General features: G+C 35.5%; 1 protein-coding gene and 1 long non-coding RNA gene across 2 annotated transcripts; one reads left to right on the forward strand and one right to left on the reverse strand.

Moving 5' to 3' along the window:
• Positions 1-27,973: 27,973 nt before the first annotated feature.
• Positions 27,974-30,590, reverse strand: LOC116167238. The gene is made up of 3 exons (XR_004144486.1): positions 30,503-30,590; positions 30,302-30,453; positions 27,974-30,183 (listed from the first exon to the last, which is right to left on the reverse strand). It is a non-coding gene; the product is annotated as an uncharacterized LOC116167238 (long non-coding RNA).
• An 8,314-nt stretch (positions 30,591-38,904) lies between these two features.
• Positions 38,905-40,014, forward strand: LOC116166868 (serine hydrolase-like protein). Its single transcript, XM_031482050.1, has 2 exons — positions 38,905-39,058; positions 39,106-40,014. The coding sequence occupies exons 1-2, from the start codon at positions 39,010-39,012 to the stop codon at positions 39,948-39,950; spliced, it is 894 nt and encodes a 297-aa protein (XP_031337910.1). The 5' UTR covers positions 38,905-39,009; the 3' UTR covers positions 39,951-40,014.
• Positions 40,015-72,089: the final 32,075 nt, after the last annotated feature.

The raw sequence follows: 72,089 nt of genomic DNA on the forward strand, positions 1-72,089 counted from the left end.
ACATAAAACTGGAAAACACATTTTACGATTGGAAATAAGTTTTACGAAATGAACTACCTATATATTGTAACATTCTTGCAATTCATATTTCTAAGTAAAACACAAAATTCCCAAATGGTTTCAAAGGAACTCAATTGAATAAGTTCTAAATCTATTGCAGTTTACATAATGTTTCCGGTATCGATCGCGAACAACTTCAGTAATCATTATTTTAGTTTATGTCTTGAGAAGAATCTGAAAGGCACTTAACAATTCGAAATAAACGGGCTTTTTTTTTCTTTTTTGAAATGGAAAAAACTCACTTATTTTTTAGTGGCTCGCGAATTTTTTCTCGTCTTGTATCGCATTTTTTATTGGTTGCACGTTATAATATAATTGCCTTGTAATATATTCCGTTGCGAATAAAAATAAGCCGCCTGGCGATCGTTACAAAATAAACCCGATGTACTTACTTCTTACAATTGAATGTCTCCATAATCCCATCTTTGTCTCTTATAAAATCATCGAATGTCGGTTTTCGTTTAGATTTCATTCTCGATCTTTCTCTCGCGCATTGTTTCGCGACCGGCACAATTGAAAAAGTAAGTTCGAATGCGTACATACATATAAATTATTTAAATGTTGCTTGATACGTATGCAACTCGTTCAAAGAAGACCGCAACTTACACAAAAACTTGGATACATTCTCCGGATTAAATTTCTTACTGTCTACATCTTCGTCATTTTCATTTTTATAAAGCACAATTCAAATTACGATATCGCCAGTTACCATAATTTATTATTGCTCGCGTTTTTATTTTAAATCCTTCTTAGGGAATTTCAATTCCATATACCTATTATCCATAATCCCATTTTTCGCGTTTTACCATGGGAATTACATTTAAAGCCATTAGGCTGACTCTCATATAGGTAATAGCTTGATAATTCTAACAAACGGTAAACTTGTTGACAGCAATTCTTCTGACTGCACTTTTTCTTAGATTTTTGGTAATTTTCGGCACTAAATACGTATTACACGTACTAACCACGTGTGTTGTGTCAAATTGAAATCAAATGGTTATTTGTGCATTAATTTCGTTGGGAGAATGCCAAACGACCAAAATTTTCAAGATTGGACTACACCAAAAGTTATACTCCTTTTTTTCCCTTAGGGAGTCGGTTTTTTGTCCATAACTTTTAATGCAATCGTCCCATCCTGATGATAATTCTGGTCCTTTTGAATACTACAAGCCGTTTTTTTCCCTTCTCGCCAGAACGTATGGGCACATAAATACATTTGCTAGCTTGAACCACTACCTCAAAAGTTGTACCACCTCCATTTTTCTTTGGAAATCGTTTTTGCTTTTTTCTGATTCTGATTCTGTTTTCACGAGTTTTTAATCTAAGTAGCCATGGACTATGATAAAAGAAAAACATAGTCCATGGCTACTTAGACTAAAAACTCGTGACAACAGAATCATTATAATTAATTTTTTCGAGTACAAGAGCTAGAATAATCGTTTCACATGATTTAGATGCAGAATTTATATCTCTATAACTTTTATTTGAAGTATTTTTGCGTAAAATAATTAGGAAACGTTTGCGCAAAGAAAAAGTAATTTCTCATGTTAAACGCCTATGTTCCACTTTTCGATTTACACCCTGTACCTACTTGTAATAGAAGTAAAATATAACCTTGTAAATGATAATGTATTTAATAGGCAGGTAAGAAAGTAAATATTAGCGAAAGTAGTTTGGTGAACGTATATATATATAAAGTAGAAGTATTGGTGGTTGAAAGAGATTTTTTACAAAGATAGGTACGGCAGAAGTCGTGATCTTTATAATGAATTACGTTGCTCCGCAATTATTTCTGTTTTATATAACGTATATATCGCAAAAGACCAAACAAATTATCAAAAATATTTAATAAGCTAAAATTTATTCTTTTCAAGTATTGTTCTTCTAAAACGAACTCGTCTGGCGTGTTAATTTTCCCTTCTCGTGGGATGAAAATAAGAAGACATAAATAACAGGTTCCGGTTATAATGACATCACGTCCGGAACTCATTATTTCCCGCGTTATTTCAAGTTTTACCCTTAATATCTTTCGTTTCCCTTTAGACTACTAATATAGAGCCGTAGGTTTTGGGCTTGAAAGCGCGCGCTCTAAAGTTGAGGATGGTGGACCGTTTCCGGGCCGAAACGCGCTCGTCGCTTAATACCTAATCTGGGTCATATGCGAGATATGCCTTTTTTCGATAAGTATCTTTTCGGCCCTCGTGAATGAAGATCGTGCTGCGAAAAGCGCGGACCACCCGAGCGTCCCGTAATTAAAGCACGGTGCAACATTTACAAAGCGAGCAGCCTTGTGTGTACCTTACGTGTAATCAGTATGTAAATCGCGGACACGACAAAACCAAATTTTTATTCCTAAATTTCGCTCACGGTACGCGGCCAATTGATATGCACGATTTGTAAGAAGCCGGCTATTTTAAATATTTGCGTTCGAGGATGCCGAAAGGGCGCGCAGACAAAACTAGCGTCCAGTATGAAGTCTTGACAAAAAGTGGTCGCGCTACCTTTGATTGATAGGTGACAGTTTCACTAGACATCGAACAAAAACTGCGAGTACCTACCTGTCTGCACACCGAAGCAGCATCAGCAGCAGTCGCTTTAAGAATCGACAATACCTCGAGAGAAGGCTGTTTGTTACTCTTTTAATTGAAAATTATAATTCTTCTTGAAATTCTTACGTTCCCCGGTTTAATTAGTCCACCTTACTCAATTGTTTTCAACGATGACGGCATTCTTTACATTGTCTTCTTATTTTGCCGAGATCAATGAATGGAGAACAAAATTACCCTAATTTGCTATTTGGCAGATAGGGATGTTTCTCTAGAATGTTGTCGAGATCATTGGTAGAAGTCCAATTTTCTCCTTAGAAACTTGAAAAAATAGGTGCATCAAAATTTTAGTTTATGCCCCCGGTTTTTGAAAAATCGAAACTTACCTTTCCAGTATATCGCATGCGTATTGCTTGTTGCCTATGACAGTGTAAAAAATTGTGGAAGGTAGTTTACTGGTAAGGGAAAGGTATACAATAAAATTAGCAAATAGCAATCTGTTACTTTGTACTCTTTTTGTACTTATAACGTAGGTATCAAATTCTCTACCACTATTATTTAACCGTACCATAAATAACATTATGTACCTATGTACTACAAACCCCCAAGTATAGGTATACCAATTCATAGGTACCAATATGCGTGCCATAATTTTATATTGATTTACAACGTAAGCTTCATATTTTATTTTCAAGAGCATTTGGGATTTAGGAAACTATCGACAAGATTCTTATCATAAATTCATAAATGTAAAGGAATCCACAGGGATAATTGTTTTAAAATAATCCAGTCAATTTGTACTGTCTGATTACAAAAGGTCCGGTAGAAGATTTTATTTTTCCGACTTGTTTAAATGGTAAAGAGAGAGAAAAATCCAAGTTTGTCAATTCGACTGACGCGAGAAATTTCTGTGGTCAAAAATCTGCAAAAATGTCTGCTTTTTTTCGATTTTTCTCAAATAACCCGCCAACGGCAATACTTAGGTAGAATCATTCATTATTAAAAATTGTAGTGTATAAAAGTACCTTCAATGTGATATTTTATTTGGCCCCGTAACATGTATAGTATAGGACTATTACACACTAATTTAAAGTTTCGTGTTTACAGTAATTTTTTAAAATAAACCATCTTTTACGTTGCTGGACTTGAAAATAAATTTACACAAATAGATTAGGTAGGTATACATATTAATAAATTATACATAAATTAAATAAAAACTCGAAACTTCAAACTGATGTATCTCCCAAACACTATTGTAAAGGTGCATCCACATTATGCCACACCGTGCCGATCGGCTTTGCCATTCGGTTAAAACCGACCAAAAGATATAGGTATTTCTTCCAGACGTTCCAATCGCCTTTTGTGAGTACCCTTTCCAGACAATCCGCTCTTGAGATATAAGTAATTATAAGTGATCACGATAATGGGTCGAGGAGGAAGACTATGAATGGTAAAAGGTAATTCCTTTCATTGAGTCAATTCAATAGAGTACCATGAAGGATAAAACAAGTCCCCCCTCCCCCCCCCCCCCCTTTGATAAGGGGTTAAAAAGAAAGGCGGGAGCTGGTAGAAAACAGTTACTTTTTTCCCTTTTAATTAGAATACCATGGAAGATAATACTCCCACTCCGCCGATGTGATGTCACACAGAGTCGCACAGGAAGGTTACAGTTTGTAGAAACCAATTCATTTGGATGAGACCTTTCATTAGAATACCATGAAGGATAGAACGTGTATTTACCCCCTCTCCTTACACTATTTTCAAAATTTTAACATGTCATCACTAGATGCATGTGCATAAAAAATCTGAGACAAATTAGTGGTCCCACATTTCTATTAATTCTTAAAAAATGCGCTAAAAATGTTATTATTTTTGAAACTTGATATAAACACGAAACTTTAAATTAGTGTATCTCCTAAACTATACATGTTTGGTGACCAAGTATTACCGTTGGTGAGTTGGTGAGAAGCAGTTTTTTTTCATTCGAAGTGTTACCAGAGACCTCAAAATTATTTCATATAGAGCTAGCCGTTGGTTAGTAATTATTATTCTAAAGAATTTTCGACTTTACTGAAAAAGTAGAAAATTTGTTTCAGGAGGGAGGTTCAACCCCCTTACATGCAACAGAGCTTGTTGCAAATTAACTCTTAAACTTAAATTTGGTGCTTCCTCCAGTGTAATTAACCTAAAAATATTTCACCAAAATGTCTCCACGAGTTCGAGGTAACCTGGCTAGATTGACAACTTGGACGCTTAGAGTGACAACATAGCACGGGGGGGGGGGGTATAGAATACCCCCCTGTATACGAAGACGCACATACTATAATTTTTCACAAGGGACTATCGAACGTAACGCTAGGAGCCTGTCTGGTTAGAAATACTCGTCAGAAAAGGAACGTTGGATCCTTTATGAAAAATTGCCACAAGCGATCTTAGGGGTGAAAGTTTTGAAGGAGAATGTACAATCATAAAATATTCGGATACTGGGGGGTATTCTCCTGCTTCTCGATTCTTCCCCAAAGAGTGTAGTTCCCTTAGCACTTATGTGCAGCGCTAAGGGCACTAAACGTTTTGAGGAAGCGTCTGGGTATTTTGAATATGTTAAAATGGACACTTTTCACAATAAAATGCAAGAAGAATCGTTAGAGTTACAATTTTGCCCAGGTCAAGATAATTTTTACACTATTTTATTTTTCATAACCACTTTAATAATTAAACTAATATTTTAACGACTTATAGATACAAAATGAAAGCACATTAAATTTCCCAAAAAAAACTTATAAAAAGGTTTTTTCTAACATTAATTATTCAGGAGATATGCGAGGATATATACAGGATGGGATTTCCGTAACGATGAGAGATACAGTGTAGGTTAAATGGGGGCCCCGTTTTGTGACCAAAAAACGCATTTGAAATTTTGGAAAAATCTTTGAAAATGACAGATATCACTGAAAATGTGAAATTTCGTTTTCATTTTCCCTGGCTTACACGGTCGGAAATAGACGGCTCCCATTAGCACCTTCTATGGCCACTTTTTTTCGGAGAATCTTAATCTAGATGTAGAAGCTATCGGATTCTCCACCTTATTCCGTAAAAATCCAATATGTTGCCCATAAGCAATAACAATATATAACTCTGTAGCTTTTACATCTACCGTGTTATGGAAATTCTGACAATAGATTCAAATTTTCCGAAAAAAAAGTGCCCATAGAACGTGCTAACGGGAACCGTCCATTTCGGACCGTTAGATCTAGGAAAAATGAAAGCTAAATTTGACAACTTTTCCCCCACTGTATCTCCCACCGTTACGGAGATAAATGCTAATGGCGAGCCACGAATTTGAACCACCCTGTATAGATCTACAAGCAGGCGACCGAGAATGAGACGCTTGCCTTCTGACAGCAACATCTTGGTCCGCACCCTGTCTTGCATGAGCAAAATATCAGGTTCAATTGTAGAGTCAGGTCAACCGTATTGCAGTAAAAGTATTAGCGTTCATAATTTTGCGATGTTTGTCCGTCCGTCCGTTAGCACGGTAACTCGAAAACGAGTGGACCGATTACAATGAAATTTTGCAAGTGGATTCTTTATCAAATTTGTAGATCGGATCGACTAGGTCAAAAAATAAGGAAGGTCTTCTTTACATGTCCGTTAGTTCTGAACCGAGTATTTATGAAAATTGGGTACAAAATTTCTATCTCTTTTCCATCTTCCAGCAAAAGAATAACACTACAAGGCTATGTAGAGAGTGTCTTAAATTGAGCAGAATAACATGGCTATCTTTGATATTATTCTACTTACAGATTCGGTTAAATTTTGTAGTTTTTTATGCTAATGGATATTCCGATGCCATATTTTGAAAAGAATAATTAGAAAAAAAGTCGCCGTTTGTAAATAGTTCATATATTTTAGTAACAAAGAAAGCTATTGAAAAAAGTTTTAAATAAAAGTTGCAAAATTCGATGGGATAAATTCAATGAGTGTAGGAAAACATTTTCAAAATGGCGGTTTTCGAGATATTGACATCAACTTCCTTATTTGAAATGGACGCCATATTGGATTTTTACGTCACTCGATAGAGAAAAATACTTATTACAAAACCAGTGATACTAAACACTTAGTATTTCATTTGGGAATCAACCTTACAATCGAAGTTTACAATGTATTTCTTAAGGCAAGAATTCCATGGCCGTGTCGATGGTGACTATGCGAGACAATAAACAAACGAATTATGGTTTCAATCATAATCAGCCATGGAATTATTTCCACGTAAACTTCGAGGCAAAATGTAAGGTTGATTCCCAAATGAAATAGTGAAATACTAAGTGTTGAGTATCACTGGTTTTGTCGAGGGCTTTGTAATTTTTTTCTCTATCGAGTGACGTAAAAATCCAATATGGCGTCCATTTAAAATAAGGAAATTGATGTCGAGGTTGATGTCAAATATCTCGAAAACCGCCATTTTGAAAATTTTTTTTCTATACCCTTTGAAAGTATCCCATCGAATCTTGCAACTTTTATTTGACACTATTTTCGGTGGTTACGAAAATATTTGTACTTTTTAAAAATGGCGATTTTCACTTTTTTTCTAATCACCGCGAAACGATTTATTTTAATATTTATTATTTATTTATTTTATCCATTAGCATCAAAAACTACACAAGTTTGCCAATTTAACCGAATCTGTAAGTATAATAATAACAACGGTAGCCATGTTATCGTACCCAATTTAAGACACCCTGTATAATATGTATATTCAAAAACAATGATTTTTTACCTTTATGTCTAACAATTGGTATTTTTTCTTCAATATTGACATTAGCAATTCTTAACTTCTAAGCACAATTCGATTTTGGTAGTAGATTGACTAGACTATTAATGTACTCAATTTATCGTACACCATGAATTTTACGAAGCCTTTCTAATTATTATTTATTTTTGTACAATTCATACTTACTTCTTCTTCCTTTCTTCGTCTGTTCAAATTTTATCTGTACCAACTCCCAATAACCGATTCGTTAAAAACATTTTTAACTTTCAGTAAAAAGCACCGGAAAGAGCCTAGATTTTTAAAATGCAAGGTCCCAAATGGCCTATAAAAAGCCTTTAAAATACGCGAAAGTAGTTAGCAAAAATCCAAATCCACCCTTCAGATATGAGTCTACTAAGGGCCGGTTGCACAAAGGCAGTTTAAACCTCGTTTAGATTAACGCAATGGATTAAGACATATGATTAGTTGAAATTTGAAAAAACGTCAAATTTCAACCAATCTTAGACCGTAATCCACTGATTAATTCCAAGTGAAGTTTAAACTGCGTTTGTGCAACCGGCCCTAAAGCGCATTTTCTTTTCCTAATTAGGCAGGTAATTTTTTTTACTTAAATTGCTTCATGTATAACCTCTAGTTCAAAAAGTCATAAAAATTTATTGTGTACTTGTAGATGCAACGGTCACAAGCGTTCTAGTGTTTCCTGGAGTTTATTTTAGATATCAGATAAACCAATTGATACCTACCTAAATGTGTAGGTGCATTTTCCAAATAAATGTTCAAGTCGTCGTTACTTGTTGGGTGGAAAAACGTCAAATCGGCTTGTTTGCACAAGAAAAAACGTTACATAACCATTCTAAAGAAAGGTGAATGAAACGAATAAGAAAATGCAATTACTTTTATAAATGAAAGATGAAAAATGCATTAAGTGTATCGATTTAAACTCGCAAAAGGACTGATTTTAGTTTTAACATTTATCTTATTGTCATTCGGTAAGTTTTTATGCTCGATCCAAGTTTGCATTGAAATGACCCGACATGAATGCAATTATTCAATCATAAGCTCAGTCAGTTGCTGAAGCTTTTCACTCATGCAATATTAAAGCAGTTTTTTCTCGCTCGCTTATACATATACATAAAAGTTAAATCAAGGTGGAAACTATAAAAATTGTCCTTATCGACGACATATGGGAGTTTAAGTAGTAATAATTGCATTAATAATGCCGTTAAACCGCAATTTACGTAAATAAATCGCGGCGAATTCACGGTAGTCGTCTCCTTATACTCGCCCGACATTAACATATTTACATTTTTCTATCTTCTTTTAAATTTACATATACGGGTATTATTACCGACATACTTGCATACGAATATATAAGCTCGAGCTGTGGATTGAGACCAATTATTGCTGATTTATGATGATCCATACGTAAATATAAATCATACTCGGTGCATAATAAATTCAATAATATTCCTTTCGGTTCCATGCTCTGCAGTTTACAGCTTTTATATAAGAGGCTGGTAATTGCACCTCTACTATCTTTCATCTTATGATTGAAAACCGATACTACCAGCAAGATGCCAGTATAAGCCAAGGGTTAGATATGGTAAACTGTATGGGAAAATTCCGCTATTGATGACATCGGGTAGGTACTGGTAAATTCGTTTCTACATATTATTTAATGGTTCCTTTCCTTTGTTCGCAATTAAATGGGACCAAGCAAAATGCGCGTACTAAAAACCAACGAACGTGTCTTTGGTGGTACCTTCCATTGTTTCTTTATTATTGCTCCGCTTACTCCAGTCCTCGAGCAGGAGGCGTAACAATTTCAAGCTCTAGTTAAGACAAAGTAATTTGCAACCTAATAGTCCGAGCAATAAATAGCTAGCAATGTTTATTTTTCTATAAAAAAAAACATGGCATAGTGCGCAGAAAGTTATGGCCCGGGCTCCGGAGTACTACATCCAAACTAACAAATCATTCATCATGGCATTTTCTACGAAGCTCTGGATAGGACACATAGGGAATTATTTTGTAAATTACAGTTGTAACTGGGAATTATACTAATTTACAGTTGTAACTGGGAGTTAGTTTATAATTTACAGTTATAATTGTCAATTACACTAATTTACAGTTGTAACTGGGAATTATAACTGTAAATTAGTATAATTCCCAGTTACAACTGTAAATTAGTGTAATTCCCAATTACAACTGTAAATTATAAACTAATTCCCAGTTACAACTGTAATTTACAAAATAATTTCCTATGTGTCCTATCCAGAGCTTCGTAATTTTCACATTAAAAAACGCTTTTCAGAAAAACAAATCAATTTTTGCTTGCCCAAAATCATTACCGACATCAATTTTTGAGCTACCATTGCAACATGCTTTATTGTTATTTCCGGTGTCACGTTAGCTAACATCTCGTACCAGATCTCGTCTGTGCCCTGATGCAATATGTAAACGCAAATTCTACTTCTACCTTTCGATAAGTAAAATTAGTCTAGTGTTGCCGCGAGACGAGACCCAACGAGACTAGACGAGACGAGACGAGATTTAACTTGGTCTCGTCTCTAGGTAACGAGACGAGACGAGACCTTGGAAAGTCCCGTCTCGGCTTGGTATCCAAAAATGGCGTGGAGCAGCGTTTCTCAAACTTTTTTAAACACGGAATCTAAGATGACGGAGGTCCCCGGCCCCCGCAAGGGTAATCGCGAGGGTCTGGTTGGGTGGGGTGTATTCGACCGAGGGATATAGGGGGTTGCGTGCCTAGTACACCCCCGAAGACATTTTTAAAAAATGTAAGTTCGATTACCCACTTTTACGCAACCCCACAGAGGCAGCTGTTATGTTCTTCTAATAACATGCTTAATTGCCTATTTTAATGAGCTTTATTTAAAATCATTTGTACAAAGTTAACATACGGACAAGGTCTGATATCATGATGATCAGTTTACACAATACAATACAAAGTGAAATCACATTTACACAGACATATATAACAACAGCCCTTCTTTAAGGAAATACCCTCCGCAATTTTCGCGGGGCCCTGGGGCTGCTTTGCGTTCAGTTAAGTTTCAACTTCAATTATCCAAATTGGATAATGGCATGGCATTTTTCAAGGGTTATACCAGTATTTGGTAGGTATGTAAGTATGGATAATATGTCAATAAGTGACGTCCTAAAAGTCAAAATTTTTCTACGGCTACACGGAGAAAAATGTATGTTGAAGGTAATTGAATAGTATATTAAGATACAAGTGTATAATCAAGTCTTTAAAGCACGCGCAACGAGTTTAAGGGCACGACGCAAAGCGGAGTGCCTTTAACGTTGCAAGTGCTCTAAAGACCAATTATACACGTGTATCTTATAGTATTTTTTATTATACCTGCAGTATAATTTAAAAATAGGAAATACAATGAAGTCATATTGACGTTATACTCGAATACATGTCTAATTAAGTGGGCTGGGTGTTGGTATTTCACGATGGCCATGGAAATGTCACTTGACGTTTGCTTATAAAAATCATCGTCTTTGTGAATTAACCGATTTCCGTTGAAAAAGATAATACACCGTCCATTAAATCGATTGTTGTAAAATCTAAACAAACGTTGGTAGGTGTAAAATCCAACTCCAGCAAAGCCTATTATAAAGAATATGAAAAGTTGTTTCCATGGATGAATAGGAAGTTACTTACGAATACAGTCTTAAATGCATCCATAATGCTAGCATATATGAAGGAAATGTCAAAGGTATTTAAATCGTCTATATTTTGGTGCACTCATTCAAAACTTTAAAGCAATGCTGCGATTAAAAAGTGGAACAGATTTGGAAGCATACCCTAAATTACGCGCGTTTGTAAAAACTTCAACCAAAGGATAGGTACAAAAGCCAAAGAAATGTTCTGCATTTACAGAAAGCGACCTAAGAGGATTTTTTATTTCATCCAGATGACAGTTTCAAAAGTCATACTTAAAGTATCGTTACTTAGCAACTTTAAAGCACGTGTGTTTTAAAGGCCCTTTTTCGCACGCATTTGAGTGTTTAAAACGGAGATTGTGATTCAGGTATAATAAAAAATATAATAATAGCTATCAAAAAATATAATACGTATAGGGATAGCTATGAAGAATTATAAAATTTATCATATACATATTGTTGCAAGTGTATAGCTAGTTCTACTATACAGGGTGGTGACTTGCGTAGCGCATCATAGGGATTTCAATGTAAAATTCATAGCATGCGATTATTGGCTCCCCAAATTATTTTAGGGCAAAATTGTATTAAGGTTTTTTGTAGAAAATAATTTTTTACGTCAATCAACCGTATTAGTTTTCAATTTTTTGCATAATAAAGACGGAAAATTGGAAAAATAAAACTCGCATCTTTTTCAATAATCTGTGATGCCATGGAATTTTATAATACAAAAACTACGCCAATATCCGTCATGCCATGGAACGTCTGCTATAAAACAAATCAAATTCTATCAAAAAGTATTATATTTAGAACAGCGAATTCAACATAAAGAAAGACCAAATTACTAAAAACTGTTTCCTAATATAACAATTTACAATAAATGTTCGAATAAGTCACCATTAACTGCAAGACAGTAACCAAGTCGATCATAAAATCCATTTCGAACTGCTGCTAATTGATAACTAGATATCTTTTTGTTTCAGAAAATTCCATGGCATTGCAGATTATTGAAAAAGATGTGGGTTCTATTTTTCCAATTTTCTACAAAAAACCTTAATACATTTTTGCTCTAAATTAATTTGGGGAGCCAATAATCGCATGCTATGAATTTTACATTGAAATCCCTATGATGCGGTTACGCAAGTCACCACCCTGTATATTGTTTTAACTCATACAAAAAAACTGCATGTAACGGCAACCATCTCATATGCATGCTTTTGTAATACGGGAGTAGTTGAATTAACATCACCGCTTTGTATTAATAAGTAACTTAGATTATTGCAACTAATATACACGCCCTGCCAAAAATCGACTGCACCAAAATTTCTCGAGAAAACACTTTTTCTTATTAATTTTGGTGCGTAGAATCCAAAACAATTCCTACTTTTTCGATCAGACTTCTCAATCAAAAGTTACAGACTAGAAACCAATTTCGAAAGAACATTCAAAGGGCTGTAACTTTTGAACTAGTAGCCCAATCTTGGAACTGTTTGAAATTATGGATTCTACAGGCCACATTCTATAAGAAAATTTTTTTCCGGGTCGATCTCAGACAATTTTTTTTTCGGGGCTCAAAAAAAGGCAGTGTATAACCTTCCTTTTTTACCAAAAATCGACTACACCAAAATTTCTCGGGAAAACACTTTTTCTTATTAATTTTGGTACGTAGAATCCAAAACAATTCGTACTTTTTCGATCAGACTTCTCAATCAAAAGTTATAGACTAGAAACCAATTTCGAAAGAAAATTCAAAGGGCTGTAACTATTGAACTAGTAGCCCAATCTTGGAACTGTTTGAAATTATGGATTATACACAAATAATAAACCCATTTCGTTAATAAACTATATTTTAATGTTTATTATCTATTTGCTCTTGGATTATTTAAATATCTAAGATCATATTTAATAATAATTTAAGATCATTATTATAGTGAGAATAATTTTGATTAGACATATTCATATTGTACAGCAGGTGTCAAGGTTTGTTTGATTTAATAATAGCTTCTCGTACTGATTACAATATAATTTTTACTATATGATTTTAACAATCCATTTTTCTCCGTGTACTTATCTAAAATTTTGGAGGGAGTTGTAACGCCCAAATCCCCCTCCCATAAGTGCGCCCCTGATATTTTAAACATCTGATGTAATTACTTTCATCGTTTTGTTGCCTGGAATAGATTTTGTTTTGTTTTTTTTAATTCATCATAGCCTACTTGATTAAAAAATAAAAAACCGTTGATATAGGTAACTACTGGTATTTTATTGTCAATCTTATGCTATGATAGCTCGTTGAAAAGAGAATTAAAAATTAGGCGTATCAAAGACAGTAACTTTTATATAACACTTTTTCTTATATCTCTTATACTTTTGATGATATAAGACATTAAAGGAAATGACCAATTTTAGTTTTTTTGAATTTACGTCAAACTTATTCGACATTTTGAATTTCCACAAGACTATTTTAAATAAGCATCTAAACCTGCAAAACATTGTCCATTTAACCAATTCTCTATCTTTAATAATAAGAAAGTTACCCATGCAATCCCACCCGATCTGGGACACACTGTATATTGGAAAATTTTAGAAAGTGAGCTCTTTCAAGTTATGTTTCCTTCACAAATTTTTTCTTATTGGTATAATTTCCAATTTAAATGTGAATCAAGTGTGTGGCCACGATTTTCTGTGAAATACCCTTTACTTTAATTCGAAGATAGTTAAGTAAGAACGATTTTTATGCACAATTTACCTTTTATCTTATCGCCTGGACCCATGAATTTGGAGATTTTCTACCTTGAACTTGAAACAAATTATGTTTAAACGAGGAACTGACTTTTTTATCAAATCCAATTTCCATGAGCTCATAAATGATAAAAATACGTGCGAAATCAACGGCTTTAAATTTGCCTAACGGTTTGATATCCCTAAGAAACCACAGATCCAATTTTCTGTACCTAACTAATTTTTTTCTGGTGTTTGCAGATTCTATTTTGCCGTCTCCACTCTTCTCTATCCATTGCTTTTCTTTTCATATCCACGTATCCTCTCCCCTCTTTGATATTGTCTTCCGCTCCACCTTTACTCGTTCTCGTACTCTTTTCCTTGTACCTTCCACGGCTTCTTCGATCACGGGTTTCAGCAAACTATTCCCCTTTAGTACATGACCAAGTCACATTCTTCTCCTTGTTAAAATTATGTCCAATTCTTTCTAGTACTTGTTCGTTCCTAATCCTGTCAGACCACTTGAGTGAGAAATAGTAAGAGGAGCAAGAAAATGTAAAATTGCCGAACCCCCGTCCACAGTGGGAGAGGTGTGAGTGTGGTAAACGTGCGACTATGATGCTTCAACGTCGCTCAAATAACACGAACGATACTACAATGGTAGAAACCGACTACTTTTTACGAAGTACCGCCACATCTCGATGCCTTTTAACAAGTGGCGTATCCATACGTCGGTGCCTGAATAAGCCTCATCTAAATTAATCAAGTTGCGCCTCTTTATATTTCTCACTCAGCGGTTAAGCATAATGCTGGCTCCTATATATTGTCAGGACGACCTGATTTTTCTGATGTTTTCAGCTACAATTGCCTTGGGTTTTCATGTGTTTTGTAGAGATCTATCATATACTCTCTCCATCTCTTCTTTTAGTACTTTTCCACTCCTGCCTTCCACCTCATTACAACAACCAGGTCTTGATTATCTATTCAAGGTTGCCTTTTTAATCCTGTTGTAAATAATATCGTGGCTTCCTATCCTATCAAGGTTTTATATTTCACTACGTTGATTTTCCCACCACCTTTTCCTAGCTTCACCAGTTTCTTTTATAGTTGTTTTTGTATCTTCTCTCTTCCATCTTTGCTATCTTTTCCTGATTTATCCAAGGTTAATCTTATTCCTTTCCAATTTTCTCTTCAGCTTGCTGTGATTATTCCCGTCTGTTCCTGGTAGACTCTACGTCTGTTTCGACTTGTGGCAACTTTATATTCATTACTTCTTCATCCATCAATTTCCCCACTTGATCCTTGTCCATAAACTCCTCTCCGATCTCATTTCTCTGTCACTACATGCCAACCACATTCCCATCTCTTACATTTTCCACCACTGCATTCCAGGGCCCATTACGATTTTACAATAAACACCTCCTTCTTCCTCGATTATACTTATTATTCTTGCGTGTATTTTTTCTACTTCCTCATCTCCATGCCCAGTGGTGGGAATGAATGCTCGAATCACTAACAAATCCTTTGACGCAGCATTAAGCTTTAGAGTCATCACTCTATCACAACTATAAATTACTTTGGTTAACCATCTGGAAAGTTCCTTGCTGACAATAAATCCTACTCCGTTTTTTCCCTCTTTTTTTCCACTGTAAAAGAACTTTGCGTCATCACAATTTTCCTTCTCTCGTTTCACTTACCCCAATCAAATCCAGTCTGTTTTTAATCACTTCTCACCGTAGATGTTGAAGCTTTTCTGGCATTCCAAGTTCCCATCCTTCATTTCCCCTTTTCCTTCTCCTTGATCCCGAAGAATTCTTCCGCCTTTGGAGTGAAATCAAGAGAAATCCTCGTGTTGACGGATTGCAAGCATGTCAAAACCGAGTAGAAATTAGGGTGGACACTAGTTTTATTCACAGAAAAACAGAAGTTAGTAATATCTGAATTTCTAACCGTCTCGCGACTGATTACTGGTAGATTTTGCTTTCCCGACCAGCCTGGATTAGTGCACTAGTATTGAAAGTGATCCTATTTTTAGCGAATTTGCAGCAAATACGTGAACAAGTGACACTTTTAAAACGTGCGTACACGAAATTTATTGTTTTTTAATGGCCTCATTTGTTGCCCAATATGATGATCCTACGTCTCTCCCCAACAGAGTTGTGCTCAAGTGGCGGGTGGGAGGTAAAAATGTACCAACAAAAGGGAATTTTTGCGGTTATATAACCACCTACATCCGAAGTAGCTCGTTAACATTGCTTGAGAACTTACCTACAAATACAAAATGTGGTTAGGAACCAGCTTTCCATAATTTTCTGCAAATACAAAAAGAGGTATGGGGGTGGTTGTGGGTGTCGCAACGCTGATAGCCATATTGGGCAACAAATGAAGTCATTAAAACAATAATAGTATATTAAGATACAAGTGTATAATCAAGTCTTTAAAGCACGCGCAACGAGTTTAAGGGCACGACGCAAAGCGGAGTGCCTTTAACGTTGCAAGTGCTTTAAAGACCAATTATACACGTGTATCTTATAGTATTTTTTATTATACCTGCAGTATAATTTAAAAATAGGAAATACAATGAAATCATATTGACGTTATACTCGAATACATGTTTAATTAAGTGGGCTGGGTGTTCGAAATTCCACGATTGCCATGGAAATGTCACTTGACGTTTGCTTATAAAAATCATCGTCTTTGTAAATAAAACGATTTCCGTTGAAAAAGATAATACACCGTCCATTAAATCGCTTGTTATAAAATCTAAACAAACGTTGGTAGGTGTAAAATCCAAATCCAGCAAAGACTTATAAAGAATTTGAAAAATTGTTTCCATGGATGAATAGGAAGCTACTTACTAATAAAGTGTTAAATGCATCGATAATGCTGGGATATATGAAGGAAATGTCAAAGGTATTTAAATCTCCTATCTTTTGGTGCATTAACTCAAAACTTCAAACAATGCTGCGATTAAAAGTGGAACAGATTTGGAAGCACACCCTAAATTACGCGCGTTTGTGAAACCTTCAACCAAAGGATAGGTACAAGCCAAAGAAATGTTATGCATTTACAGAAAGCGACCTAAGAGGATCTTTTATTTCAGCCCCAGATGACAGTTTCAAAAGTCGTACTTGAAGTATCGTTACTTAGCAACTTTAAAGCACGTGTGTTTTAAAGGCCTTTTTTCGCACGCATTTGAGTGTTTAAAACGGAGATTGTGATTCAGGTATAATAAAAAACCTTTTTAAGGTTTAAATCCGATTCGTCTAATTTGATGGTTTTATTCTGCATTCCCTTTATGGTGTAATAAATGACACAGCCCCTTAATGCCCTTTAAGATACTAATGGATTGGACTGTAAAACTTGCGTTCAATGTAATAGTTTAATTCTCTAACCTGGAGTTTTCTATTATGTCAAAAAAACAACAACAAACTTCGTGGTTATTCGTTAGTAGTTGCCGACCCGAATTAATATTTCATTTTAAAACGCATGGTTAAACTTTCAGTAATTTTGCCGTGGAGACTGACTGGTCGCACTGATGACCAAACGCGAATTGCTTAATTTTAATTTTGTCTAACGATCAAACACTGGTCGCGCTTCAAAACTAATCCCCTGTCTTCCTGATTAATTAAAGAACGCCTATAAAATGGATTCTTATTAACGTAAGGCTTTAATCGTTAATTCGTTTGTTTAATTCCCGCCTTAAGAATCCAATAAGAGCCATTACAAACAACGCTTTACAGAAATTAAAAGATGCAATTCCACTACCAAACCTTTGGACCCCTAACTTTAGAATTTCGAAAAAAATTAGATCTACTCAGGGGCGGACTGGCCCGGGGGGGGGGGGCGATTGCCACCTGGCCTGTACGTCATAATGGCCCATTGGAAATTTATAAGTATGTGCTGTATTTAGTTTCTTGCACTATTAATAAATTGTTAACACGTTTCTCTAATTGGGGTTGATGTTAGGTTGTTAAAAAATTAAAAAATTCTGTTTTAATTGAAGTGTTTTACAATAAATTTATCATTTTTTGTCGTAGCATGAAAGTGATGAAATACAATGATAGGCGACGCGCCTCGTTTGGATTGTATATTTTGTTACTTTTAATTATCAGCTGCAATTTAAAAAAAACCTGTATTGTAATTGATTTCCGAAAAAGGAGTACTTTAAAATGAAGCAAAAAATGTTTTTGTGGTGCACCGCAGAGCTACCCCCCCACCCGCCACCTTCATTACTACACTAATACTTTAATGGCTCGTAACCTATGCAATTCCACCTGGCTCGCCCCTGACTAGAAACCAATTTCGAAAGAAAATTCAAAGGGCTGTAACTTTTGAACTAGTGGCCCAATCTTGGAACTGTTTGAAATTATGGATTCTACAGGCCACATTCTATAAGAAAATTTTTTTTCCGGGTCGATCTGAGACAATTTTTTTTAACCAAAAATCGACTGCACCAAAATTTCTCGGGAAAACACTTTTTCTCATTAATTTTGGTGCGTAGAATCCAAAACAGATCGTACTTTTTCGATCGTACGTCTCAATCAAAAGTTTTAATTATCAGCTGCAATTTAAAAAAAAAACTGTATTGTAATTGATTTCCGAAAAAGGAGTACTAACCCCCCCCCCCCCCCAACCTTCATTACTACACTAATACTTTAATGGCCCGTAACCTATGCAATTCCACCTGGCCCGTAAGTACCCAGTCCGCCCCTGGATCTACTGTTACATGGATCACGGCCAGAATGAGCAGAATGGCAGAAATATGATGACTATATTGGACTATTGTCGAGGGATGACTATTTAGATACTGTGGTTTGAATTGATTCATGTGTATTTACAATTACAATGGAAAATGCCTTTTTTTCGTAATTCCGTGCAAGTAAAAAAATGTGTAGGTACCAACTGTTTTTACTAAACAACTTTTTTTTAATCAGCATCTGTGGTTCCGGTCTAGAGGGGTATAATTTTGTTGTGGATGGGAGGTGGGGGTGCAGAGCATGTCCATACTTGTATTGTGTTCAGTATGCAAATCCAAGAACAAAGTTTTTGTGGACTTTCATGGACTAGTAGCATCTCTGAGCGCAGAGGTGGACTAGCTACCCTGGCCCCTTTAGCCTTGTTAAGTGACAGTGTGAAATTGTACAAACCTAAAATTGTGGGACGGGCCTAATTTCTGGCCGCCCTAGGTTTGGTCCTACTTAGCCTTAAGAGTCTTCTTTAGCTAAGCGCAACTTTTTTACATTACAGTGTACAGATGATTATACAGGGTGGTGACTTGCGTAACGCATCATAGGGATTTCAATGTAAAATTCATAATATGCGATTATTGACTCCCCAAATTATTTTATAGCAAAAATGTATTAAGGTTTTTTGTAGAAAAAATTTTTTACGTCAATCAACTGTATTAGTTTTCAATTTTTTGCATAATAAAGACGGAAAATTGGAAAAATAAAACCCGCATCTTTTTCAGTAATCTGCGTTGCCATGGAATTTTCTAAAACAAAAAGATATCCAGTTATCAATTAGCAGCAGTTCGAAATGGATTTTATGATCGACTTGATTACTGTCTTGCAGTTAATGGTGACTTATTCGAACATTTATTGTAAATTGTTATATTAGGAAACCGTTTTTAGTAATTTGGTCTTTCTTTATGTTGAATTCGCTGTTCTACTTTTTGATAGAATTTGATTTGTTTCATAGCAGACATTCCACGGCATGTCGGATATTGGCGTAAAATTCCATGGCATCACAGATTATTGAAAAAGATGCGGGTTTTATTTTTCCAATTTTCCGTCTTTATTATGCAAAAAATTGAAAACGGTTGATTGACGTAAAAAAATTTTTTCTACAAAAAACCTTAATACATTTTTGCTCTAAAATAATTTTGGGAGCCAATACTGGCATGTTATGAATTTTACATTGAAATCCCTATGATGCGTGACGCAAGTCACCACCCTGTATAGTTACGAGAGTTGCTTTATCAACCCCTGTCTTGGTTCTTAGTTAGTTACCGCCTACACTGTGCTGCGGCGCCACTTGTTACACTAAAATTGTTGATTTACCGCCCGCCAAGATACAGTAAACTTTAATGATTTCATTTTTTGGTGTAATGTTTAGAAGTAACTTATCTGGAGAACTGTCGGTTTACTTTTTCCATAAATCGTCTTGATCGAGAGTAAAAAAATAAAACGCAATAATCGGTGCAAAACATCTAATCTTTAAACAATCGGTATTCAGTTGCTATAAACTTAAAAAAAAAATAACTCGAACATTTTGTAGATAAAGGTCTAAATTTATAAAATAATTCTTAAAAAAATTGTTTTTTGAAAAACAACTTGAGTTTTTACGACGGGCGCTCTTATGAAAATTTAAATTGAGTCTAGTGGGTACAGGGAAGTCCACCGCCACTCCCTGATCGTGACAAACACAAAGACAAAGCAAAATATCATGGTTTATATGACAGATGAAATGACATTATTTAATCTGTCCATTGGAAATGTCACGGGGACATTAACCTGTATCGTTTCTGGTACAAGAAACATGTGTCAAACTAACTATCAGAAACGATACAAGAAACCACATAAGAAACTGTATAATGCCATACGGCCTTTATAGGTTTTTAAACATTGTTTGCCATTGGGCACTGAAAAGAATCGAAAATAAAGCAAATAAATGTCTAGGTTGAACGCAAGTCCCTTGACCAGCTATTTTGAACTGACGAGCTTTTGAGTAAGCTATTACATTTTAATGCTCCATAGCCAAATTCTATTAAAGAAAAATGTGGAAGATATTTAATTAAAACATAGAAAAACTGTCAACGATTGAATTTCCGCGAACTTGTGGTGTAAAGAGGTATCGGTAATCGGACGGTGGTCGTTAAAAACATTCTTGTGGGGGATTTATGAAGTCGATGTATTGCGAATTCCACACTTAGTGACGTGCTTTGAAAACATTAAATAAATTAAGAACCCTCAAAAAATTCATCGGTAAAGTACGAGGATGGTGTGAGGTACATATATACAAACGCATTGTCGCGATTACCTTTTAGGTACCTGTACGCAGACAGACAGTCAGAATTCATTTCTTGCCGAACATTAATCGGAAATTGCAGAATTTTAATATAATCGTTGCCTACATAGAATAATTACGTACAAACTTATAAATATCAATTACAGATTACGCATAAAAAGCGGTAATCGTGCGCTTATACCGTATAAGTAAAATGTCCTCGGTTGAGGTATGGTCGGTTTGTAATGAATTAGCGGTCTCCTGACAGTTACTGCTCGATTTTCTTAGAATGTAAGAAACTAATCGTGTTGTCGTAATTTTATTACCGTAAATTTGCATTTCTACGATTGTTGCAGAATAACGAGAACACGCATTCGCAAAAAAATCCCAGAATTCATCAACCTACCTCATGTAAAGAGGTACCTGCAGATTCTTCCTGTTGGAATATCATTTATTGTATAAGTAATCCGTATACGCGCCTTCATCCCAGTATAGGTAAATAGTATGCCTAGGTTTCACCGTTACCTAAGGAATTTATCTGTTTAAGAGTTGTCGATTAATGTTGGAATCTGCATTGCTGCCATCTCGAGACTTCACCGTTTCTAATCAATCTCCAGTCAGTTTAAATTCCTAGTACTTTCAGGGGAAGAAATTTCCTGCGACTAAAATCCTGAATCGATCTCGTCATCCCGCTGGCGATTTTATCTCGACGAGTAAAATCGGAGACAGTGAATTGAACTATGCAGAAAGAGTTCCATATCGTATATTATATTCTTTTATTTATATGCAGCCATATTTCCAGCTAGCGGTAACCTAGCAACGAATTCAGTTCCGCCATTTGTCATTTTCTGACGGTGTTTTTTGCGGCGAATATTTTCGTACTTTTATACTCAAAGTATAAACGCGGACAGTCTCCTATCCTCAACCCTTAAGTCCTATGCACACAATAGCATCAACTTGGAATAACTTCAATAATATATCTAGATCTCTTTGTGCGGACTCGCGGTTAGCGAAATGAAAATCTACGGCCTTTTGCTTTCTTCACTTTTAATTTTCCCGTTAAATGCGCGAAAATTACCTACATTCCCTTCGCTCGCTCTCTTCATTGGAGCGTGGGGTTCGGTTCTTCTACATAAAAAAAAATGCAAATTTCTGTAGCGTAGGAGTTAAACGGTCATTTAACATTCTGGTAGGCCACTGTGTATACAAGAAATAAAGTACTAGTCTGTCACGTAGCAAACGCCTCTCGTGGAACAATCTCATCAGAATATCACCCCGCTTTGAACTTGCCGCCCTCTCGAATCTGTTCCATAATTTCCCTATGCGGATTGCATATTTTATCCGCTTTATTATTCTTGGACGAGTAAATTACGTCCCGTGAGAATTTTTCTAAAAGTTTTACATCTGGTGCTTGTTCTTGAATTGGGTCATTGTACAGATAGTTACACATTTAAATTGGGATGGCGGATGTAGATGTTCAAAGATTTGTTGCCTTAGAATTGCAAATAATGAGACGTTACTATTCACCACCAGTTTAATTAACAAAATTCCTCAGAAGTGATTGTACCCAAATATTTAAACCTTATATACCTAATCATAAATAAACCTATTCCTCCTTATTTCCAATCAACAAAAATCAAGAACCTTCGACAAAAATATAATGTCAATAGGTAAACGCAATAAACGTTATTCTATTATTCCTAAAAATTACTTGGTTTGCACTTGGGCAAATATTATAATCAAATAAAGACATTATATACCTCAGAAACCACTATAGGAAAACTATTTAACATATTTTGATAGAGAGAAGAAAATTGAACAGTTTCTAGTAAAATTTAGTTGCAGGAGAGGATCATCTGCGGATATATAATCAAAGGAAAATTTGATCAACTCTTCAACCCCTTTCTTTCACATATTATTCTCAGATAAAGGCATCTACAGGAATAGGTACTTTACTCGTATATAATTACAGCAATGATATTAGATACCTAAACCTCTCTATTTGATTAGTAAAGTTAAAAGAATAATGGAGATAAGGTAAGGGGAATATAGTACAGGGTGAGTCAACTTAATGCCTTGAAGATAAGATTTTTCGATAGAGTGATTTTGTATTATGATATGGTTGAATATTCTCCACATTTTAAAAATATTTAGAATTATACAGGGTGCGCCCACAAAGTAGGGCGCCCAAATGGTACATTTTTTAAATAGAACCCCCTGTATTTGAATGCGTTTTTGAATTCTACGTGCAATTGTACGTCTTTTTTATCAGGTTAATATCCGAAAAGCTAGTAGTTTTAAAGATAATTCGACTTTTAAGCAAAATTGGGCATTTACAAGCGTCAGTATATTGTCAAAATTATTACTTAAACTTTGATTCCCGGTTTTGAATCTTTTATCTTGGGTTAAGTAAAAGTCAAATAAATACATCTACTATAAAACATTAAAAAAATAGCTTACAGGGTGTTTTTTTTTCTAGATCCAAAGTTACAAAACTTCATATTAAAAACTCTCACTTTTTTTAAATGGAACACCCTGTATATTTTTCTGTCCTCTTTTAGCTCCTCCAAAAACCTACAACTTTTGATAATAATGCCCTATACCTATCTCTGATAGTTTTCGAAATATGTTGGTTTTCCTGGTTTTTATATTCTAATCTTAAATAAGTTATATGTAATTTACATAATAGTGAGGTGCAAAAAAAAGGCAAATCAAGGCATTAAGTTACTCCGCGCAATCGTTGACTCACCCTGTACATTTCAGACATAACGCTTTAGCAATTATGAAACTATGAGCATGCGGTATTTCCAGATTTGTGTATTTTTGGAAGGCAGAAAAGTACAACCGGTTTCGAAACCATTTAAACATAGTATAACCTTACATTCTAAGAGGAATAGACTTAACTTGAAAGCATAATCATTTTGAAATAATTTTCTTTTTATTAATCGATTTTGTTATCTATAGGGTGGGGCAATATTGTGGTCAGAACCTTATGGGTTTATTAACGTACATTTTTTAAGTTCGGCTACAAACCTACAATATTTTCACTCCAATCGAAACCCATATACAGGGTGATTCATATCAGATACAATTTTTTAAATTCATGCATTGTTAGGTTTAATGTGGAAAACAGTGAAGAAGCAACTCCGATAATAACATTTATTAATACAACAGGAACATTCAAATATAACTCTCGCCAGCAAAGATTGCCTGTCATAGAACACTTGATCCCGGTCTACAATCTGCGTTTTTCTAAAGATGCGAGCGACTTCCGGAATAGGATCGTGCCAATGTTGAACGAAAAGTCCTTTTGTTCAACATTGACACGATACTATCCCGGAAGTCGCTCGCATCTTTAGAAAAACATAGATTGTAGACCGGGATCAAGTGTTCTATGACATCAGGCAATCTTTCCTGGCGAGAGGTTTAAATACAAATTACAAAAATGCGTAACACAATGGCATAAAAAAAACTTACACACACACTTTGATATTCACTAAAGAATTAATTTCTAGCCCTGCTTCTAGCTATGGGTGGGTTTTGAAAAATTTAAAAAAATTTTTCGTTGAGGTAATTATCGAGGTTAGTAGGTACCTACTTAATTGACGGTCACTTCTGTGCCAATTTTCAACAATTGCTGTCATAACCTCATAACGATAAATTTTATTCATGTATCACAGGTTTCGCTGTTTCCCGTTTTCCATTAAAAAAAAATCAAGTTACCTTCGATTAAAATTTTGAAAACTGTCTTCTTTTTACACAAAAAAGTTTCAATTTTGTCATGGCTTTCTAGGTTTTATGATAACTGCGATATTCAATTTGTACTGGAGATCTACTTTTTGAAAAAATGACTCATTTTAGATATCATGTGTACCTAATACATACCTAAACTTATATTGAAACTGATCAAGGAATCGAAATATGCAATAATATACAGGGGGTACTTTGATATAAACCGCTCTGAATAACAATTACGATTTCGTTGAAAGTATTTTTAAGCATGCCCCGATATTGAATTTTAAATAAGTATCTGCGTTAATAAACCCACAATCTTCCATCCACGCACTAATGGGCCACTATAAGAATTATAGGTCATATTTGAACAATTACCGAAAATAATTGACCTTATAATTATATTAATAATTTATTTTTCCCGAAATCGTCCTGAAACCTTCCTTTTCATGCCTACTTTATATCAGGACATTTTAGTTTTTATGACAGTAACAGTATCACTTTACCTGACTACTTCCCAACACTTTACCGTGCCAAAACTGACATATTAAATTAATAATAAAAAGTTCTATAAGGGTATAGAGATGAAAAATGCATACATATACAGAGTGGCACAACGAAAATGGAACAGATTGAATAACTCGTTTTTGAAAAAAAAAAAACAAAAACACGTCGATTTTGTTTGGAAGGGGAACATCTTTTACTTCAAAATGTACGCCTTTGGTTTTAATCCCCTCAGCAGGGTTGCCACCCCTTCAATAATTTTAAATTGAACCTTGGGTCGAGTGACACATCAGTAGTTTATTTTTCAAATTTGAGCGAGTCGTTTGAAGGATACAGGGTGTCAAACGACAAATAATTAAGCTTTTGCTTGTATATCTTCCAAAATAGTCGCTCGAATTTAAAACTAAACCACACTTTTGTAGGAAATGGGCTCACTCGACACGTTCAATTTAAAATTACTGAAGGGATGGCAACCCTACTTAGGGGGTTAACAGCAGAGGTGTACATTTTTATGTAAAAGATGTCCCCCTTCCAACCAGAATTGACGTGCTGTTGCGTTCTTTCAAAAATTATTTTCTTGTGATTTATTCAGTCTGTTTTGTTTTCGACGTGCCACCCTGTATTTATGTGACGCCGATTACTGGCGAAAATACAGGATTTCTCAAACAAAATTTGGACCCTCTAAAGTCTAAAACCTGAGTTTCCGGAAAGTTAAGGCAAAAATCGTCGAATAAGTCTAATCTCCGTATTAACAGGGATAGTCGACTTCCTGCTGTAGAATAGGGAATTTTTTTAGCCGTCTAGTTCTGGCGTATTATTTCAAAATTTTACCCGTGTAGGGGCGGGAAAGAATAACCCTACCGCAGAGACACTGCGTGTCGTAAAAGCCGACTAAACAACTGTGGATCTGTCGCAACCCTGGCGGTGTGAATGTAGGAGGTGATTGTTGTGTGACAAGTTATTTTCCATAATTTCACGATAATTTTTTGGGTTCTGTTTAGCTGCCTTTGCGCACCCAATGCGTGTGTTGTAACGGTAGCTCGCTTTGCAGTTTTAATTTTTTGAATTTCAGTTTTATAGGAATATTTACAGATGCACAGGCGTGGTCAGAAGTAATGTCCTCCCTCAGATACCTCAACTTTGTGTGCGGACAATTCGCTTCCAGGCAATTCGCGCCCGAATAATTCGCTCTTGGTCGATTCTCGGCCGAACAATTCGTTCACAGGACAATTCGCTCCCAGAATATTCGGGCCTAGAATAATTCGCTCCTGTAGAATTCTTGAACAGTGTTGGTTTCTTTTTGTGATATTTTTTAAAGCTTATTGCCAAACGAGTGCCTGCTGTTGAATGTTTTAAAGATTATACACTTTTGCTCGGAAGCCAATTTTCGTTAATTCCTTATCATATTTTTGTATTTTATCTGGTTGTTCATAGCGGTGCCGAATATCCAGCAAGCAGTGTGTGCCATAATATTGGCATAAGACGTTGTGTGCTCACCACTATCAGAAGCTAGATAGGTACGACTGGCATTCCTCTACGATCTTGTTTTTACTCACAAAGTGATAAGTATAATGTTAGATGTGATGTACGATGAGACTCATTTCATTATACTTCCCTTCCCAAAGACTTCTTCATTGTGACCTATAAGCCTCAATACGGAATACTCTCAAACAAAATAGGAGATGGTGACTCTTCTTCGAAGTTAATCCTATACATCACAAGTAACTTGCGGATCACGTCAACCTGAATAATAAGTGCCATAACATTATCGTAACATTATTAAAGGATATACGAAAACATAAACATTTCTAATGTTAAAGATCTATTTAATTTAATTTATCAATATTTCATAATAGTTATTTACATAATAGTCAGGAAAATAACACATTTCTGGCGAGGAAATATTGAAGTACGAGGTCCCCGTGGGGCCGAGTACTTTTATTTCCGAGTCAGATAATATCATTTTACTGACGAGTTTTGTATTAACTTTTACCCGAAATCGTATTTTAATATAAAATTTCAATTTTCATATAGAACTTTTGATTAATGTCAATCTGTCAGTGGTGAAAGGAGTCGTTATAGACATTTAGCAATGTCAAAAATGCGGCCGGTAAAGTGACGATGCGGCCGGTAAAGTGCCAGGTGCGGCGAGTAAAGTGACAAGCGGCAGGAAACGCAATCTGCTCTGCCTCTGTCATGGAAACTAAAATTTTCCGACGGAAAGTAGGCATGAAAATGAAGATTTCAGGATTTTGGGTAAACCATTTGATCTCAACATGCATTTTTTTCCAGGAGCGGTACATCCTGGGAGCGATTTTCTGTAAACGCATTGTTCTTGGAGTGAATCAGGCTCCCCGAGCTATTTTTTTAGCGCCCTGAGCTAAATTTAGCTGGGCGCCCCGGTAACTAATGTTTGTAATAGTAAAATTGCGTACTTAGTGGCCAAGTTTCATACGGTTATTTATCTGTATTGATTTAAAGCGCCCATTTAAAACCCGGGTCCTGGAGCGAAATGTCCTGATGCGGATTGTCCGGAAATGAACTATCCTATAGCGTGTTCGCACCTCCAGATGCAGTATGGTGCTTATGGACATACAGTATGTCACACTAAAATTGATCAAGGAATCGAAATATGTGATAATATACAGGGGATTCCATTAAAAAAAATGCAACTTCGATATAAATCAACCTGTATAACAATTGCAATTTCGGTGGAAATATTTTTAGGTTGTAGCCTTAAGGGTCCTTCAACATTCCCCCACAATGAATTTTAAATATGCGCGTTAATAAACCAACAATCGTCCACCCTGTATATCTGCATGCGAAGCTAATGCTTTAAACCCGAGCATTCTACGATGTAATCATCGTAGAATGCTCGGGTTTAAAGCATTAGCTTCGCATGCAGATATACAGGGTGGGCCATTAGTGTGTGGGTGGACTTTTAGAGTTAACCGTGGGTAAAATATTTTTACCACTGTCGTAAAGGATCAATTTGATTTGGTACAAACAATGATCTTCAACCCCTATAATATAACTAATCATTCCCAAGGGAGAGAGTAAAGGTTCCAGCTATGGAACCGTGTTGATGAAGGTGGTGGAGTAGCAGTGTTCGAAATATCTAAACGAATCGTAATTTACGAAAAAACAAAAATATTTAATGTACCACAAAAGTTACAACCCCCTTAAGGTAGGATTCCTATATATGTAAGTTTTACCTTCCTAAAAAAAATTAGGTAATTTTATTCTGAAAACCCATTTTAGGAGGGAAACTGGAGGGTTGCTTATATATCATTTAAACATAACACATTAAAGAAGTAAAAATATTTGGTGTACCCCCGCAAACAAGGATTGCTGTACGCAAAACCCAAATGAATATTATTTTTAGAGTGATATTGCAATAATGATATCTCGACAGTGAAAAGCAACGGAGCTAACTTGTCCAAAATTTAAACTTTGAGTTGTTCGATAAAGTCAGACACCCACAAACAATTAACAAATTTTGAAAAATCAAGTATAGGATTTAAATCCACGTCGGTGGTTTATGTTGTAGCCTTAAAAATTTCGCTTTTCCTAAAGGGCACTTTTAGATTGTAGAGTAAGTAACTGCCAGATACATTATGCAAAAGATGAATAATCGCCGGCTGTCTAAATCTATCTTTGCGGGTAATGGTTGCAACCAACCCCGGAACCATCTTAATGAAGACATTGTAGCAATGTGTCAGATTGGCATGTGCACCCAAAAATGTAAAGCACGAGAGCACAATATGAATTTTATAGTCCAATCATAACCGCCACTTGCGAACATAACATACGACGAAAATAAAACAATAAAATACAACAATAACCCCCTAGTTGTGTTCATAAATCAATATGAGCGGAAACTGGCCGTAGAAAATATATACATTCAAGTTCCGATTCATAAAAATCGTAAATCAAGCTATCGTTTCCGACATATTTAGTATAGCAATTTTTGTTAAAATTCTAACTTATAGTTTTGAGAGCGACAAAAAATATTGTTGTCCGTTTTCTTTTTTTTCTCGTTGAAATTTTGCCAAAGACTTCTTCGATCAATTTTTGAACGCACACATAAATTTCGGCGACCCGAGGTGTAGACGTTTGCGCGAGGAAAGTAAATAAATTTTGAGCAATTTTAATACCGAGACGTTTATGGCTCACATATAACGATCATATTATTATAATTTAGTGTCGTCCCTTTCTGGAGGCGAAGATGAGCCAATTTTGTTCTCAAATCGTCTGTGATAAGTAGTTACCGTTATACGTAAGCGGATGAAATGATTTGAAGCCATTACCTGAGCGATAACGCAAAAAGTCGAAAACTAAATTATTTAATCGGGCGTATCTTCCTGTTTTTCTGGCAGATCTGCTTTACATTTTCATGCGTGACTGGCGCGAATGAATGCCAGTTAAGTTTTTAATTTAATAGAACCGCAATTTAATCAAATTCTAAAAAGTTGACAAGTGATTTGACTACATTTTATTTTTACTCGAGATCCGACTCGGAGAAGAACAAGCTGTACGTGCATGATAAACACAGTAGCCGTAAAACATGGTGGAATTTTAAATTATTTTAATTTAGGCACGTATTTAATTGTTTTAAACTGAAAAACTGGACCTTGATTGAAATATAGAAGTGGGGTATCTAAGAAAACTTGAAAACCGAAGTTCTTTTGTTCGAGGAGTTTTCCAAAGTCGGACCAATCAACGTTGGCACGAATTGTGTGTATTCTATCCCCATGTTGACATTGTTGGCGGAATTTCAATTCATTAAGAAAGTTGTCATATATATAGATCAACGGTGATGGCTTATCCCATATGTACACTTCGCTATCCAATTACCAATTTATGTAAAAGCGGAGGAACCTACAACAAAAATAAATATAAAACGTTAAGGAAGTAGCTTGAAATATTGATTCTCAGCTAAATTTTTAAATCCCTCTAAGTGCGGCGGTGATTGTAGAATCAAGTTAGCGGCAGTAGGGATTCATCCCTAAAACCTTGCCCGATTGTTGTTACAAGAACTCCCGAGTTTCCAGTATTCTTCTGTTCTACGTGCTCATGTTTACTCACTACTCGGACGGAATAGACACTTGAATAATGCAATAGCACTTTATTCCCACCTTCGTCCTGAAAATTACGGAATGTATTAAAAAGCGGCGGACGCGAAATAAAATTCGACTTTCCGAAATTTCCCGTGCCGACGCAGTCCGTCGATCATTGCATAAAATGAATATAAATCGGATACCTGGGTATAAGGCGGGATTGTAAAGGACCTTATTGACTTGGTAAAATCCTATCCGGAAAAGATAGCGCTTCGCTTGTTTCTAATATTCTGGGACGCTCCAGGAAAGCCCGCCATCTCGGCCGGATTTACTCGACCATGAATTCCAGAATAAACTGAATAATGTAAAACGTTATTTCTTCTACATATACGTACGTAAAGTACATATATTCCTTCTCTTGCGATGCCAACTTTTTTAGTTCCTCTCCTGTCCTCCGATTGCCGTCGATTCGGTTTAGCAAGTCTAAAACAACAAGAAAAAAGTTTACTTTAAATTAAATTTTGAGATAACTAACGATAAGATAATAAAAGCCTGTTATTTATGTATTACGAATGCAATACCGACTTAACAATCCGCATGTCGATGTCGATGGTTTACAGATGATTTATTTTTATATGTTTCTTCTCGTACGTATAAACTTTATTTTAATTACAAATTAGTAGACCTTATGCGTTTACGATGTTTTTCTGTCTTGACTCAATTATAAAAATTATTCATGTGGCGAAAATATCATTCGGGCTTGCAAACGGTATAAACGAAGAGCGAATTTGTTAATATTTTGGACCGTTTTATACAAAGGTCGAGCTTTATACTTCAGCTTCTGTAACACATCTGAGGTGTGATAGTTATTTATTAGACAAGACGAGAAAGGGATGCTTAGTTCTCCTTTATCGTCGTGTATAATGCAAAACCTTATTTGATAGCAGAAGCCCTGGAAATCATTATAAAGCTCCTGAAAATTCTGTAGGTATTTAATTTAGAAGTCCAAAATAGGAAGCTTAGGTTCTCACGTCGTTTTGATGGAAAATATTCTATTATGTTCTGAACTTCGTTTTATATCGCGCTCCGAGTCCCATTTTTAATAAGAATTGCATATGTAATTGGAATGCAGAAAGATTTGTTTCACTTTATCTACCCTTGCCATTAAGTGATTACTTTAATCTCGGTTTTATCTGGGTTAAAAAACACTTAACCTACCATTCAAACCTATGAAAATGTGAATGCTATAAAATCAAATTTTAAACTTCAAACGTAAAGTTTGGAACTAAAAATTCAAGTATCAATCCAATGATTAAGTATCAAAATTATTTGAACATAAAGATCAAACACGATTCAGTCTCAAACTTCAAAACCTTAAAACCAGCCTCAAACTTCGACAACTGAAATTCAAGTTTTCAAGTTAAAACTTTGGATTGGAGTCAAATTTAATCCTGAATCTTCTAATTAGCTGGCGAATTTCAAGTACCAGGCTCCAAAATTCAAGTGTTCAAACTCAGAGTCATTTTTCAATTACACTTCAAACTCTTAGCGCTATGCGCTCTATACAGGCTGTATTAAATTGAGTAGGATAACATGGCTATCTTTGTTATTATTATACTTACAGATTCGGTGGCAAAGTTGTGTAGTTTTTGGTGCTAATGGATATACCGATGCGATATTTTGAAAAAAATAAATCGTTTCGTAGATAATTCAAGAAAAGTGAAAATCGCCATTTTTAAAAGTTCATATATGTTAGTAACAAGCAGAGCTATCGAAAAAATTTTCAAATAAAAGTATTGAGATTTTCTATTGTGGGATTCGGGCTGGGTTGAGTTAAAACCCGTAAATTTGTTACATCACCAAAATATTGTGCTCATTTTCCGTTTACAAAAAAAAATTTCCAACTTAATATTGGAACACGATCATTTTCGTATCCACATGACACTAATACATAGTTTTGTGCTGTTTTTGTACCGATTTGTGCGCCTTTCCCTTCGAAGTATGTCAAAATTTCTTAGCACTCCTTACAATCGGATCGACTTGAAACTTGTGTCATTGTTTTGCGCCGATTTTGTGCTGATTTGTGCGCCAATACTCAGGGTTTGTGCGCCTTTCCTTTCGGAGTCATTGAAAGAGGGATAGGATCGACTTGAATCCTATGACATAATTTTGTGCATATGATTTTTGTGCCAATCCCCAAGTTTCGTGCGCCTTTCGTTTGGGAGAAAAATTTTCCGTTGCGGTTTTCCAAGTTAATGCTAACGCTAAACACCAACTTCCTCATGTCGACACGACATTAAATATCATAGTTTGGTACTTGTTTTTGAGCGCCTTGGTTTTGAAGCAACTTAAGCTGTAGGAGATTGCAATTTAACGCAACACCCCTTTTTCTCGAAATGCCTTAAAACGTGTAATTTGTTTGAGAAGCTTTTGTGCACCTTTCTTAAAACGTGTATAATTGGTCTTTAAAGCACTTGCAACGTTAAAAGCACTCCGCTTTGCGTCGTGCCCTTAAACTCGTTGCGCGTGCTTTAAAGACTTGATTATACACTTGTATCTTAATATACTATTTCTTTTGTTTAGTTGGGAACGTTGTAGGTAGTCACCGCCTCAGGCAAAACAATTGCTTGCTATAACATTTATATATACAGCGTGTTGCATCACATAGGACATAGGAAATCCCATGTAAATTTAAAGGCGGTTAACTATTGGTTGCCCTAATTATTTTAGAGGAAAAATCTATTTAGGTTATTTGAAGAGCGTTAAAATCCGCATCTAAAAGTATAACTTTCGCTGTTTTTCGGTTATCCCTTAAGATATTGCCAAAAGTATTTTGTAATTTCTCCTTTCTTATTTCCCGTATTTACAGGGAACAATTGAGGTCATACTGAAACTGAAATTGAATGCTTTATTTCTATTAGTTATAACAACTTAGAAACAAAGGCTGAGAGTGTAATAAGGAGACAAATGCATATACCTAAGCTGTATGGTGAAAATCACAGGGAATATTGGTTCAGTCGTTGCAAATTTATATTAGCCATGAATTAGCCATGAATTACACGACTAAAGAGAAAGCATTTGGTATTATCAAGGAAATAGTTATCGACAAGTATCAGACTCAGTACCTGAAGTATCTACACAAAATCAACAGTTGAGAAGAATTATCAAAAAGGTGCGGATTTTAATGCTCTTCAATAACCTAAATACATTTTTCCTCTAAAATAATTAGGGAAACCCATAATTATTAACCTCCTTTAAATTTACATGGGATTTACTATGTCCCGCCTGTCGATGCGACACGCTGTATACTATACAGTGAGTGCAGGAAATAATTAGTGCACAGACAGGCGCACTCTCGATCATTGAGATCTGGGTTCCTAGGGTCCAAAACGCGAATGTCTGTGGTAAAAGTGGAAGGTCATTTGTAGAAGTTGTCTATCTCTTTCTTTGTTAAATTTTTGAAGAAATTCTTTACGTGGACATTCTAAGGTTTCAGCCTTTCCCTTTTCGAAGGCTAAAAAACCAAATTAGCCATTTTGGTAAAACATCGAATACCTTTGTTGATTATCGCGTCACTCTGAAAATAAAGATCATTTTCAGCAATCGAACAAACAAACACTACGGCTGTTGCCTTCGTCCGTTTTTTAAAAAGTGTTCTTTTGATCATGCAAAATTTTGAAATCATTTTTAGATAATCTCGATGTTCCAAACCAAACCAAACTGGTCAAGAGTCTTTTGTTTTTGAGTTATAAGCAAAATAATGTGTACGAGGTCAGGTAATAAAGTTATCGGACCTAACTTTATTTTTTGAGTGGATTCAATTCCAAAAGAAATTAAAAAAATTAAAAAATGTGAATCATTTGAATCTTTTTGAATTTTTTGGAATCGCTTGAATCTTTTTTTGATATGCCTGGTGTGCTATAGTTTGGGAAAGAAAATTTAGTATGCTGTCTGTTTAAATTAAAATATACAGAGTGTTCCATTAAAAAAAGTAGGTTAGGTCCGATAACTTTTTTACTTGGCCCCGTATACTTATTTTCATAACGGTAGATTATACAATTATTGTAATAAACACATTTCCGCTAACCTAATACACAATAAAATTATACTTAGGTTTTTATCTAAAAATCGAAACATGCCGCTTTACCCATTACTCAAAAACAAAAGACTGTAGGCCAGTTTGGTTTTCAACATAGAGTTGAAAAATACGTCCTAAATGCGAGTTCAATTTGTTCCTATCACTTATAGTCCACTTATAGTTTAATTTTGGCCACTCTATCAAAAAATAGCTATTTATATATCAAGTACATATACTGGGTCTTTATGGGCGAGCCGTTTATTTAGCCGAACGAGCTTGCGAGCGAGACACAAATAAATAAGGCGAGTCCCCATAAAGCCTATTTATGGACGCGATATATACAAAGCTTTATGTACGACTGCAACAACCCTTAAAAATCTAAAATCTAAATTCTAAAAATTTCATGGAATTCAATAAACGATCAAATCTATATAAACCTCTCGCCAGGAAAGATTGCCGGTCACAGAACACTTGATCCCGGTCTACAATCTATGTTTTTCTCAAGATCCGAGCGACTTCCGGGATCGTATCGTGTCAATGTTGAACAAAAAAACTTTTCGTTCAACATTGGCACGATCCTATTCCGGAAGTCGCTCGCATCTTAAGAAAAACATAGATTGTAAATCGACACAAGGTGTGCTGTGACCGGCAATCTTTCCTGGCGAGAGTTATATCATTCGACAACAGATGTCAAGCATTTCTAAAATACTTGAATTTACCTTGGATTGACACCTAAGTACGACTGTCACATTGACAGGCGGCCGTTTTACTTTATCATTATGGACTAGGCCATAATATTGCAAATTGTGGCCACTAATTGCGACTGTAATCACAGCATTATCAAGCAGTCGTACATAAAATAATGTATACACAAACGTGAAAATGTCCAATTTTAATAGTTGACATAAGTACCTTTCTTTATATTTGTTCATTTATGAGCATACTCTTTGTGCCGGGGATCTTTGAACACAAACATTTTTTAAAACTTAATCCTTAAAGTCCGTAAAAAATGCGTTAAGAAAAATTGATTTTCATCCTAGAGTCTATATGGGTTAGTTAAGTAATCCTCTAAAATACACAACTTACGAGAGCTATCATAACACCCCCGCGGCAGTGGCGTATTTACGGGGGGGGGGGGCGCTATCCGCTCCGCCCACTTTAAAATAAAGGCAATAATATATAGGTATATATAGAGCAATTTTGGTTTTGGTTAAAGTCTAAAGTCACTAAAATCTAAATATTCTGTAGTATTCAGTATTTACTATTCAGTGAGTGATCAGTGTTGGCAATCAACGATTTGGCTATTCGGCATCGATCGGCAATTCGCTACATTGATGCCCAAAATAAGAAAAAGGTATCAGGTACTTAGTACTGCTACTGAGGTGAGGTACCTGCGTCCTGCCTTTCAGGAAATGACGAAAATAAGAATTTTAAATTTTAAAAACAGGAATTTTTTTGCCCATAACTTTTGATTGAGATGTCTAATCGAAAAAGTACGAATCGTTTTGGATTCTACGCACCCAAATTAATAAGAAAAAGTTTTTTCCCGAGAAATTTTGGTGCAGTCGATTTTTGGGAAAAAAGGAAATACACTGCCTTTTTTGCCCAGAAAGAAAATTGTCTCAGATCGACCGGAAAAAAATATTTTCTTATAGAATGTGGCCTGTAGAATCCATAATTTCAAACAGTTCCAAGATCGGACTACTAGATCAAAAGTTACAGCCCTTTGAATTTTTTGTCGAAATTGGTTTTTTGCCCATAAATATACCTATTATTCAAAGTTTTCGTTGACTAATTAAAGCAAAAGCAATAAAGGGGCCTGTCAGCAGTAAGAAATAAAATACCGTTCTAATCTAATCTTTTTCGCCTGTACAATAATAAATAGATAAATAACTACCAGCATCAGCAACCTGCAACCCAATTTCTATTTCTTACCCCCCCTCCCCCTTCTAGTACGCACTGGGTGACTGTATGTGCCACGAACTTGTTTAATCCCCCCCCCCCCCCCCGAATAAATTTCTACGTACGCCACTGCCCCGCGGTGACGTTATTTTTCGTAAGTGAAAGATAATGTGAGGAACTTCCTTTTTTTAAGGGATAATCTTTTGGTGGCAATCACTTCTGGGGCGAGTTCCGTTGGACTAGCCACATTTTGTTTTTTAATTTTTCATGTTCACTTTCTTAGTTGAACTTTAGGCTGAATCACTTCCACTAGCATAAAAGAAGTGAAATGCTTTGTATTTTGTAAAAAGGAAAACTGATGAAAATTTGAAAACTTGAGAATGAATTTTAGGGAAACTTGGGAGGAATTTGATATAAACCTAAAAAAAGCTGGAACGCTGAAGAGGAACTTGTCACGTAAGGGCGAGAGGCAGTATAGGAAATTTAACAGGAGAAAAGGAAATCGTAGTAACTTAAGAACGCTTTTCCAAAGTACCTAGTTAGCCTCACCCGGATACCTTAGAGTAGACAATGCAATTTAAATTCTCATGTTGTTTCTTCACTATTTTCTACAATGTTCATAATTTCTAAAACGTATAACGCTGTCTACCTTTCTATCAAACTATGGGATATATATACCACATAGCGTGTAAAAGTGAGGTGAAAGACCTTTTTTTAAAGTTTTTATTGTCAATCACTTATAACAAGTGGCCCATACCAAAAAAATGTCGTTACATTTAAGTAATGTAGAACAAACTCTCTACATCTACATAAAAGTTTCGTTTGCCGTTTGTAACCGTTCCCGTATGGATATTTTAATTATATTTCAGCTCGGTTAGTTAATGATTGGTCCATTTCAGTTGCTCAATGGTAATTTAAAACTAAGATAGAAACCGTCAAAGTCGCTCACTTACACAGATAAATAAGTTACCTGTCGCTTGCCCCAAAAATTTCAATAAACAATGGGGCTTACTGGACTATCGAATTTGGAAGTTTAAGCCCGGGCATTTGGGTAAGCACAATAGCTAATCAGACGGGGTGCAGCAAAGCTCGTCTGGGTAGATTGTGTCTAGTGTCAAATATGCGCGCTTGCTTGGCATGAGTTTTGGGACTGGTTACGGAATTTGATGATAACCAGAATTTGAGAAATTAATTAAGAAAGAAGTTTTAATTTTGAACGTATCATGCCGGCTGGAATGTCCGAGTTCTATTTCGACATTTTTTGATAACTCTACTCGTATAACGGCAGGATACGCATGACGCAAAATATCGTTTTTTGACCGATAACCTGCACGTTAGTTTGCCGTTTCTGATATATCACAGGGCATTTTCAAAGTGTTCAATTTTGCATTTTACCGTACCGTTCAATTTCAAGGTAAATGCTTAATATTTTTCTTCCGTTAATTATAATGGGAGTTCGCTTGAATCTTATTTTCATCTCTTAACATAATCTTCGTGGTCCATTGGTTGAATAGTTAAAAAAAGGTTTATTTATTTACGTATATTATTATCGAAACGGCACTCTTTTCATTCCGTTTCTATTGAAAAAGTTGCGGTTGGTTCTAACTAAATAATTATAGCTAAATCACTTTCGACTGCATTATATTGTTACAATATATAATATATTGTAATAATAACCTGCAGATAATTAGCAACCTTTTTAATTACATATTTTTCAAGAGTTTATAATAACCAAGCGACACACAGACCACAGTTTATGCAAGGTATCTAATTACAACGTTATTCCAATAACCAAAGCGTAGAAGTAGAAGTGTCATTCTTTTCCTCTCTCTATATCGGTTTTCGATTTTTTTGTTAACGTTTGACTTGTGTAGGCTGTTTCATTTTAAGTTCTGTCGGCTTGTACCTTGGTCATAATCATGGTAAGTTATTAGCGCATTTTTGATTCTCAAAAGGAAGCTTAATGTTTCAATAACTGTCGGTTATTCGGGCCCCTTTGATAAATCGATCGAGATCTCGGCAACCGAATATCGAAGAATCGTGTTATTCCTGCATCTCTTAGTCTGAAAGCTGAAAGTCATTCCTGAAGTTGATAATTCTGGATGTTTGGTTGGAAGTATAGGGGGCGTTAATGCATCAGACTTTTTTTAACATGTTTTTTTTTATATCGCATGCTATAGTAAATACTTCTATTTCGAAAAGTTGGCAACTTCTATCGATTTAAAATGTTTTGTATTTTCGATATTTTATAATTAGTTCAATTAGGTGAAGATATGGATAAAGGGTTTACGAATTTGCCTAGTTTTGAAACCTTTTTCAATTTTTCATTTATAAATTCCAAATTATGCGTTCTTGGTGGAAAACGCCTTTACACACAATTATGAAACATGAAATTTTGTTACCAAAATACCCAAATAGAAATCAATATTTCCTATCCTGCTGCTTTCAGAGTTACTGTTGTTCCATCAAAATTAGTAGAATTAACGGTTATTGGACATTTTGACAATGTTCAAATGTGAAACTTAATTTAGCGTGACTCAATCGCAAAACCCAAACCATGAAGATTCCATCGAAAAATAATAGCTTGGTAAAAGGTAAAAAGCTAGATACGAAATAAGAAGAAAGTAGGGCGCAGAGATCAGAAAATGGCACTCTAGTAACAAACACACTGACTTTTTGAAGAAAGATGGATTTGCTATAAATAACACAAAACGTTTACCAGTAACAATAACGGTTTTATTGTTAATGACTAATTTATTTTAGTATAAACATTAATTGTCGACATTTACATAAATATCGCGCACCTTGTGAATATAAAACCATTTAATTGCCTCTTAACCTTTGACCTGTTAATCGACGAGTCAAAGTGGTTCCCCGATAACATAACGCGTTACAGTTCTATCTCAACAGTTAACCGAACAACACCTAAAAATGGAAGAAAAAGAGTTCGAAATTCCGGTGCCCTGGGGACAGATTGCAGGTTTGCCTCGACACGATCAAACGAGATTTGAGATGTTTTCATTTTAGCGAAATCGTGGGGAAACGACAAGAACCAGTTGGTCTTGATGATCCACGGGACAAGTGACAATGCTGGATCTTTTGATAGGTTAATTTCTCACTTGCCGGACACATTTTACTACATCGCGTTTGATCTTCCCGGTCACGGAAAATCAAGTCATTTTCCTAGCAACATTCCGCTCCATGAAATTAACTACATGCTCGCCGTTAACATGGTGGTCAATTACGTGAACAGGGAAAAGATCATACTGATCGGCCATAGCTGGGGAGGACAAATGGCCATGTTATATTCGCAATTTTACCCGGAGCGCGTTTTGCGACTGGTGGTAATTGAAGCAGTCTACTTTTCACCTGTGTCGGTCGACTACTTTAAACAGTGCACCACTGAGTACATCGATAGTGTCATCAAGTTACTAGAAAAATCCAAAACGAGCAAGCCTCCAGTGTATTCGTTTGAGAAAGCGAAGCATGCCATCATTAATGGGCGAATGTATGGAAAACTGAAGCCAGAAGCTGCAGAACCTTTATTGAAACGGTGCCTAAATTCTATCGGCGACAATCAGTACCAAATTACAAACGACCTGAGACTAAAAACGAAACATTGCCTGTTCGTCGATATGGATTTTTGTGTTTCAGTGATAAAAGAGCATCCTGTTACCTGTCCACTTCTAATTATCGTTGGAAAGGATTCCACGCCTCTGTTGGAATACTACAAAGAGTTTCTGAAGGAATTAAAGCATGCCAATCCTAAATGTACCACAATGGAAGTTAACGGAAATCACGACGTTCACAACAACAATCCGGAATTAGTAGGTCCGCCAATTCATAGTTTTTTAACTACTAGTAATTTGTAAAGCTAAGATTATGGAAACGCTGCTAAACTAATCAGATAACATTTATTAAAACTTCATGACATTTTTTAGTTTTATGATTGCTCTCCTATTACATGATAGGTACTTGTTTTTTTAATTCGTTTTAGGTTTTTTTTAATATTCCAAGAAATAGTGTTATACAGACTCATTTTAGTCACATCCTCCAAAGTTGGTCCGAAACCATTTTCTTAGAAACTTTCCTACACCCGTCTTCGAAATTTGCGTATAAACCAATTAGTAATCTTACAAAATCTAGGAGACTAGTAATCGTCTTCAAAAACTGTTTAAATTCGTCTCTTGCCATAGTATTGAAATCTTGAGATTTTCTTGTCACCTCGGATGCTTCTTAAAACGTTGTTACAATCTCCTCAAAATTTCCACAAAAGTTTTCCAAAACTCTTAAAGATTCTCAAGATCTTCCAGAAATCAGAATCTCCATGGTTCCTACTTACAGATACCAAGAACCGACACAAGATTATAACGATTCTGAAGATTCAAAAATTTTTAATGAAAGAAAAATCCAACAGACCAAAGGGCGGTAGTCCAAAAACGTAGGAGGGTAAAGGATGTCGGAAAGAAGTCGCTAGGGAAAAGGGAAAAGAAGAAAGAAATACCGGAAAGCGTGAATTTAGAAGGTGTGGTGGATGTTTTCAAAATTCTAAAGATTCAAAAGCTCCTAAAATAATAGCAATTTAAAAAAAGTAAAGATTTTAGAGAAAGAAAGTGCGGTTTTCCAAATGGTCAAAAGACAAAGGGAGTACGAAAGGCGCCGGTAGACAGAGGTGTGGGAGAAGGAAGAGAAAGGGAAGCGGTTCAAGAAGCAAGGAGAAAAAAGAGAAATAAAGAAAGCGTAGAAAGGAAGAAGAATTCACGAAGCAAGCAAGAGGACAAAGAAGCGAAGAAAAGAGGGGTAAAAAGAAGTAGGGATGGAAGGAAGTGAACGTAATAAGAGGAAAGATTAAAAACTATACACTGTACCCGATTATAAAGAATCCCACCAAAAACAGTAACCTCCAAAGAAGTGACGATGACGCAAAATAACTTATGGCGGGCAACGCAGACCCGAAAAGAGTAGAGTGAAAAAAAATTTCAAGAACAGTCAACAATCACTTATACTTTATACTTCAACTTGAAGGTTGAACGGTGAAAATTGATGGAGAAATGAAGGTTTAGAAGAATTCCTCAAAACTAGCATTGAGGAGAGGAAAACAAAGAAGTGTGAATAAGGACCGTAGGGTGAAAGATTAATGAGGAAGGAAACAGAAAGAAGAAGCGCGAAATGGAGCGGCCGAGGAGAACGTTGGAGTGTGTGAAGCGGGAAAAAAATAAAGAAGACATAGAATATTCATCCTTCATCAAGTACTTAAACATTTTCTTAATGGGAGAAACTTTATTTATTTTGATAGTGGCTTCTGGTTGATTCCTCATCCACTTAGAAGGGTTAAACACTATACAGATGAAATACTGATCTTTTATTTAACCTTTACATTAACTGCCAGAAGATTTAAAGGTACCTACTATGACAAACATACCCTAACTATTCACTCCAAACGTGAAGAAACAAGTACCTATAAATTGTGTACAACTCTTGTGCAGATAAAGCGCATTTTTTTTAACCAAAATAGCTCAGAGAAGGGTCTGGGGGGTACGGAATACCCCCCTCCCTCTTATAGTTCTACTGAGATTTATGGGTAAAAGGTTATCATGTCTTTCTGTGTTGGGTGGTTATGAACTCCCGTCGCTTTTAACGAAAATGGTCATCGACTTTTACGTTGCTGGGGGAGGGAGGGCATTTCATACCTCCCAAACCCCAGTGCAGCGTTCACTGTAGTGCGGAGAAAAAGATCTGATGCTTCCGCGACGGTTTGTGAAAATGTTTCGGGAATTGTGATGAACTTTTACGTTTCTGGTGGTATTGGAATACCCCCCCCCCTTGATCCCCCGGTCCTTTGAAATGGGGAGAACAGGAACTGATAATCCTTTCTCAATAACCACCATACCAGTTCTTAAGCCGCAACGTGAAGGATGGCGTTACCGGGAGGTCTGGAATACTCCCCAATGAACGAAAGTTCTACTGAGATTTATAGGGAAAAGGTTATTAAGTTCTTCGGTGGTGGGTGATTTTGAACTCCGGTCAATTTTTCGGTAATGGTCATCGACTCTTACGTTGTTGGAAGACTTGGAGGACCTTCCGGTCTCGGTGCTCCCCAGTAAACCGCAGTTCTATTGGAATTTATAGGGAAAAGTTCCAAACACCTTACAAATCTCTAGAGTTTTTTGTATAAATATTCTTAACAAGTTTTTCCGGGAAAAATGTTTCCGAAACTTTTTCAAAAAACTTCTTTGAAGCATTTGTGGAATTTCATCCAGAAACCTTTTTGGCGCCCAATAGATTAAAATCCTTTCCTCAAACTTTCTAGATACATATTTTTTGGGCACTCAGGAACCTTATCGGATGTTTCTTTCTTCTTCTTGTTAAAATGAAGGTTATCTTGACTGCGCTGTTTAATTTGAATGGAGCATTGTTCCTTAATGGGTTGCGGAAGCCTTTCAATCCGCGATGTCTGACATTATGGCCATAAAATAAATTTGTAAATGATTCGCATTTTAGCGAAATGTTTATGGAAAAAAACGCAAGTTACGCCAATGGAATTGTTCACCGCCCGTTCTTAACAATTCAAATCGCACAAGGACGACGTAAGTGATTACGCGTCATCCTTTTCAAGCTGGCGATAGTCGACGTAGAATGATCATTATTGTGTAGGCAGTTCGGAGTGCGCACGTTTATTCAGGACACTTAGCTTAGGTAAAGTTGACTTTTACTTTTTTTTGTAAATTTATCTTGAAATCAGTAGGCTTTAGGGCATTTGTTTTATACAGGGTGTATGTTTTCGAGGGATAAAACTCTTCACTACGCGATCACGTATTATTTTCTGAGTAAATAAATCTGAGTAAAATATTTAATATTTGTGGGTGGGTTAACAATTAACTAAAGGCGTTTTGTTAGGGCTAGCTTGATTTAGTTGCTATAAGTGACCCATGCAAATGCTTTCTCATGTTCATTGAGAATGTCTCTTTAGGTACGCTTATTGTAAGGGGATTTCGATAAGTAGGTAGGGTGGGACTTTTCCACAAGCGTACGTTGCATTTCTTTTAAGTTTAATATACAGGGTGTTGATATAATTTGGAGTATCTTGTATATGTCGAGTGGAACTTTTCTACTCTGTAACAGCGAAGCGCGATTTTGAATCCAATTACGATTCGGTTTTTGGTTGCTGCGGCGGATCGGAGATTTTGGTTTGTTGTATGTTTTGAGCCAAAAAAAGGTAATCTCTCTGGTGCTCCTTGGTATGCCTGCGGCTGATACAAACGAAGAAGTTTAGTGCTAATATTCTTCGCCGAAAATATGCCCGCCGCCATAAAGAACGTATTTCAGCTTCATCGTCGACGCCATAGCCTCCCATTGGTAAATGGACAATTAAATAACCCCGCGGTTTATATTGCACGCGCCAGTGACGCGTATTATTGGCCAGCTTGTGTTGCAAATTTTGTCTTTTTGCAGACATTCTACCAGAAGATATCCAGCAAAATCGAGAGAAAGCAGTATAGACTACATCCCGGCCTCCAAAACCCCTACGTGGAGTCTACCAGAAGAAGTGAGAGGGGTACATTGAATCAGATCTGCGAAGTTTGGGCAACAGACCTGTGGGAATTTGACCCGAGGCGTAAAAGTTCCATCCGCCCGAGGTCAGCCGCTACGACAATTGCAACAATTAAAAAAGGTACCATTTTTTCATTACTTGCATTTTGATTGCGAAATACGAGCGAATCAAATTAACATTAACTTCATAATAATAATGGTTTTATTTAGTTAACCCGTCAACTAAAACAAATAACAAAAAATTAAAAAATTAACTTATTTATTTATATTGTACCTCGGCTTCGCCTCGTCAAAATACCTTCAGTCTCAATGCGCGAAATTGAACTTCGCGCTCTTGTTGTTGTGTCCGGGCGACAATTTTGAGATCTTAACTTCTAACGGCAAATGTTGAGACATTTTGGTGACAAGTGTTTTTAGGGTAGTTGGACCTTGCTGAGTCCGATTTTTCCTGTCACAACCTCGAAATCCGTCTGCTAAAGCCCCAAATCAAGATGGCGCCCAAAATGACAACTAAAACACACTATAAGATCCTTTTCTTGTTGTAAACAAAAATATTATTACGATTTTTATTTAGTACACACTGTTTACTTTTTAATATTATTACTTTACTTTACTATTATCACTATTTATTACTATTTTATCAAAAAATGTGCAGCCAAAAAATCAAGATGGCGATCAAAATGGCGTTAACTAATTTTTTTAATTGCGAAGAAAAAAATTACATTTCTTTATATGGGGGTGGTACAAATTGGTTAAAATGAGTTTGTCTATCGACCATTGTTAATAATTATAATTTTCGAAAAAAATAAGTCAAAATGGTTCTCAAGATGCCGGTATTTTTATGACTTGATATTTTAATAGCAAATTATCGAAATTTATTTGAGTGCAGAGAAGTATTACTAATTTAATTTTACAAATAGAACGCCAAATATTGTTTACACAGCGTTTAAAACACGCGCGTAATTACCTAAGGACCTTCTCTAGCACGGGCACAACAGCTTCCTAGCTCAACTCTTCACCGTTTAACGCCTTCGCACGTATTTTGACTCTTGTTTGTGATACTAATACTAATTATTAACAATTCCTATATTGTCTAAAGTCTAAACACAAAGCTCCTAATCCAATCGAAACGAAAGAATAAGATCGAAATTTTACAACTTCACCTTAGGTAGAGGGTACGGATATAGAAAGATTGTTAAAAAAGTTATTTGACAGTTTTACATCCTTTATGCCTAATGTAGATTTGCAAAATTTTAACGAAATCATAGTAAACCGTTTTTGAGAAAAAATTTTGTTTATTTTTTTTTTTTCTCAGTTTTTTTATAATAAAAACCTGCACAAGTTTTGTAGGTTATACAGAGAAAAATAAGGTTCTTTAAAATACTTTAATAAAAATTTTAGGTTGTTATTTGAAAAAAAAAGTTCGACGCTCCAAAATTTTTTTCAAAAATCCGGCACGTTATTTTTCTTTCCGTTTCCATATCCAAAATTTGAAACAAAATCCGTCGAGCCCGTTATCTCACGCACGTACATACAGGTTTCGAAATAGTTATTTGTACAAACTAGAGAAGAAAGTGGAGTTTTTCAACTCGAGTTCAAAGAGAGTTGAAAATCAATTTTCTTCTCAAGTTTTACATATAATTTTTTCTGAAACTGCAATCAAAATTTGAAAAAATTATCGTATAATCGCAATAATAAAGTTTGACACATAGCAATCGAGATACGGGTATGTTTCAATTTTAAATGTCATTATTAAGATTAACGCAGCAATTGTTTTTTACTTTCCTCACTAGAGAAGAAAATTACATTTTTCTTCACCCTGTTTTTCTTTTTAAAGTTGCTTAAGATGATCTAAAACGTCGATAGTTGAAATTTTTATGTCCAAACAAATGGTAATCACAATAACCACTAGCTCATGCTACGCCCATTTTGTGCGCTTCGAAAAAATGTCCAGTTTGCAATTAATTGATTGGAATACTATTTTAAGTGCAACTGAAAGGCGAAAAAATCTATTCCGGAACGAAAACGCTCACGTCATTCAAAGAGTAGGTACCTATCAGTTTTGATGTTTGAAAAATAGTCGTCGGTATATCACCGGTCGTGCTATAAAAATTATTAAATTATATCAGCAAAATTAAAATCAATCGTCTTGATTTTTTGCACATTTCTAATTTTTTTAAATTTTGTTTTGTTTTCGATTTATTTGTTTATGCAGAATTTGTATACGGTAATTAATAATATGATCAATAAATAAAAATAAATAAACGAATTTAAACGAATAATAATTATTTTAATTCTATATGGCATACAAAGAGTCAAACTAAACGCGATACTGTCCCCGCCATCTTGTCCGCCATTTTTGAAAGAGTGAATAAAGTTATTGTATTTCTTTTTCACCTAAGCAGGCACTTTTCAAGAAAATTATAATTCTTTTGCTCACTTAAAGTGAACTAAAATCAAGACTACTACAAAACTCGATATTTGGAGTGCCATTTCATCTTCATTTCTGTTGGCTTCAAAATTTTTCATAAAATAGTAATAAGTGGAAAAAACGTATGTGTTACATAAAAATCATGACGACATTTTTGTTAAAAATATTAAAGTGAGTTTTAGTCGCCATTTTGACCGCCATCTTGATTTGAGGCCTTGCCAGCCGGAATTCGAAGTGGTGACAGGCAAAATCGGATTTATAAGTGTCCAATTACCCTAAAAACACATTAAAATTCTTTGTCTCACGATTTGCCATTAGACACCTTACAATACGCTTTACTGAATTTCTCGCCCGGAGTAACGTATTATTGGTCAACTTGCGTTGTTTTTACGGAACAGCAAAATTTGTCTTTTTGCAGACATTCTACCGAGAAGATATCCAGAAAAATGAGAGAAAGCAGCATAAACATCCCGGCCTCCAAAACCCCTACGCGGAGTCTACCAGAAGAAGTGAGAGGGGTGCATTGAATCAGATCTGCGAAGTTTGGGTGCCAATGCAACAGACCTGTGGGAATTAGACCCAAGGCGTAAAAAGCTCCATCCGCCAGAGGTCAGCGGCTGCGACAATTGCAACAATTAAAAAGGTACAGTTTTTTCATTACTTGCGTTTTGATTGCGAAATTCGAGCGAACCAAATTAACATTAAATTATTTATTTATATAGCATCTCGGCTTCGCCTCGTCAAATACCTTCAGTCTCAATGCGCGAAATTGAACGTATATAAATAACGATTTTCGAGTTTATTTAAAAAAGTCAACATTTGTTTCAAGAAGGGAAGTTCAACCTCCTTTCATTGCAAACGCTTATTGCAACCTCACATGCTTTTCTGCTCCCACACCCACAGGGAGAGAAAGGTTCTAGAAGGTGCATACTTTGATCTATAAAAGTATCGAAGATCTGGAGATCACGTGAAATATTCTGTAATGCACTTCCCAAATCATTCAAGTTTGCAACCCTTTCCAGGCTAGGAGGACGATTTAGAAAAATATAAAATTATCGATACTACATTGCAATATATTTAAAATAAGTGCCACTTTCTACTTTAAATATGTATTTGAAATAGATTTATTCCGTTGGTCTATAGGGCTTATGGTACTCAAATAAGAATTGCGGTATAAATCTTAAATAAAGAGAGCAATATAAAATAGTTTTGTCATGCTTTTAGCGATTCCATATTTATCCGGCAAGTGTTATAATTGCGTTATTTCAGAAGCAGACACAACAGTACCTTTATGCAATTATAGGAACACTCAAGTGCAAAGTATATAATGGATATCGCGTCTGCAACAATATAATGTGGAAGGTTTCTTAATATCATCAGGAGCTTCTTTCTACTCCGGTGCGGTCTCCGGCGATCGATAAAACTGCGATCTTAACTTTTCCTCATTATATTAACGAAATATTATTCTCCGGATTTTTCGAAATCGACTAATTTCGACGTATAGCGAGATTGAAGCAAAATAAAGAACACAAATATTGTAACGTAATAGAAAAATGTGGTAGCCAATTTTCAAATTCAATTTACGTGGAACAAAGGTTTTCTTTTAGTCATTTTTGTTTTCATTTTACTTCCGGAACCATAAGATTCTGCAACTCTGTTTCGAGAGCTTCTAAATAAATTAAACAGCTCCCCAGCGTTAGCGTCGCCCGTTGTTAACGCATCGCCGATTACGAAGTGTTGGAGTTTTCTCATTAATTAAACAAAACATAATTCGGATGCACCGCATGATCGCCCACCGTAAAATAAAATTTTTAAAGCGTAAAGGATTAACGAGATTCCTTAATCAACGTATAGTGGCGGTACCTATACCTAATAATTGTAACCATTTCCACGTCTGTTCAAGGGAAAGTGCGCCATAAATATTTTACTCAATTTTTCATCATTTCTTTTTGGTCTTTTTTGTGTGGTGTCCCAACTGGCGTGAGCTGAATATCAAGCAATCGAAATAGGACACATGTGTATGGATGTGTTCCTGCATTTTCAGTTTCAAAAGGAATGTTTCTGCTTTCATATACGCCTCGTAGTGTATTCACAAGGGAGAAATTTTCTTTGCATGTTAGTCGAAACCACCATATAGGAGAGGCTGTCAATGTTTTACATCCTAATGCCGTTTGTCTATCGCATTAAGATGATTCATCCGTATACAATATTTTGTTCTGCCCTAATCTCGAGAGACCCAAACGCATTTAAATCCTTCAGAAAAGCTTCTCATAGCAACGCGACCACCCTAGAAAAATCCCTTTGCTTCGATTTGGGACATTTAACCTCCGCCTCGAGCGTTGTTGCAAACGTAATATTTTCCTTTATGTAAATCAGCAACCAATCGAGGCTACGCGAAACCCTTCCCAGTTTTCCATGTAAGGGTTTCCCCAGTTAAAATCGCGACAGCGCATAGCCCTTTACGCGCCGCTTTAAATTTCTCAACCAATCACGCTGTACTTTACGGGGTCCCTATTTAAAATTGTAAAATGAATATACACATCTTATATTGATCCGTACAAAATGGTGGAGATTTTACTGCGATAAATTGCGAAAAGACAAATTTAAAGGTCGTCTAACATCATTATAGGTGAAGGAGGTCAAAGTTGGAACCAATTACATCCCATTGTTGCCAACGGCAGGTCCGCTTTCTTACTTCAAATGTCCCTGCACTTTTCCTGAGAGATTTCAATTTTCAGATATAAAACTCGTACAATTTAACTTCGAAATCGCTGACAATCTTAATGCCCGTACTTTATTTACGAAAAAAAGAAAGACCGTAGAAAATGTTAAGGAATATGCCCGAAAAAAAGTTGCGTTTGGGATGCGCATTAAATGATGATTTATAAGTCTTGCTGTCATCTCCTGACTGATACACTATGCTAAAAGATCTTACAAGTAAGGATTTCTGAATAAAAACCGCATTTTTCATCATTAATCATTTAATAAACCAGTCAAGAAGTGTCTAAATCGAATAAAAAAATATCTAACCGATTTCCCCCTTGCGCCGCGGGGTAAAAAATTGATCGTTCATGCATAAAAGACTACAAGGGATACGAAAACATCATTAATACTACTCATAGAAAATTATTTGCATGTCAGATTGAAGGGGATGCAATGCATACAAGTGAAAGTTGTCACGCACATAGTTTGATTGGACTGCTGTCTGATCGATATTGAGAGATTCACCCCCGTCTGGACCACCGGCTACTATTCTTTCTGCATAAGTCGACGGATACTCTTGCGAAAATGCTTCTTCCACGCGATTAACATTTCGCCGGAAATTTTACCAAGTATAATTCAAACGAGAAAGTACACGTTATTAACTTATTACCGATACAATTCTTAATACTGTTTTCTATTAATTTAGATTGCAAAGCTTCTTTATAAAATCTATCTGTCTGTCTACCCCTAGCACTCCATTCTTGAGTTATTTTTTATGACTCAATGTAATTAGATGAAAAGTTACCATGGGTATATTCCCTATGTTTGAGCAGATGCCTTGTGAAAGAGAGGGTAGTTCACAAGTCAGGACCGTAGTTCTAATAAGACCAATTTTACAAGCTTAGCATCAGTTTTGTATATTTGCACCTTTAACACACACAAAATGTTATTGGAAAATTTAATTACTCAAAAAACAAAATAATTAATTCACCAAGATTCCAGCAACTTGTATCAATAGCACTGAACTTGTTTTGTTACCCTTAAATTGCTCTTAGTATCATTACAGATTACCCTACACTAAGGGTAATCTGTGATGATACTAAGAGCAATTTAAAAGGTATAGAGTAATCTTTGGTATCATGAATATTCATAGCGACCATGCCAAGGGGTGCCGTTGCACTCTCTGAGAATTCAAAAGATGACTATCGGATTCTAAAAAATGGAACAAATATGAAACTAAAGAATAAGTAAATGAAAGGTTTTGAAGAATCCGCCGAAGAATCTGAAGAAACTGAATGATTTTAAAAATCATAACAACCTAAAGAATCCAAAGCACTCTTATAGCATCCAGAGAGCGAAAAAAAATTTAAGAATCAGTCGGATTGAGGAATCCGAAGACTGAAGAATTTAAATAACAAATGATCCAAAAAATTTGGTATACGAAGAATTTGAAGAAACTAAAAAATCCGTAAAATTTGAGGGATGCGGGGATGAAGAATCTCAAACGTTCGAAGTGTGGCAATGCGAAAAATGGAAAGGTAGGAATCCTTATTTATGCACCAATTTTTTGGGAAAAAGACCAAACTCGATTACCAACAAATGACACATCATATGTATTTTGGGTTGGTTGGTTTGGTTTATACTCAAAGGTTGTTAAAATTGTTATTTATGCATCACTTTTCTTGGGAAACTCGATTGCTCAATTCCCAAGTGGTCCGTGTATATTTTCGGTGACAACAAATAGTTAATTTAGTTGAATAGTCCACCATGGGGTTAGTTTTGACACTATGACCCAAAAACCTAAAAAATCAAATTTTTTTTACGTATTTCCAGTATTTGTCGATGGCGCGAAAGAAAAGCACCTAAAATTTTAGGTAGGCTTTGGAAAATTAAACAAATGAAACACGATGCATTATAAAATAATATTCTGCTGTGTTTACATTCAGAAAGTGCAGTTTTTTGAATTTGTAATCTTTTCTAAAATGCCGATTTCTAACCAAGAAGCATTTAATATGCTGGCGATATATTTTGAGTATTTTCAAAATGCGACCATCGCTGCCCACATCTTCTATTTGCGTTATCCGAATCGACCACAAACCATCGCCGCCAGCATATTAAATGCTTCTTGGTTAGAAATCGGCATTTTAGAAAAGATTACAAATTCAAAAAACTGCACTTTCTGAATGTAAACACAGCAGAATAATTTACAAATTACGGCTGTTATTATTTTATAATGCATCGTGTTTCATTTGTTTAATTTTCCAAGGCCTACCTAAAAGTGTAGGGTCCTTTTCCAAACAATCTTTCGCGCCATCGACAAATACCGGAAATACGTCAAATAAGATACAATTTAAGCATTTTTATTAATTAATTAATTAATCTCATTTTCGCAATATTTGAGGTTAGGGGCGAGATTTTGAAAAACGGTTTTCACTTTGATTTTTTTTAGGGTTTTGGATCATAGTGTCAAAACTAGCCTCCTGGCGGAGAAGGATTCAACTAAATTAACTATATTTAATTCTCATTGCCCAAGGAGCGCTCATTTCAACCATACCAAATTTGTTAAAATCGGTCAAACGGTTAAGAAGTTAAAGCAGGTTATTGCAAAAACAATTGAACGCCCTACGCCATCTTTGTTTTTGAAATAAATGAGTTTTTCTTTTTACGAAACTGATAGATATCCTGATTCTCCTTAAAAATGTGAAAAAAGAATGTTTAGTTTATTATGCGAAATTTAAAAAAATGCAATTTTAAAATTTAAGATGGCAGTTACGCCCTCTGGTGGTCATTTTTAGAACATGAAAATATTTTCCAGCGAATCTTCATGGCCGATTTACCCGATAATTTTTTTACCCCTAAGTCAAACGACGAACGGTTCCCGAGATATGGCCGAGGAACAGTCTTATTGGGTCACCCGGTACAATGTCAGTTTAAACTTCAGTTTATAGTTAAATTGTGCGTTAAAGAATTTGATTGGCTCATGTTTCACAAGTTGACTAATCAAAAGTTTAAACTGACATTGTACCCTTAATAAATAAAAATAACAAGCACATTTTCGAAATTTCAGCATGCTAGACGGAATTGTACACGGTTTGGGCGCTTCCCTACTCTTCCCACGTTTCTTCTTATTGAATAACCTAAAAACTACGGAGCTTAAGCACGAGACACTCCTTATAAAGATTGAAGACTATCGAATAGCGAATAATAGTATTTCCATTTGAAAATAAAATAGTTATGGCACTTTGCAGTTTGGAAATTTCACCATTTTTCTTGTGAACACCCGGTATCACTAAATCCAACTTTCTCATTACCTTTACTCGAATTAACATAATTGATCAACAAACATTCAAAAATAATTTCTGTAGTTGTGTAAACATCTATAGTAGATTTTTTTAGTATTTCTTCCCAGGTATGAACTAGGAAAGACCGACGCACTGTTGTCTGTTAAGTATATTGGCACAGATGCTCCCTATTGCGAGTAAATGGATGGCTTTATCTAATGAATATAATTATATGTACTAATGTAAGGGTAGAGAAAGTGAGACAAATCATTGTGCATTCCAATAACATCTGTCATTTTTTTTAAAATGGGACGTGGAGCACAATATAAAATGAACTTCGGGACAGAATACAATATTCCGTGGAAACGACCGACTGGAGAACCTAAGCGTGCTATTTTCGACGTCTAAATTAAATACCTACAGAATTTTCGGAAGTTTTTCAATGATTTCTATTTTCTCTTCTATAAAATCTTGTTTTGTATTATACACGACGATCTCTGTGTCGTCTTATACAATAAATAACTATCATTGGCATTAACGTCAATAATATTTCGAGTGCAGAAAAGCCTTTTTGGCATCCTAACGCTATAATCTTCAAAACTATTCATTTGCACTAGCCCCATACTTAGTTGTGTAACTGGGAACCCCCAGAACCACGACCTTTACCACTGTGTAACGATGTTTCTCCTCCTAAAGTGGGATTAGAGGGGAAACATTTTGCTGTGGTCAGCCATCCAAAACGCCACTACCGATACATAAGCAACGTTAATGAGATTAATAATTTTTTTGTGTCAACAGTCCAACAGCTGTAAAAAATCCAACTTAGTATTACTATTCCACGATTCATAGTAGCGTAATGAGCAAGTTATCATTTAATATGGTAACGGAGTTATGATCAAGCTTTGTATTCCAACTATTTATTATACCTGTTATTACTCATCTCATTAACTATTGTATAGAACACTCTGTATATCCGGATGCATGGAAAACCACTATATCGTTCATCCTTTGCCCAAAACATCTGACCCGCAACAATACTCTGACCTGCATCCTATTTCCATCATATCTATCGTGTCAAAAGTCTTTGAAAAGGTCTTAAACGTGCAGCTGAAACATCACGTAGAACAATTTGGTATTCTTCCCGAAAGGAAATCTATTATAATCTGCGCTATTATCTGTAACTAATGACATTTTGACCGTACGATAATAGAAAGATTACTATATTGATTTTGCTAGATTTTTCGAAGGCCATTGACACGATCGACCATTATTTTTTATTGTCAATATTGCAGGATTGGAAATAGGAGCTGTGAAATTATTATGCCATTACTTAAAAAACCGCAGCCAGTATACTTCGTATAATAATTCTGTTTCTTCTAGTCTCGAAACCAGTTGCGGGGTGCCGCAAGGGTCAGTGTTAAGCCCTCTTTTGTTTTCTATATACTCTTCATATTTAATTAACAAACTTAAATACTGCGATTGCCACTCTACGCGGACGACACGCAGATATATACTACTCGTTTAAAAGTCACAATGCCCTTTGGAACTAAATTTTGTAAATTTTGCCGCCGAATATTCCCCCTTCGTAAATCCAAACAAATCAAAAATGCTATTTGGCAGTTCAACAAATTAAAAACAGCCAATGATATATACTCTATTTTGAAATTAAAATTGGTGACACAAAGTTAGAACTATAGTAAATTAAGCTAGGAATTAATTATGGATTCAAGTTTTAGATTTGAGTGTCACTTTAAAAACTGCATTCAAAAGGCCTTTTTAAATTTACGGTACATCTATACCATTAAGAAATTATTATTTTATGCAAATCTTTTGGGTTGTCCCACTTTTCTTTTTGCAGCAGCGTGTATGGTCCTTGTCTCACTAGTGAAACTGCTCGCAAAGTTCAAGTGGTTCAAAATTCATGTGTAGGTACGTCTCATTTATGGCATTAGAAAATACCAGCATATTTCCCATAAATTGATGTTAATTCCGTAGCTTAACATGGAAAAATTGCGAATTCTTCATTCTTTATTTGTTTAAAAAAATGTTGAATATCTTTATAATAAAATTACGTTCAAAACGGATGTTCATAATATCAATATTCGACGAAATAGTATATTAAGTATGGAGTACGTTCGACGTGCTTATAACATTTTCTGCGCGATCGAAATTAAAATTATGCAACCAATATAACTATGCACTAAGAAATTAACGAGCAGAATAAATCGAAATGATCGAAGTGGTATGGTGTACATCACTAGGCAACCAGTTTAAATGTCAAAATTGAAATTAATAATTTCATAAAAATGTGCATGTGTCTGATGTAGTTTACTAGCTTTGCACTTCCTTTATGACTTTATGAGCGTCTTGCTATAGGAAAAACAGCACAAATTGTACGTTTAATTTACCTAACAATAATTAAAGATTAAATGTAATGTAAGACTGTTGATTTTTAAAAAGGCGTCGGTAAGTATTTTTGCTGTTCTGTTTTTAGATCGGTAAGTAATTTTGGCGTCGTCGTAATCATAGTAACTGGTAAATTCTACGTACTGTCATGGAAACACCCATGGTAAATAGTCAGAAATGACCGATCGCGCAAAAAGATCTCTTAAGTATTCCAAACCTATACACTTAATATTTTGAAAAAGTTCCTTTTATTGTAACAGAGCTTAATACCTTTCCATTGTATATGAAAAACCTTCCCCCACTTAAGTTTAAATTAAAAGTTAAAAATTCACTTCTTATCGGGTCTAGATAGCGTTGATATAGTTTGAGTTTAACTAGATTTTTATTACACTCATCCTCCCTCCTTATTCCATTAATCCTTTCCCTATGTATCCATTGTTGCTCCAGTCTTGCTCATTGAAACTCCATTAGTACACGAGTCTATATTATTTGTGAATTACGTATGGAAGAGCACAGCGAAGCAAGTAAGTGCTCCCTGTGAACTGCACCCTTAGCATGTGCATTTGGTATTCAATTATAATGTTTCGTTTCTTTGTTTTTTGTACGGTAGTTATTTTATGTTCATGCTAATATAAAGACATTATTATTATTATCTCTATACAATTCAGAATATAAATCAAAATTTAGAGCTACCGTTACATAAATCCGGAAATTCTTGGAAAAATTCTCAAGTTTACTTATTTTCATAAATTTTTGTGGAAATACGAACGCGAAATAGTACCCTGCAGTTGGTCACTAATGAGATCACCTAACTAACGGATGACAAGTGTTGACTACTTCCAGGTTCTAAAAACTTTGATAGCAAATTGACTAAAGTGGTAGCTAGGTAGATGTTTGATTATTATCGATGCGAATTACGTCGCATACGAATGGTAGGGCACAAAAATCTAGTTACGTAGAATTTTCAGTAAAAAAGCATTCAGGATTAAAAAAGAAAGTATATTCTGTACAGGATTGGTCCGGCGTAATAATACAATTTAATCAGGACAGGTCAAGCAGAGGATAATAACAATGGAGATGGTGCAGCTTGAGACAATAGAGGCACGGGCCAGTGGACTTAGAATCAGAGCTTGTAATGAAATACCCAACATTCTTTTCGTGTCCTAACATCGTACAGCGAACAAAACTACCTTTTTATTCGTTATCGGTTTTATACTATCGTTTCAGAAAAGCTAAACCTCATTATTACTTTTTCCTTTATAAAAACAAAATCGATTCCATAATCAAATTGGCGAACCGCGTTTATTTTGCTAAATTGGCGAGGAACGCAATGTGGGGCTCGCTCAAGTTTAAAGCAATTCTTAAATAAACTCGATTTTATGAGTGGACCTCAACGTTAGGGGTCGATCTAAATCCCTCGTCAAATCTTTTATAAACCGCGAACAATTTTTTTGACATTGTTGCGAGGGAGAACTGCTCAATCCCCTAAATCTAAAATTTCGCATGGGGTCTAAGTATGAATTTTGATTAGTCAACTCGCGTAAGGAATTTTACGACGGAAGGGTTGTAAAGGGGCAATCCATCAAGTATTATAGGAGAGGTGACACAGCAAGTGTCACTATACCCATCGCGGAAAGCTTACGGGGTAAAATTTTTTAAAAGTTAATAGATTAAAAGACGCATTTGCTCATAAACGATTTGGGGGAATAAAAAAGAAAAACAAAAATGCTTCATTTTTATACAACGCATGCCCATTCGCGATTCATCCTAATCCCCCGTCGAGCTGAGATAATGCCTGCCATTTTTCCGGACACCACGCGCATTATTTTAAAAACTTTTTATATCCCAGCGACACTCTGAATGCAGGAAAACTTGGGGTGCCATCAATAATACAATAATCCTCGGTTTTATACGTCTTTCTCATGTATGCAAGGAAATCGCATTTCCAAATTTCAGATAAATTGTCTCTCCAGAACGCTTATCTCCAATCATTCGCTTCAGATATGGCAAAATTAAATTAAAGGGTTTGCATTTCAATCTTGTTTATAAAATGAAGCAATTTTTCACCGGATAAGCATCAGATGTTGCTCCTAGGACAAAAATTTAAAGCTGCACTTAAATAATGTTTTCATTAAATTTGGTTGCTTGCAATAATCTCCTTTCTCTATATTGCTACCATTCTGGAAAATTGAAATATAATTCCACATTATCTGCGAGTGGTGGTAAGAGATAAAAAAATAATAAAAATAAAACACGAGATGGACCTTACTGGCCATTAGTGCATGTGTGATAGAAGCTGCGGAACGCGCGTATGCAGTCATATAACAAGTAAGGGTGGCGTCCTCTAAAGCACAGATTACACTTTCACATCGCTATCTTTTCGCTTAAAAAATATACGGCTGACTTTACGACTATGATTAAACCTTTATCATTCAGTTGTTCGCATCATATTTATGAGAGCCTCATCAGCTTAAGTGAGGTGAAATTTTAATGCATGCAGCTGCCAAACAAATTGCAGATTTTTCTCCTGATTTGTGATACTACAACTATGTCTCTGAGGTAAACGGAAAGGGTGCGTTAATTTTTATCAACTTTCTTGTAATTTATGGTGATTTCATTAAAGCCATAACAGTTCTCCACAGCGCAAAATATTCATATGACAGTTAGTAGATTGCTTGTGTATAAAGTAATAATTTGCAAACTGTTTTTTTTAAATTCATTGTCAGTGGATTACCACAATATGTTTTGGAAACTTACACCACAGGCAATTTCCTAACGAAAATGTTAATCACATCTGTTTTATGATCGTCAAAATTTTACTTAAAAAACTGCGCCATTTTGTGTAGATTGACTTAGAAAAACATTCAGTAGGTAATTATGTGCAATATATTTATTTAATGGATGTAAATTCTTTTCAACTAATTTACATCGAAATTCCATTTTTTTTTGTTCAGTATGATTGTGCATGTAAAATGGGTCCGAATTTGTTAATTTAAAATACGACCTTTTAATTATTGATTTCTTATAATTGTTATAAAAAAATTAGAATCAGATAAGAGAAAAACGTAGGTGGGTTCAGTTAGCACCCCTAAATCGGCACCCCAATTTGTTACATAGCCAAAATAATGTGCGCCGAAATTATGTGTGCTTACTTCCTGTACGAGAAAATCAAAATTTTCCGTTTGACACCATCATTCTAATATCCACATGACATAATGTCATAGTTTTGTGCCAATTTGTGCCCCAATACTCAGGTTCTGTGCGCCTTTCCTTTCGGAGTAATTCAAAATTTCTAAAGGGGTGCCAAGTTAACGTAGCACTTACAATCAGGTCAACTTGAAACCTATGTCATAATTTTGTGCCGATTTGTGTGCAAGTTTCTATCGAAACGACACTAATTTCATAGTCTTGTACTTGCTTTGTTCTGATAGGTGCCCCGGTACTATGGTTTTGACCGCCTTTGTTTTGAAGCAATTAAAATTGGTTTAGGTGGTTACAACTTTACGCAACACTCCTTATTCTCGGTGTAATTGTTTTGTGGAGACTTGTGCCCCTATCCTCAGGTATTGTGCGCCTAAAAAAATTTCTTTTGTTTGATTGGTGACGTTAGGGATTTCGTTGTTTGGGTAATTTCAATTTTGAATGTGGTGTTTCGTCGGCTGCAGCGATGCAGACTGTACTGGTACCGCTAGATGTACAGCAACACCTAACAGTTTTAATTGATAGCTTACATAATTATTATTATTATTATGGCCACTGGTTCACTGGTTGCTCTGTTGTTATATTTTTTACATACAGTTTGTATCAAATTTCGTGTTAAGTACAGAGATATCGCTTATTAGCATATATAGAGAATTGATTAAGTGGACAAAAATGATCCTCGAGTTATTCCTAAATAAAAAAACAAAATTTACCCCCTCTGTAGCTTTCTAAATGTGATGAAAAATAACATAATTGGCGTTTTCGATTTTTGGATTTAAAATCGTTATTACGATACGATACTGAAATGATCTCATACTTATTCAGTGGTTTATAGTAAAGAAGGGTAATTAAAATATCCACTTTAGTTCTAGTCGTCTCCAGACATCCGGAACCTATTGTGAAAACAATGCTCTACAGAAATTAAGAGACGCAGAAAGAAGAAACTTCAATTGCACCTAGGGAATGCAATCCCGCAGCAAATATTGTCCTCAGCCTTCCATAAAAGTTCTTCTCACGTTCTTTAACACCCTTCTAAAGTTTTTGTCGAATTTTCTCCTAAAATTTCCCTCAATTCCAAGAGCTCAAACCCCTGCTCACGCTTTACTAATTTTTTTAAGCATCAAATAAGTCCTTCTGAGGTTTTCCTTTCAAGTTTCCAAATTCCTCTCAATGGTTGCCATCAAATTTCCCTAAAATTCAATGTTTCTGTCAAATCCCAGTACATTCCTTTCTTTTCAACTTTTTTAAAGTTCCTTTTAATTTCTCCTCAAATGAGGAGACACTTCTTTAGCTTCGTTCAATTCACAAACCGCTCTTGAGTGTTTCTGAAATTCCCATCCAGTGCAACTTAAGCCTCCCTCTCTTCCGTTTCCCCTAAATTTCTTTCAAGTTTCCCTAAAATTCAATGATTTTCTTAAGTTCCTTCGAGGGTATGTCATTTAATTTTTCCATTATACTCTACATTCCTATTCCTATGAAATTCTCCTCAAACTCGCTTTATGTTCACCTTAATCTTTTCCCGATTTTCTCATAAATCAAGTTCCGTGCCAATGGCCACTAGTAGTCGAGGCACACAAATTAAATAAAAAAAAAAAAAGTTCCTTTTACTCTCCCCTCCCACACGTTTTATCCGAATTCGTTTTAGTTTCCTCTCACGTTAATTTTAAGTTCTCTTAAAATTCTCTCCATCCCTCTCCGGGAATCTCTGAAATATCGCGCCATATTCTCATCAAATTCCTCTCGAGTTTTCCTAAAATTGTCTGGGTATTTTATGTGGTCAAAAAAAATGCGAAACGTGTTCTCTTGCCTTCCATCACATTGGGTTAATATGTCTGCTATTTTATTATTACATGGACACCACTCGTGATTGAGAAACGAATACAATCATACAAAAATGAAGTAAAACAATGTAATATGTTTTTCTTGAATTAAAGCAGATCATGAAAATCGGTTCAACCGTTCTTGAATTATAAGTGGCGCAACATACTTTGTTTTATATACAGTGTATTCCAGGTAGAGCGCACCATGAAGAAACGGTAATGTATTTTTTCGCGAAGGATCCACGTTAACTTCAAATAGTAATCAAAGGCCTCGTGAATCCTTCGCGAAAAATACATTAATTCTGTTTGTCTGTGGTGCGTTCAACCTGGGACCTCCGGTGTATAGATAGATGTATGTGAAGTCCCTCTCAAACTTTTCTGAAGTTCCCACGAAATTCTTCTAGAGTTGCTATTTTATTAGTTTTGACACTTCTTACTTATAAATGTATCATGTATCTTGTGTTTGCATATGCTTATAAATTAAATCAAATTATAAACACCCTGTATATCGTAACGAAGCGTTTGCGGATCTATTACTTATGAACTGTTAATCATAAAATAATCCCCTTCCATATGCACATCATATTTATAGGAACACCCTATATAAGCAAGTTGGAAAAGGTCCATTGATTTTTGCATAAAATAAGATTAATTCCTTACTCACTTTGTAACAACCGATTCAAATAATGTGTGCAATATGGAAATGCTCAGAGTACCAATAATGAAAACGAGAAAATTTAGTTCTTTAAAATGTAAACATTCGTGACCCAATCGGTTTTAGTAACGAACATTACATCAATTAGTGCGCGATTTTTGGATAACATTATCATGATGTCATGACGAACCTTTCAGCCCGATATCTCTGGCCTGCGTGCGAATTTTGTTGGGATTTTGCGATACTTGTTCTAAAATTTATTTGGTTTTTTTTTTATTTGTCCGTATTAAAATATTGCGTAGTTTTGTCATGGAAACATTATCAAAATTTTAAGAACAAATTTTCTCATCAAATTCAAAGGAACTGTCTATATTGCAAGGGGATGCTTATCATTCGGGGGAGAGGGGGTCGTACAGAGGGTAGGGAGGACCGGTTTGTATGATATATTTTGGATAATTCCAATAAATTCCAATTCCAAATAAATAGTGGAATTTACGTTCATCGTGGCCTAATTTACCCTAACTAATACCACCGATTAACCCTAAAGAAGGTCGATTACTTTCCATCAATTATAGTGAGAATGCTCCACCATGTTATCAAGTAATCTGGTCGAGAATCCATGCCAATTTGGAAACAAGAACATGAAAGTTTATATAACAGAGGTAACAATTTTGACAATTTTTGATTGAAAGTTTGCGGATGAACAAAGTGTTCGCGAGATGGATTCCCCGGCTCTTTAAACCAGAAGGAAGAAATATGCCAGAAAAATTTGGATGCATTAAAGCAAGATATCGATATTTTTTCAAAAATTATCACTGGCGACGAAACCGGGGTGAGGAAGGCTAAAAAAAGCAATTTTTAAGGTATCCGTAAAACTATATATCGAGGTAGATTATATAAAAATGTCCCCTCGTAAGAATCATTTTCGTAGCGCCGTCTTGTTTTTCGGTGGTTCGACCGTTTTGACGTCACAATTAGTCACCTGTAAAAGCAACTAAGTTCCTATTCGTGGCGTGTGATAGCGATTAGGTAGTGATAAGGCATTCGTAGTTGAGACGCCGTAAAGTGCAGACGGAAAAGAATACTAGAATTAGACATGTGATCGGGGCGCGTATCGTATAGCTATTTTTGAATTTTGTACACCTCTAACAGTGCAAGTCGTAATTCCGGCGGGTGTACCTTTTTGGGCGTTCGTTTTTTTCATTTTGCGGAAGTTAGCGTGTTCAAAGTGAACTACCACCTGATGGATCAAATTTAAAAAAAACCATAAGTGAAAAAAGAGCTAAATTCCGTTCCAATGGTAGTCGTCTATCGTTCAATTTCTGAGTTCAAGAGGTGGAATCTTCCAGAGAGTTAAGGTATTTAAAGTTTATTTATTAAAGAAAATGTGAGGTAGGTATATTGAAAAAGAAGAAATGTCAAACTGGTTGTCCTTTTATTTTCTGCAGTAGAGGTCAATTTAGAATCCATATACGAACTCTTTGCAGTTGTAATCTAATTTTTGGGGTAAAAGAGGGCACTTAAAAAGGTGGTGCGCGTAGATAAATTTCAACCCTACTCTTGTTAGGTAACCTAGTGTATTTCATTAATATATTTTGATTTCGCCGGTGATTTAACACATACAGATTAATGCATTTGAACGTTCAGTTTCTAGCGCATTTTCCACCTCATGGTGGAAGGCGCTATTATGACTACTTTCTCCGTCCGTTCATCCGAGGTCGCAACTCCTACAGTTTGCAATCTATTTAGTTCGTTATTTTTGAATTCGGTAGCTTTATAGCTCTGGCACCTGAGCCAAGAAAAATCTTGACGATTAATGTGCACATGAACTGCCTAATGCTACCTTCCTTATTTAAAGAAAATATTTTTTTGAATTTTGTGGTTAAAAAATTTTTTTTAATTTTTTAACCACAGATGCTTCTACTAGGGGAAAGCATGTCCCATTATTGTAAAAATCAGGTGTAATCAGTGCAATGCCAATTTTCTTGTTTATGGAGACACTTATTTGAAATTTAACCATAGATGTTACTGGCGAAAATCTTTTTACTTGCTAATAGCGTCAATAGTAAAATCCTTATGCAAGCTTTATCTCTCAATCTTTTTCTAAATCCTTTATTAATTAGAGCAAAATGCGGCTTAGGTACGTTAATTACAGTAAGAAAGATAAGTGAAATGCGTGTGGTACTTGCAAAATTCATACTCAGGACTTTTCATAAAAGAAAACTAGGACCTAGGTGTTTATTTTTGTCCTTGATAGATTTGAGTCAAATAGTTTTAAACCATTTTTACTAATTTAATCAATATTTAACAGATATTTTGAATAATTAATTTAACTGTTTTGTGGTACATTCTCAATTCATGTTCAAATTTTATGATAAGTAGATGTTTGATTCCACTATAGTGGACGAGTCGGCTGTCTTTTACACCTAACCAAAATAGAAAAGCTTAGAGAAAGAACAACATATGTTTCAACAGGTACAGCACCCGCTTTTATAAGTCTAACGTATTTTAAATAATTAATTCTTCATTTGCAAATCGACGTAATCGGAATTGCTTCTTCAGTTGAGGTAAGAGGAACTAAGACAGGATTAAAGAGGGATGTCATAACTCAACCTTATTTCTTCTTCAACTTTGTGTGCAGTTGTCATGTGCGGTGTGCCCTATTTTGGTTATCAGCCGTTTAAAAAAATAAAGACTTGCGTTTCCGCGACCCTATGCCACTTTTTGGTAAAACTTTTAATATATCCAAAAAGAATCAATTTAGTTACGTTTGTTGCGAAGATAATAACAATATACTTATTGACCTCATAAATACAAATACACTGATCTACTATGCAATCAAAAATGAGTTGCTGTCAAGTCGCCTTTGAAATTTTTGTTTACATGGAAAATCGTATTTCACTTGAACTTCCAAATGCGACTCGACAGCAGCTCATTTTTGATCGCCCGTTACTAGATACTGTAGCGCAGAAATTAAAAGACCAATAGGAGCAGTTCAGACACCAAACTGTTCTACAACCTCTGTACACATGGTTACAGAGTGAAAACAAAAATATAAGTAAAAACTGTCTATTTTATCTATTTTCACGTAGAATCCAGTGATGTAGTAAAAAAAATTTTGGACCACCGTTTCTGAGATTTGTAGTACAGTGCAATTAGACCCAAACCTCAACATCCAAAGTAAAAGTTTCCCTCCAATTGTAAGTTGTTCTATAGTACAGTCCACAGATTGTTTGGTAGAAAGTTACACCATTTTAACGTTAAGCCACTTTTCATAAGCGAATAGTTTGTTTTTCAACCGAGCTTGTAAACTGTTTGACGATGTCTGGTACCTCATTATAGATTTTTACAATATAATAAGAAAATGCTCTTTTGAAATATTGGGAATATTTCACTTTTAGGTTAACGTTCCGGCTTCACCACTTAATTATACTCAATTTTGTAATGTGCCACTATTTCTGGAAGCTCTACAAACGCCTTTTGTGCTTGTGATTTCCAGTTTTCATTGCCCAATTTTTTGGTTTTTTTTTTACCAATTTTTAGTTTGTAGACGTAAATTTCTATTTGCATATAAGGTGGTTTAACCCTCAGTTTTTAGATTCGACTTTTATTTGTTTAGAAATGAATTCATTATCCTCTTCAACAACTTTTGTATCGGTGATCTGTTGAGTAGGTTAGTCGTTAGTTTTACTCCCCCGTTCTTTGGGGGTGTTTTATGAACTTTACGAATGTATTTAGACAGTTTGTGCGCGACATTCCACTGTAAGATAATTTTATATATACTCTCTTCAATGCTTACCATTACCTTTTAGAGTACACCTGATGATGACGTAAGTCAAAACATGTAGTGCCCCCCCCCCTTTTTACACTCACTTAAATTGCATGGGAGCGGTTTTGAGTTCTTTTGGTAGCCATGTTGCCTCCAACTTTGTTTATGATCTGATTGATTTAACCGAACTTCTAGATTTTGCTATGGTTACAATAATATTTTCGGAATTGTGTCCAGCAAGGAACTGTATCACCTTGACTTGTTTGCAGGTTAATTTCTACCAATGGAGGAAACATGACACAGTCAATAGAAATCATGACAACTCTATTGCCGCACTGTTAGTAACGGACGATCAAAAATGAGTTGCTGTCGAGTCACCTTTGGAATTTTTGTTTCCATGGAGAATCGCACTTGAACATCCAAAGGCGACTCGACAGCAATTCATTTTTGATCGCCCGTTATTAAAGTCCCTAGATTACTAAACTACCGCGAATAGCAGCCATTGTGGCTCAGTTTGGGAACCCGAAATTTGAAATTGAACAGTTGGAAAACATGTATTTTGTAGTCGCTCTTGGATTATGCATTTATGCGGATACTTGGATAGGGCAAGTTTTGTGCAAATAGTAGTTTAATAGCCTTTAACCTCGCCTTTAACATCACAAGAAAAATAGAGTTGCATCGCTTTTTCAATCGTTTCACCACTCCACATAAAACCCTTGTGTGTACCCAATTTAAATATTTTAATTGATCTTCATTGAAAGTTTCCAAAAAATTCACTTCACTTCTGAAATATGTAATTTCTTTTTTCCGGTTTCTGTTTTTTGCAAAAGTACTAGATGTGCTTCTCTAATGAATTAATGCTTCATTAGTACTCTCTTTAATGTACACACAACTATTATAATACAAAACAACAAATGTCAAACCTGACGCTAGGTGTCAAACGGCCATTTTGGCAGTTTGTTTTTGTCTAATACACTGGCCTAATGAATCGCGTTACTTTAGTAATCTAGGGACTTTACCCGTTATTAGGCACCAGCGCCCTCTCGAGTGGCCACACAATGTGCATTTTGACATTAAATTGCCTGGTTGCCGACAGAATGTGAATTCTGCTTAAATGTCACCGGATCTGGTAGTTTATATGCAATTGTTACAAAAAAATGATAGATTGCGTATGCGCAGACCCAACTTGTTTTATTTATGGATGGATGTTTCATTTCTTCAGAAACGCTGCTTCAAATTAGATCAAATTGTGTGTCCGAAAATGGTGTACGCATGCGCAGCTCTTGGCTTTATTATTTGTGGACCATTTTTTGCTGAAATTGTAAATTCTTATAGAAGTTAATTACAATGACGTATGCAAAATAAATTGCGCATGCGCAGATGGAACTTTTTTGATTCGGAGATATCCATGGTGTGATGAAACTCAAAATGAGGTTGTGTATAATAGAGTCCGTTAATCCCAAAAAGACACAAAACCTTCCGCATACTAATTTAATAGACAAATGTAAAAGCAGCAACTAGTTTCGACAAACGGTCATCTTCTGGCTATAATATCTGTTACAGATTTATGTGGTATAAGGTCTTTAATCCTGTAAATTTCATAAATCTTTAAGAGAGATTATAGCCAGAAGATGACCGTTGGTCGAAACTAGTCGCTGCTTTTACATTTGTCTATTAAATTAGTATGGGGAAGGTTTTGTGTCTTTTTGGGATTTAACGACTTTATTATGAAACTTTTTTGTTTGTGGACCACTTTTTCTCAAATTTTAATTAAAGATCACTTGGAACCACACCTCAAGAAGCGGATTTTTCCAACAATTTGTTTGAGGTGACTCTTTTTTTCGGAAAAAAAGACTATTACAGTGGAATTGCGCTTTTTGTAAATCTTGTACGATTCTTTTGTAACTTGTTACTGCGTCTCTTCGCCTACCTATCAACGCGAATTATTAAGGATCCTCAGATCCTTTATAGTTTTGTATTGTCGTCCGTCCGTCCGTCCGTGTGCGCTCTAACTCTTTTTAAAAGTGGCCGATTGAGTTGAAATTTGGTGTACGGGTTCTTTGGACATTAAGGACGGACGCTATTGATATTCAGGAAGCTGGTTCAACAGGAACAAAAGTTATACGACTTCGAGTGAATCGGGAACAGGAAAAACTACGGGCTCAATATAATAGAAATCAACATATTTCATTCCTTAGGTCATGTATCGGGTTGGGACTTCCGCTAGATTATTCCCTATGACTCTTAGATGTGTAATACTTTAATATAACTCTTCTCTGTGGTATAGGTCGAAAGTTTTAGAGCAAAATGTAGCAAAAATTACACTTTATACATGAATTTAGAGTTTTAAAAGGTTTCAAACGCATTATCTTGATGCAGCAAGAGTACATCACGTGCACATTTGATAACCGCATGTGTGTGATTCAAAAATGTTAAATTATTGCCATATGGGTTTTGATCAAAAATAATCAAAATCGTTATTTATGCACCAAGATCGTCGAGAAAAAGACTAGGGGCATTATCTCAATGCTCAAGACATAAATTTGATGCATTTCTGGCGACCACATGGATTTTGATCAAAACATGTCAAAATCGTTATTTATGCACCAAGATCGTTGGGAAAAAGACTAAGAGCATCATCTCAATGACCAAAACATGAATTTGATCTATTTTTGGCGACCACATGAATTTTGATCAAAACATGTCAAAATCGTTATTTATGCACCAAGAACGTTGGGAAAAAGACCAAGAGCATTATCTCAATGATCAAAACATGAATTTGATCTATTTTTGGCGACCACATGGATTTTGATCAAAACAAGATTAAGAGCATTATCTCAATGGCCAAGACATGAATTTGATGTATTTTGTAACATTAAAATAAATTATCGTTAAAAGTTATTGTAATACTGAGGATCCTTCGATATTTCGTTGTATCGGTTTATTTTATATAAGCTGTAACGAAATACCAGCTAGATCAGTGATTTGCCTTGTATACTATTTTATGAATATCAATGCGAATTATTATTATACGAGATCCCACTTGAATTAGAGCGAATAACAAACTGCACTTCCAAAATAGAAAAGAAATGAGTAATTTATTCTAAATGGAAAGTGTAGTACGGGCCGTATCGCATCGCATTTGAAAAGCAATGTAGGGACGAAATCCCCGGTTTACGCAAGCTGCCTTATCGCTCCGTGCCAGCTCTTCTGGGCCCAACTAGGCTCAATGCTTAAAGAGAAACCCTTATTCCAATCAGTTTGCATTATCCTTCTGCGTATGTACGTTATTTGATAAAATAAAGCAAAAATTGTCTCTCGCTAAAAAGTTGTGCGACAAATGGAGTTCGTTAGTAAATTATCTTGCGGCTGCTGACGACAGAACGCGGCGACTAAATTCGCGTACCGAATACAGAAACGTTAAAAGGACGAAGACAATTAAGTTAGCAATCAGGCAGGTTTGCATTTCTAATTAAAAACCGAGCTCGTTACTGCCTTTGTCCGGTTCTTTTAACGACAAAAACGCATACAACAAAGAATCAAATATAGAGGTGCAAACAAAACGGGCAGACTGATTTTTCGGACGGACTGTCATTATGGGAATGCAATAGCAAATCAAGATTGGATTTCAACCCCAGCGAAGGGTCACGGGAGCTAGTCTAATCTCGACCTCGCCACTCGACCGCCGGACAATTCAAGAAGAGTGCACAATGACGTGTCGAATCAAAGCCGGCACACCATCCAATTCGACAAATTGAAAAATACTCATTAGTTGGATGTTTCGCACTCTACGATTGTTACCTTCTTTGCTTCGTAAATCGTATATAAAGGAAATTAAAAGTAAAAAAAGGAATGCGTTGGGGTCCTCCCGTTTGATTGAAATCGCAAATCCTCTTCGGTTTAATTAAATTGTTAATGCCGAAACGAAACAAATTTCGTTCGACAAAGACTATTTTGCACCTCTACCTACATAATCAAAAGGGAAAGATTTTATTGCTCCTCGTCGAGTCCACCAGAGGCAATGTGATTACCAGTAAAAAAGCACACCGAAAAATTGGATATTTGCTTTTCGTTTGATCTTGGTTATATTCGAATTTCGGGGAGCGAATCGCCCTTGGTTATAAATATTGGAGTCCAATAAAAGTTGTTACTTGAGATTCCCTATAAACGACATCAAAGGTTTTCGTTTTCGGACAGAATGCTAAGAGAAATTCGAGAAAAAGCGCGATAACTAAATATATAATACAACGTTGGAGACACCGTTTGCATTAATTTATTGTCGGAATGTACAGAGCGACCATACTGTATATTAACTCGGATATAAACAGGCACCGAATGTTCTTTGTATGCTCGCTATATAAAATTCGTACAACTCAAACTCACGCACATGCTTAATGGAATATAGGGAGGCAGCAAAGAACTTTTGTGTAGAATTTCCGTATTCAATCGAGGCAAAAGCAGGCGAGAAGTTGCGAATTCTGATGTTATTCAGACGCGCGTGTAGGGGATTCGTAAAATGTTTTCTCCTAAGTCTCTTAAACATCGCAAAGCAAAAGCTTTTCTTCCCTTCGCCCTTTTTGCTTAAAGTAGATGTACTTTGTAATTTCATTATTTTGCACGGAAAGTCGTACCTACATTTCATTGATGTAATGGACGCAAATAACGATGCGAGCTCAGTATTACACAACTACCCCCTAAACGTGTTATGGAATACCTATCGTTAAGTAATTTCTGGGGCGTGGCGCGTAATCGATGCAATTTACGCTATTGATTCACGCGTTTAAAATTGAAATTAACCAAGCTCTTCTATCATTTTATTCCTTTTCGCAGTACCAAAATAAACGCTTGGAATATATTTTATGTGCGTGTAAAGGAATTTTAAATTTGCATTTCGTTGTGAAGTTGGATTGCGTTAGTTTTTGAAACTTTAGGCCGTCAAAATGTAAAGGGTTCGAAATTATTTATTTATTACTTACCGGTAATACCGGTAATAATATTAATATTATTAATTACCGGGGCAGCCATCAAGTATGGAGTTTGTGGTCGTATTTCATCTTTCAATATCATGGAACTTTCAAAATTGGAATATTTGGAAAAGACTATTTGATTCGTAGGAAGGGATTTAAAAACCAAAGTACGAAAAGGAGAGATCATTCCGGGAGATTATTCAAGGATTCTGTTTTGATTAGATTCAGTTGTTGATAACTGTTATTCGGTAAGAGGCAAATCAATTTTATTACTATTAATTCATATTGGTAACTAAGGTAACTGCATATACTCAGTGTAAATTAATTTAAAAAAATTGGACCAGTTTCGAGTTTAGGACCGTAACGGCCACTAATATTTGTGTTTGGAACGTAAAATTTAAAACCGCGAGTTCCGCTGTTCGTGCACAAATACCGGATTATTGCGAACTTGAGAGGAAGTGCAATGCAATTAAACGTCAAATAAAGTAAAATAAAATTAAAAAAAGTGTTTCAAATTGTTTGTGAAACTCGTTAACTATTGATTTTGAAGTTAAGTTTCGTGAAATTGTAAAAAAAATCTTCAATAAACCAATTAATCATAGTAAAATTGCTATAGAGCTAGCCGGTGGTCAAATCATAATTAAAATAAAGAATTTGCGAGTTTACTAAAACAAACTCAAATGTTTGATTTCGAAAAATAAAAGAAGTTCAGCCCCTTTTATTGCAAAAAGCTCATTGCATGTACTAAAGTACATTTTCCAACCAGACTGGAAGACACTATTACGGTTCTCTTTTTCGTCCGTCCATCCGACCGTCCCTACTTTTAATATCCTTTATCAAGAAATTATTTTCACATGCACCAAAGTCGGGATAATGGTACCTATAACCATCTGAATTTTGACCTTCTCGCATTGGAATCCTTAATCGATTTATGTGGATATTTGTCTGCTCGTCTGGTCACAATGGCCACAACGGAGCGTGGACCATCGCTCCAACTATAGCATCGCATCATATTTCCCCCGACACCTCTTTCCCCGTCAGTTCCTTAATGTCTTTTTTATACTTTCTTTACTACTGCTTTAGGTATATGCCTTATTGATGTTTTCCTCCTACTGACTTTCCCCTTCCTCGTCTACCTCCTTACGCGTTCTTTGCAACACTTTCAAGTCATCTTGCACCCGGGACTTCCTTAACGATTTTATCCCGCTTACTTCTGGCTATTCTTTATCCCTAATTTCTTCACTTCCTTAAAATCTTCACTCTTCATGCAAACTTCATTCGCCCTTCTTTTCTCTTCACTCATCTTTTCCGCCTGCTTCATGCTCCTACCTTTTTCGTTCTTTCGCTTATTAGCGCTTCATTATGTCTTTCTCCTCCTCGCCTCTTTCCTGGTCACCTCTTTTTGTGATTTCTTTATTTTTTTGGACCCCTCTTTCTCGTTCTCGTCTTCTACACAACATGTACACTTGCCCTTTACACTTCATGGCGAGTTCATATACTTTCCTTCGATCTTTCTCAACTCCTCGTTCTCACGGATTTCATGTCTTCCTTCCATGACTTCACATTTTCCTTTATACCGTCTTCACGTTTTCTTCACCTGCAAGGGTCAGCTCTTTCGGACCTCCTTCTGACTTTCTTTCTTTACACTTCATTTAAACCTCTTCCTTTTATCCCGTACTTCCTCCATCTCCTCGTCCTCCTGGCTTCTTTTTTCTCTACCATTGTAGCGAATATTCCAGAAATCCCTATAGATATCGAGGGTCTTACTATATAAGCAAATCGGATTGCGTTACAAGACAGTTCCACTTTCAACGCCGAAGTAATAAATAAAATCCGCGCTGTTATAAATTTTTATTCGTAATATTTTAATTGTTATACACCAATTCATTTCAAGACTGTTTTAAATTTATGGTGTAAAACACGTATTTAAATGGTAAAAATGAATACATTTGCATTTGCTGAAATATATTCTACAAGTCCCTTATGGTTTTTTGATGCCTCTTCGTTAGCTGTGAAAACAGTGGATAATTGTCCTATAAGAGCATCAAAAGGATAGGCGGACGGAAAAATTACAGCGCGTTCTTATTTGTAGAGCGATTTTCTTAAGATTTAAGTAAATAAAATTCGAGAGTGTAATCCGAACAAAAATTTTTTTAATGAGGGGCATGTTTAACTCGCTTAATAATTTGGAATGTGTGCTTTCTTGGTGAAAAAGGAAAGTTTGTAGATGAAAAATTCAATTGTTAATCGTTACTCATTTGTTTTCTGAAATAGAAACAACTGAATGCTGCCTTATTATGACTTATGAGAAATAAAATGTTTTAACAAGTTTCATAATATAGAAAATGTTTGTATACAGTCGATATTTACCGAGATATATACTATATTCCATACATAATGAGCACCCTGTATATTGGCATAATTGTTCAGATGAAATTTTTATAAATGAGAAAAATCCATGCCTCCTTCGCACCTGGTCCTAATGGCTCTTTCACACCTACACCATCAGAAATGTGTAATGCATTCACGCGTTCCTTACAATATTTTGACGCCACTTTCCTTATTCTTCACACGACCCCTGTCATCTAGTCTTTACTCATTTTTCATGCCCCCTTCACGACTTCTTCACGCGGTTTCGCCACGCGCAGATTTCTTCACGCCTACTGCAGACCTCTTTTTCACTGTTCTTGCAAGTCTACTTCATTCTCGTCCCCTTTTGATCAATATCTTTCCTTTTTTGCGTATCGTTCATGCCTCCCGTTACCTTCTTCTCGTTTTTTTCCTTCCTCCGCCTTTTCTTGGTGCTCTCTTCAAATATTTTTTATGATTTCTTAACCCATCCTTGTCGTCTTCTTCGTCTCCAACAGAACATTTACTGGTTTTGGTATACTCCTTTTTCTTTCTCATTATACTTTCGCCAATCCTTTAAATAATACGTCCCCTTAATCATTCCCGTTAACGCATTTCTAGTATTCACGCTAGCTTAATTCATTTTCACATCTTCACGTTTTCTTCACTCACTCTGCTGAAATCTCCTCTCCCCCTTTCTTTCTGTCTTTTTATTGCATCCTCTTTTCCGTCATCAAACATCCTTTCACTCCCTAACTACATTTTAAAAAAAAAGAATTTTTTTACCATTCTACCATTAAATTAAAAAGTTCGTATTCGTCTAAAAAAGTGTTCCAATAATGCGAAAAGAATTGTTTATGAAATCATACTTTCTTCCC

Source organism: Photinus pyralis, unplaced genomic scaffold, assembly GCF_008802855.1.
Source record: "Photinus pyralis isolate 1611_PpyrPB1 unplaced genomic scaffold, Ppyr1.3 Ppyr1.4_LG3b, whole genome shotgun sequence".
Lineage (NCBI taxonomy): Eukaryota > Metazoa > Arthropoda > Insecta > Coleoptera > Lampyridae > Photinus > Photinus pyralis.

Excerpts from the sequence above, each read along its gene's own strand:
- LOC116166868 (XM_031482050.1), top strand. The coding sequence starts at position 39,010 with ATGGAAGAAAAAGAGTTCGAAATTCCGGTGCCCTGGGGACAGATTGCA. Across the intron at positions 39,059-39,105 it reads GCCCTGGGGACAGATTGCAG|CGAAATCGTGGGGAAACGAC; the intron begins GTTTGCCTCGAC and ends TTTTCATTTTAG.